Source organism: Martes martes, assembly GCF_963455335.1.
Source record: "Martes martes genome assembly, chromosome: 5".
Classification (NCBI taxonomy): domain Eukaryota; kingdom Metazoa; phylum Chordata; class Mammalia; order Carnivora; family Mustelidae; genus Martes; species Martes martes.
In genome coordinates this window covers 34,181,559-34,253,647 of record NC_137892.1, presented here as the reverse complement: position 1 = coordinate 34,253,647, position 72,089 = coordinate 34,181,559, and positions in this window count along the sequence as shown.

The window sequence follows — 72,089 nt, the reverse complement described above, 5'->3', positions numbered from 1 at the left end:
GGAGTCTTATTTATAAGATCCATGATGGTGATATGCATAAACTTTGCCACTCTGCTCATTGGCCCTGGTGCGTATCTGTGTGAATGTTCATGGTGGGGTGTGTGTTCCTGTGTTCATGCGTGTGTGCTCACGATGGATACAACAACGGCCAACCTCTAGATGGGCCAGAATCTCAAAGGAGCCTGTGGGGCAAGTTCTGACTAATATGGACAGCAAAGATCTAGGAACCAATCAGACCAATCTCCTGGCAAAATCTGAATGAGGTATCAGACAGAGATATAAGTTGACTGAGAGACAAAGAGTCAGAGTGTGAGTTAGAGAGGAAGTAGCAGATACATAGGAGAAAAGCAGGCATTACGCCCTGTGGGCAGAGCCCGGGAGGCAATCAAAGCTGTGAACAAAAAGCAGAAAACTACACAGAACAGGGTGTGAGGCAGTTGGCGGCAGTTGAAAATCGGGAGCTGATGGCCCTCTGCTGGTGTGGCACAATGGCATCACCGGGTCATGCGGGCCATGATGGCGACCGATCGCCTTTCTGCTCCTGCCCCATAAGCCAGTCACCACAAAGTCAAACTCCACAACTCATTTCTATAATGCCCAATACCTAGAGAGCTTATACTGTTATAACAATCATGCATTTGATTTAAGGTATCCTGAGTGAATCTCTGTCACTGAAAAACTCTGAAAAACTTTGCACAGTTTCATTTTGCCTTTATGAAACAGTGAGATCTGATTTCTTTGGGAGGAATCCCATAAAATAGAAATAACTTTCAACATGGAGACCACGGTAAAGCTTCTGTGTCGCATCACTGCTGGTGCTGAAATTTTGTAAGCTGCTCCATCACCACAAAGAATGAATGAGCATCTTGCTCTGCTAAAAATGGTTTCCCTCTTAACAAGTTTCATGCATATTGAGTCTTTTATTTATTTTTTTGTACAAAATTGTTACTGAATTGTGTGAGCACTATAATTATGTTTCAACGTTGACAGGTAAGATTGAATGTTAACTGAAGTAATTCTTTCAAGTGCATTACAAGTACTGCATACTTATTGAAAATTACTTGGCTTATCTGGTCAATACTCTGTAAATTAATTGAGGGAATTGATTCTTGGTGTTCACTGGGGAGAGAGAGCCAAGCTGCCTTACATGAAATAATTGTAGAGCAGAATGCTCTACACACATTGTTGAGAAAAACAGTACAACAGTGTGGGATGCACTCTGGACCTGTGCCCCTTAATCTTTTCTTCTTTTTTCTCCCCAAACTTCAGATACCTCTAAATATTACTATCCTCTCTGAGCAGTATGCATTCAAGATGCCTCACTTCAACCTCTCTCTTGCCATCAGCCTTAATCTCTCTGTTCCCCTGCCCTTTGGCCTACTACTCTGCAAGACCCAGACTCGAAATAACCTTTCTGATTTTATCCCTCCTATTACTGGAATTTTGAGCACCACTGAGAAAATGAAACCACTGTGAAGATGTGTGCATTACACATGTATTGTTCACAACCTTGGCTTAGTGATATCTTAATGTGCTCGCTCAATGGTCACTCTTACTCTGCTAATGGAGAAAACAAGATGGCGGTGCTCTTTGTGAGTCTTCTAACTCAGACCCCATCTCTTTCGACAAGGACGTTGCTATCCCTTTCATACACATACACTCAAAATAGGAACCTTCAAGCATGCAATTCTTACTCCAAGTTACCTGCATCTGAACCTGTCTTAGCCTTCTGTCCAATCTCAGAGGCTTAGAAGTATCAAACTTCAATCTCATCTAGAGGAAAGGGCTTCAAAATAAAAGGGTTTTAAGAGTTTTCTAGAGTAGGACAAATGATCTACAGGGATATTTATTCTTCTCTTGACATTAGTGAGGCCTCTGTTCAGAGATACTGGTGCTAATCTGAAGCTCAGAACTGCTTGTGATTTTTGTTAGTTAAAATTACTGGGAGCAATATAAAGGGTTTTGTTTTCTATATAATGATGAATAACTAGGATGAGAGTCAGTGATCTGATCCTTTTTCAGTCTTATCCTCCCTGATGCCTGGTCTCAGAGAAGCAATGATCAGTTCACAAAAAGTAAATGTAACTTTAGAAAAATTAGAGACTAATGTTTTTCAATTAGATTAAGTTGGGTTCAGCTTATTTCATCTCAGTTTGATCCCTGAAAAATTTCTGCAAAATCCCACCTTAAAGTAAGATACTGTGGCCTAGCTATTTTTAATATTTGCTTTGATCTAAGCAAAGGCCATGCAATATTATTCATTAATTTCTTCATTTAATATAGTTAAAAAGGGAGAATGGAGTAAAATTCCTTTGGTATTACTATTAACACAGACCGAGATCCAATTCTATGTTATAATCAATGTATTTAATTCATTTAAACCAATGGCTTAAAAGTGATAGATTTTTAAAATTTTGTAAAATAAATCTCTTATCTTTACTTCCCTCCTCTAATAAGCCATAGCCATGCCAAACCCTTTGGATATTTAACATTCTCCAGGGCTTTATTCCCAGATTGTATAACTCAAAGCTACCATTTTTATATAACGCAAGTGGTAGTTTTAATATAGTAATGATGGTCACTGCATTGCCATCAGTATTATATGCATATTATGCTTACATGGACTATATGTTGCGTAAGAATCATGCTTGTATAATATTAGTAATAAGATATCTTGCCTAGAATTTCACGTGTGAGATAATCTCTTAAGAGCTGAGAATTACTCATTTTCATTTTGTAGGTAAGAAACTGAAGATTTCACCAATTAAGCAACTTGGCAGCAGTTAATAGCTACTACAGATTTTAACCTGGGCCAGCCTAACCCCAAATATTCACTTTTAGTTACTACCCTGTGTTTCGTCTTACGGGGATTTTACTGTTGATGTTCACACGTAGTATGAACATCTTTGACCTTGAGAGTCAACCTTTGAAGTAGGCCTCAGAATCTTCATTTCAAAAATTGAAATTCTGAGACTCAGGGACATTAAGGGATTTCCCAAAGTCATTTAGCTGGTGAGTGGCAGGACTGGCCTCCTGATGACAATTCCACCTATCAACTTTTCTGTCAAATATTCTTGAAGGCACATAGCACATATTGTTAGAGGCATAAAGAAGTCTCTTTTCTTGTTAGTTTCAATAAATACTCTTAATAACATTTAAAATATTTTTTCCGAAATTAGCCATCATTATAGTTTTGTTTGAGGATAAACTGTGTACCCAACCCCGGTGGTTATGAATAACAGGTTCAAAATTAGAACTGGCCGTTTATGTTCTAATGTGTCATCTCCATTTGACTTTTTAGAAACACCTATATATTTTTCTTCTTTTATTTTAACCTCCAATTTCAGAAATTTCCACAGCCTTAAACCAATTTCTGTAAAAAATGAGCAGTCCAAAGTATACTTTATAGATGATCATATTATGTGATGTATGGATCATGCTGTTTTTAGTAATTGACCTCTCTGAAAGGACCTGGTTGTTATGGTTACCACAGAAAGAAAGTAAGAGAGAGGGAGAGAGAGAGAGGAAAAGAGAGAGGGAGAGAGGTCACTTTGAAACAGTTGTGTTTGGAATGGTCATATTAACAATTTCCTGCCCGACTTACCTTACCATCCTCTCAGGAAACTGAGGACTAATAGTCATAAGCGTGGGAAACTGTAAATACTCTTTCTTAATTCTTTTGGTATCTGACATATTCCAGATTCCACTGATGTGAAGTCGGCCTTCCCTATGCTTTTGTGTGTATCCCCTTAAATAATTTTGATAGGCGCTCTGAACACACATTAACAGTTATAATACTAAACTGTGTAAATGTTGGATAAAGAAGGGAGTCTTAACACCTTCAGCCAGTCTTTCTTTGTTGCAGGCATATCTGACTGGTTGGGAATTCTGTGGAAGGCTGATAGTCATATGCAAATCAAAAAGCACGAGTTTCAGTTATGCAAATATAATGTTCTTACACTATTTGATATGTTTACTTGGAACACTGAACACCTGCAGATATGATCAGTAAAAGAAAAAAAATTATTCAAAAGAAGTTAAGCCTCTGACTTACCTATTTATACAAATTTTCAAATGTTTAATCAAGACACAAGGAACAGGCAAACATTCAAACACGATTTTATATTCATTCTTGTATCAAGATATATTATGGGATATAATAAAGTGAAAATAATTACCATTCCAAGAGCTTAATACTCAAGAAAAGGCAAAGACAGAAATTTTTTTTTCCCTCTCCACTGCCTTCCATAACATTCTTTTTGATTGATTTCTGCTCATCTTTGAGAAATTTTGGAATTAAAGTGTTCCCCAGGCCTAGAAACTTACACTGTCTGCCATTCATTGACTTGTGCAAAGAACAGATATTTGTTGAGAAACTACTACGTATCAGACAGTGCTAGCTACTTCATAGGACTTTGTGGGGTACTGATGCTAAACAACCCCCTCATTATCTGCTGGGAAAGACTGGGATTTAAAGAAATGGCCAGAGAGACTTGGAAAGACTGAAGGAAATGGGGCTATGTATAAAGAATTGGAAGGGCAAATTCATGTAGGGGTTAATGAAAGAAAATGGGTTGGTCTGTGGGCACTGGGATGCTAGCAACTAGGCATAGGAACTGGGAAACATTGAGTAGGAAAGGAGTAATAGAGAGGCTTTGAATTCAGTACAGGTAGTATGGAGATTATTGAAAGGAGTGAAAAGAATGTGGTAGGCTAGGGAGAAGAAAAATGGCATGTGGAATACTAAAGGAACTAAGGCTGCGGGAAGGGATCTACACCTATCAAGGGACCGTAGAAAGGTCAATCCAGTCACCAGGTGAGTTTTGCTCTTGAGCATTTGCCAAATACGAAACTGTGTGAGGGCAAAATTGGAAAGAAACCAAGCAGAAACCTGCTATACTATAGATTTCACAGTCTGATAGGCTAGAGGGACAAGAATTTCAGTCAGGGATCTACCATGGAAGTTACGGCTGATTAAATCCAGGCTTTCAGTTGACAATTGAGAACCTAGTAAGCCTATCTCATCTAGTAATAAAAGCAAATTGGAAATTGACAAGCCTAAAATTCAGGTCATCTCCATATCTTATTGGATTGAGATAATCATTTCATTCTAATTTCTCTCCAGAAGAGTGAATCTTCTCTATAGAGAGAGAAAACTATCTACAACCTATATAACTTTACCAAAAGCCTTGGTTATCACTCAAAGAAAATTTCCAGGCATGAGAGGATTATTGTACAAAGATTTTTAAAGCAATCGTAAATATCTTGAAGGAAATGGAAAAGAAAATTAAGTTTTCACCAGAGAAAGTATGAAAAATCAAATGGAAATTCTTTTTTTTTTTAACATTTTATTTATTTATTTGACAGAGAGAGAGATCACAAGTAGGCAGAGAGGCAGGCAGAGAGAGAGGGGGAAGCAGGCTCCCCACCAGAGCAGAGAGCCCGACGCGGGGAGCGATCCCAGGACCCTGAGATCACGACCTGAGCGGAAGGCAGAGGCCTTAACCCACTGAGCCACCCAGGCGCCCCCAAATGGAAATTCTAAAACTGAAAAATACTATCACTGAAATAAAGAAAGCAAAGACTGGGTTTTGACGTTTAGACAGAACACAGTAACACAGAAAATGGATCAGTTAAAAAAGACCCAAACTACGAATGGATAAGGAAGATGTGGTCCATATACAGTATGGAGCATTGTGCCTCCATCAGAAAGGATGAATACCCAACTTTTGTAGCAGCATGGACGGGACTGGAAGAGATTATGCTGAGTGAAATAAGTCATGCAGAGAGAGTCAATTATCATACGGTTTCACTTATTTGTGGAGCAAAACAAATAACATGGAGGACATAGGGAGATGGAGAGGAGAAGGGAGTTGAGGGAAATTGGAAGGGGAGGTGAACCATGAGAGACTGTGGACTCTGAAAAACAATCTGAGGGTTCTGAAGGGGCGGGGGTGGGAGGTTGGGGGAGCCAGGTGGTGGGTATTAAGGAGGGCACGGATTGCATGGAGCACTGGGTGTGGTGCAAAAACAATGAATTCTGTTACTCTGAAAAAAAAAAAGACCCAAACTGAAGCACACACAGAAAAACAAACAGAAAATACATATCAGGCCACAGATCCAAGAAGATTTATAAACCCCAAGCAACATAAGGTCAAGAAAAACCATATTTAGTCACAATGGAGTGAAACTGCTGAAAATCAAAGACAAAGGAAATTTTTAAAAGCGGCTAGATGAAAAAAAGTCATGTGACCTTCAAAGGGGCAAGGGTAAGACAAAAAATATTATTTACGATAGCCAAGACATAGAAACAACCTAAGTGACCACTGACAAATGAATGGATGAAGAAATTATGGTATATATATATATACCAGCAGCAAAAAAAGAAGGAAATCCTGCCATACTAAACAACATGGAAGGACCTTGATGGTATTATGCTAAGGGAAATAAACCAGAGAAAGACAAATATTGTAAGACTGTCACTAATATGTGAAATCTAAAAACAAAAGAGATCAGATTTTTGCTTTCCAAAAGAGGAAGAGAGAGGGTAGGTGAGGAATTGGATAAAGTGGTCAAAAGGTACGAATTGCAATTATGAGATAAATAAGTACCAGGGATATAATGTACAACATGATAACTACAGTTAAAACTGTCACCGGATATATTTGAAAATTTCTTTTTTTTTTTAAACATTTTATTTAAGAAAGAGAGAGTGAGAGAGAGAGAGAGACCTCCAAGCAGGCAGAGGGGCAGAGGGAGAAGGAGAAGCAGACTCCCTGCTGAGCAGGGAGCCTGATGTGGGGCTCAATCCCAGGACCCTGGGATCATGACTTGAGCTGAAGGCAGAGGCTTAACCAACTGAGCCACCCAGGCGCTCCTATTTGAAGTTTTCTAAAAGAGTAAGTCCTAAAAGTTCTTATCACAAGGAAAAAAGCCTTTTAAAAATATTTGTATGAGGTAATGGATGTCACTTATTGGATAATTACTTCACAGTGCAAGTTGTCATTATGCTGTATACCTTAAATGTATACAGTTCTCTATGTCAATGACACCTCACTCAACCTGAAAGAACAAAAGAATCCTATAATCAGGAGAAAGATTTGCCCTGAGGATTATTTTTTAAATCTCTTAAGAACATTTCTTTCAAAAAATAATTTTGGAATGAAAGGTACAGACTTCTCAAATAAATATAAACTGAAAGGCTTCGTTGCCAACAGGCCCACATAGAAAAAAACCAAAAAGTTTCTTTAAGCAACAGGAAAATAAGCCTGCATGGACACACGGTACTGCATGAAAGAATGAAGAGCTCCAGAAAGATAAGAAGATTGATCTAAATGAATATAGATGTTTAAACCACTGACAGCAATATCTGTGACATTGAAATTATATAAAGTGAAAATACATAGCAATAATAGTGAAAAGGTAAAAGGTTGGTAAATGGACTTAAAGTATTAATAGGTTCTTTTACTGTCTGTGAGGTGTTAAGATTACTTAGGACGGACGCTAATAAGTCAAAGTGCCTTTCATCGTATCTACAGTACAGTAAAGTAGTAGCAAAAAATATACAGTCAGTAAACTAAGAAAAGGAAAACAGAATGATAAAAAATAATTGATTAACCCAAAAGAAAACAAGAAAGAACAAAAAACTGATAACACCCAAGAATAGTAAGGTAATAGATTTAAATTGAATATATCATAATTCCATTATATGTAAGTGGTCTACATATTTCCATTTAAACATCTAAGATTCTTAGACTCTATAAAAATATTAATCCAAAAATCTGAAACTAAAAGGATGGCAGAGAATATACCATGAAAATACTAGCTAAAAAAAGGTTGAAGCCGCTATACTAATAATAACAAGTACAGATTTAAGATAGGAAGTATTACTCAAAAAAGACAAAATTTATTCTTTAGAAAGGTCAATTCAGTATGAAGATACTATATTTCTAGATTCTTACATAACTAAAAACCTACCCACAAACTATAATAAAAAAAGAAAAACACGGCCAGAAATAAAAGAATAGATAAATATACAATAGTGGATGGAAATTTTATACACATGTGATGTTGTACATACTTAAAATATTTTATATGTAAAAATAAGAAATTATAGAAGTATGATCTGTCTTCATCGTTTTATTAAAAGACTTTAAAAAAACTTGATTTCCAGCTGAATGTTATTGGATAAGCTATAAAAAATTTTTGTGATAAAATTAATCAAGGATTAAAATGGATTATTGAGATAAGATGAAAAAGGCCATTAATTGAAGGTGGTGTCTGAGAACAACAAAGTTTAAATCTGTAACAGCATCTTAGAAACGAAGGTGGGAATGAATTCAACCAGAAGTTTCCAAACTTGGCTCTGCTGCAAAAACACTGGGGTAACTTTTAAAAATATAGACAGATATTTGGGTCCCATCTCTCAGATTTCAATTAGTAGGTCTGGAGTCAATTGTTTTGAAAGGCTTACTAGAGGATTCTAACGGACAGGACCGAGAACCAACCAACTAGATGTTAACCTTAGACACAGGGCTTCTGCCCTATAATACTTGAGAAAACATCACGCACACAGCCCATACTTGGTGCCTCCTGGAGCTGCGCAGTGTGTCTGTCCTGTTAGACTCATGTGCTTTCTCTGTATATTATTTTTGTATTCCTGATTAGGACACTGATCTAATGACTCATTCAAGACTGTGAAACATGAAACGTAGCTTCTGATACATATATTTTTAGTTTCATTTTGTCATACGCCTTCTTTTAAAAAAGAGTCAACTCCTTTCTTTGGCTTAAATGAGTTGCTTAAATCCTGCATGCATATATGAAAAAAGAAAAACTTACAAATGTGTTCTAAAATAGATTTAATGTAATCCTAAAGTCACCAATGTAATCATATTTAGGGATACACATACTTCTAAATCTGAATCCAAATATGTGAAACAAATCAAGAAGAAGTATTTAAGAATGGAAAACATCAAAGAAGTTTCTTGACAAAAACAATTGCCAACAGTTACTCTACTTAAATGTCTGTTATTGGTATTTCTTAGCTGAGATTTTGGCCTTTTTTTTTTTTTTTTTTTGAACATATCAAAACAGGAAACAAGTAGGGCAGAGATGTAACTCTAGTTTCATGTGTCCTTTTGTCCCTTTCTCTCTTCCTCTAATTCATTCAGCATCTTAGTCCTAGCTCTGGTATTGGAAGCTCCTTCTTTAGCTCCCTCTTGCCTTCACTATTTGCCTGGCTATCGATCGCTTAGAACTCAGAAGAGGCTGTTTACAGGAGAGAGAATGTTTAGATAGTTTTTTGAAGGTAGAGAATGATCCCATGTTACAACAATATTATGTAGGTTATGCTGTTTTCTAAATGGCACCAACAACCTCTTCTACTATGAAAACACTTGAAATATTTTTAAATTATTATTTTTATGTTTTTATTATTATTATATTTTAAACATACTTTTCCTTATTTTTTTAAAAGATTTTATTTATTTATTTGACAGACAGAGATCACAAGTAGGCAGAGAGGCAGGCAGAGACAGAGAGAGGAGGAAGCAGGCTCCCTGATGAGCAGAGAGCTGGATGCGGGGCTCGATCCCAGGACCCTGGGATCATGACCTGTGCCGAAGGCAGAGGCTTTAACCCACTGAGCCACCCAGGTGCCCCTACTTTTCATTATTTTTAAACTATAATTAATTTGAAAATTGGTTCGTCAAACTCTGTGTTAGCAAGAGTTGTCTATATCTCCATAAATACACACAGAAGCATAGGAACCTTCTAGTTAGGATGGATTAGCTTGCTTCAGACCAACCTTCCCACTGAAAACAACTAGAAAATCTGGAAAAAATGGACACGAGTTCTTTGAAGGCATCAGAGAACTAGCCACGTAGCTAGACTTGAGAGTCCAAGATCCTGGAGAGAAGGAATGTGTAGGATAAGGAGCCCAACATTTGGTGTGACTTCGTCCTCTAAGGTATTCACCAACTTACAGTAGATCCCTGTGAGGGGGGAAGCCGGGAAGGGTGGCGTTGAGACAAAGAGAGAGGAGTTGAGACGGAGCCGCTGAACAGAGCTTTTAGAGTTTCACAGAAGTGGGGAGACAGAAAATAGAGTTCAGGGTCCACAAAGGAGGAAAGGCCGTAACAAACACCCCCAGACTATCAGCCGAGATTCCTGAGAGGCTACATGGCTAAAATAAGGCTGAACGCAAATCGCAAATCTATGGTCCTTACAAAGATTGAAACACGGCTTCCCGTCAGTTTCCTATCAGCCTGGATTAAGCTGCCCTTTTACTCCGCCTGCCTGCCGTAATCTAAAGTAAATGCTCTCTGCGCGAACACAAAATCATTCAGAGCCTGAAATTCTCTCTACAACTTTCATAGACGTTGTCCACTACGTAATAATGAGGATAATAAAAAACATGCCAGCCATACCAGTTGACAAAATTTAACAGTCAAAATCAATAGGAAAAAAAGTGATGATAGAAACCTTGATCCACAGGACATCCAGATATTATAGTTAAGAGAGAGACTTTGAAATACTTGCGATTAGGATGCACAAAGAACAGTTGACAAGATGGAGGTCACCAGCAGAGAACGGGAATCGAAAAAGAAAAAAAGAATTAAGTAAAAATTATAAAACTGAAAACTGTGTATGTTCACATTGACCCCCGTCTTTCTATCTACTACTCCATCTGGCTCTGTCCCCTAATGACTGGGACTAATCTAAATTACAACACTCATGTATATTCTTTTATTTTTCTCTAATATACTTTTTCTCTAAGGAAAGAGAATGTCTAATTGTTAAAATAGAATGCTAGAAACAGTTCAATAAAAGCATTACATATGCCATATATGTCCAAATGTGTCATGTTGTTAAACTGATAATCAGACATATGTAAAACTACTTATTAATCAGGATTATTTAAAATTCCATTATTAATGAAACATGTCTATTTATTTGAGCTGAGCTCTCTTTACAAGAGTATATTCTAATTTGTCTGTTAGTCACAGATAAAGTTTTTGAGTTTCAAAATAGCACTTAATTCTTACAGTTTTACATTTCCTAAACAGAGTCTAGAGTAATTCAATATGGTCTCTGAGTAAAAAATTTCAGGTTCTCACTTAACTTAATAAAGTCAGTACTCTGTAAAGTCAGATGACAAGCAGGAGCAAAATCATTAATGTTCTTAGTAGATGTTTCCTAGTTACGAATGTTCTTAGTAGATGTTTCCTAGTTACAAATGTATATTTAAGTATTTTATGAGTTTATTTTTAGGGTGTCATGTATCTATACATATAAATAAACATATGCATGCAATAAATGTTTACTTTTTAAAACTGGTTAATAGATTAATGAAACGAGTGTTTTCTAGAAAGTCTGAGGGGCCAGAGGTGGATGTAGCATTTAGGGAAAAAGGGAAAAGAAATATTAACATCTAAACTCTAAAAAGTGGGTATTACTTCTTCTGTTATGCAATCATGTGCAGAGAAATTAAGTAACATGATCACAGGCACAGAGCTAGTAAATGGCAGCAGTGGAATGCAAACATGGTTCTATTTGATTTCAAAGCCCATGTTCTTTCCAGCACACCGTGCTTTCTACGTAGAGAAACAGATAGATGGACGCGCAGATTTGTTAAAATTCGAGAACGTATAATCCTTTTAAGGGAGTTTAATAGAATTTTTATATGAAGGTTATTACACTCCATGCTTGAGTGTGGTCAGATAATTCATCAAAGCCGGATCTCATATTTCTCATATTTCTACGGCATATGGAATTCTACACATAAATTTTGCAGCTACTATTTACAGTCTTCTCCAGGTAAGTTTAGCACCCTATGTTCCAGTTATATAGCCTGGAATGCCTAGGGTATACATTAATTAAAATAAATGAATTCCATGAAATAGGAAAGGAATCAGGTAAGTCTTTATGTAAAGTGCTATGAACAATTCAACAAAGGCATTACATATATTATTTATCTTCCTATGTATGTTGTCCTTGAGCTAATTTTTAATCAGAGAAGAGCTTTAAGTCTCCTCATTAACCGCTTCCTGTCTGAGTCAGAGTTGAGGACATGATGTTGTATTACAGTTACCAAGTGTGTATGTTACATAGTTATCATGCAGAATCTAATTTCCTTTTGCATGAAACTGCTCTATTGTTCTATTATACATGCTCATGAATATTAATGTTAGATCCTTTGACACTTAATGGATAAAAAATAAAGCTCAGAGCTCCTCTCTATTTTCAGAAGAGACCCAGCCAGTGACACTCACAGTGAAGCAAGTTGCTCATTTGTTTCTCCCTCTTGTTCTCAGTTACAAATAGTTTGATGAGTATTTGGGATAGGAGATCAGGGAAGGACTATAGCTTCAAACTTTGACCCCATTACTTCCCATATCTCCCTACGCTTTTTCCATTTTAATTAGAAAATTTCAAGGACATGTTTTTTTTTTTCTTTTTGTGTTTACTGTATATCTCTGTTTCTATAATAGACCAAAGAACAGGGAGAGAATATGTATGTGATTGGTTCACAAAAACACATGCAGAATTCTTGGTTATAAACAGTAGAGAACACTCTGATTTGTTGAATTAGAAGGGATTTTCGGTAGTTCACAAATCTCCGGGAGGGCTAGAGATGCAGGCTTGGCTGTTACTTAGCCAGAAACAATGAGGGTACGAGAAATGCCGAGTTCATGCCATAGACTATTCGAATAAACCAATGCAACTGCAGCCCCAAACTTAGCACTGAGCATGCTTACATACGAAGACCACAACTTCCACCACAGCAAATCCAGAAGAACCAGCTTCTAACTCAACTGTGCACATAAGAACAGTTTTCTTTTAGGGGCACCTGGTTGGTTCAGTCAGTTGACTGTCTGAATCTTAATTTTGGCTCAGTCATGATCTCAGGGTCATGGGATTGAACCCCCGGTTGGGTTCCTCGCTCAGCAGGGAGTCCACTGGAAATCTGAAGACTCTCTCTCTTCCTCTCCCTCTGCTTCCCCCCCCCCATTAAAATAAGTAAATCTTAAAAAACAAAAACAAACAAACAAAAAACTGTTGTCTTTTGGAGGCCACAGCCTCAAGTTTCTCATTTTAATATTCAAGTCTCCTCCAGGGCCAACCTAGGGCACCTAAGTTGCAACTCCAGGGCACCTAGGTCACATGGCTACATTCTAATTACAAGGTAGTATGGAATTATAACTTTTAGCTTTCCAGACTATTTAGTGGAAGACAACAAGCGAAAAGAGGGTGAAATGGACATTGAGTCCATGTTCAAAATACCCCAATTAGTATTTGTTGGATTTCCTTCACAGTAATTAGGATTTCTTTCCTTTTTTTTTTTTTTTTTAGATTATTTATTTATTTATTTGACAGACAGAGATCACAAGTAGGCAGAGAGGCAGGCAGGGAAAGGGGGGGTGGGGAGCAGGCTCCCTGTTGAACAGAGAGCCCAGTGCAGGGCTCCATCCCAGGACCCTGAGATCATGACCTGAGCCAAAGGCAGAGGATTAACCCACTGAGCCACCCAGGCACCCCAGGATTTATTTTCTTATTTGAAAATGTATTCTTATGCACCAGAATAAAAATAAAAAATGAATACTTTATACTTTCTTGAAAGCCAGTTCTGGTTGCTTGTTAATATCTGGCTTTCCCATGCTCAATGGGAAAATGTCATGATTGATTGGTAATGTCTTCCATATATACTAAAGGATCACTTCCTGTCTAAATATGTAAGTGTAATAAAGCTTCACTGGTGGAAGAATGGGCACAACTGCATCATATTTATCAATGTAAGAGATGAGCACTTTTGGTCTGCTTCCTACATATACTTGTGGTTTAGTATTAGGGTACCTTGAAGGTCAATGTGTTACCACCAGAAGGGGTGTTATGGGATGCCGAAATGTTCTTCATTCCACTTCCATAACACTTAGCATGAAGAGTCAAAGATTTACAAAATGGCCACCTGATGCCTAAGATACTGAGAAACCAAGATACTTCTCCAAAGTGACAAGATTTTCTATTTACTGTCCTTTTCTTGAGTGTGGCCATGTCAGTTGCCCTTCAGACTGAATAGTGCCCTCTAGAGATTCAATATGGGACCAAGTTCATAAGAAGATTTTGTGAAGGGTTTCAGAGAACATTTCAAATAGTGCTCATATAAGTATCTTTTGTATTATGGGTAACTCGACACAAAAATCTCTATTTCCTTTGGATATTCATTTTGTGGACAATAGGTGAAGAGAAAGGTTGGCATGTATATGTGTGTGGGTGGGTCAGGGGAGATGTGCTGTATTTGGGAACATAGTAAGAGTATTATAGAAAAAAAATGCAGTTAATATACTACGACCTATGTGTCTCTTAAAAAAACCATACACAAACATTCATTTCCTAAAACAATGTTCACCTGCTGTCCCTTGGATGACTTCAGCTTAATTTCACACTTAATAACCTTAAAGATTAGAGTGCTTAATTATAGCAGTTACTGCTGATTGCTTTGGAAATGAAAAATGGCTATCTAATATAAAGTCATTAATATTATACTTGATGGATTGGTGTTATTATTCACAATAATCCAGAGTCTTGGGCCCTCATCTAATTTTTAACATGATAAAATGAAATATTTATTGCTTTAAGGAAACAATTTGGTGCATGATAATGATATTAATGCATTCAACAAATATTGAATAAGTGCCTACTATATGCTAAGGACTGTAGCAGGCAGTGGGGCTACCATAATCAATAAGACAAGTTGCCTCAAGAAGGTCACAGTCTGGTGGTCAGCAAAGGCATAGACACTGTAATAGAAGGGCATCATAATCAATGTGCATAAGATACTATGGGAACATAGCCTGCTAATTAGAGAGCTGTATAGAGGGGAAGACTGCTGAGCTTGAACCTAGTAGTTTTCCAGGCAAAGACAAGGTCATTCAAGGTAAGAAAATGAAGGCAAACTGGCATGAAAGAGGATGGTGTATTTTGGGAAAAACATATAATTCTGTGTGGCTAGAGCATTGGGTACATGTTGCATTGGGTACAGGGATGAGGTTGCAAAGCAGACTGTGTCCTGCTTGTGAAGTATGTTAAATGTCATGCAGAAGAGTTTAGACTTTCCTTTTGCAGATGGAGCCAAAGAAGGGTTTTCAAGCATTATATTGACATAATCAGATTTGTATTTCATAAATGGAACTTTGGCAGCTACATGGAGAAGGAATTGGCAGAGGAAGAGCCTTGGAGTCAGGGAAACTAGCTAAGACTATTTCAGAAGACCAAATGAGAGACGATTATCTTGAACCTGTTCCTCAAAGATAGTTTGACACCCACTGGGCCATAAAGACAGTATTTCTTTTCTTTTTTTTTAAGATTTTATTTATTTATTTGACAGACAGAGATCACAAGTAGGCAGAGAGGCAGGCAGAGAGAGAGAGAGGAGGAAGCAGGCTTCCCGCCAAGCAGAGAGCCCAATGTGGGGCTCCATCCCAGGATCCTGGGATCACGACCTGAGCCGAAGGCAGAGGCTTTAACCCACTGAGCCACGCAGGCGCCCCAAGACAGTATTTCTTGATACTTTTGGCTTTTTCCCTATCTGTACCCACACATACCAAGTTCCCTTTGGGTTTTTGACCTTTGATTCCAAATTCTGCCCCTTTACGTCCACTCTTTTTGCATTCTTAGCTTAGTTCTCCCATCACAATTCTTTCCTCACAATGACTGAACAGAGCAAATACCTAGTAAATATCTGGTATCTGACCTGGTGAGTCCAGACCTTACCTGAACTCAGCTCCTCACTTGACCACCCCATTCATCCTCTTTGTTAGATGAGAAAGGACCTGGATGTCAAATAGCTACTGAATTAGTCCAACCCATTCTTGTCCCTCTAAACTCAGCAACCTCACACATATACAGTGCCACAGGCTAGAGAAACTCCCATTAGAAATCACAGATGAGTTATTGACTACTACATATATTGGCTCTTACTGCCCTGGACTGAGTTTTACAACGCTGATGAAGGTAACGCATTACAGGATGAGAAACTTACCCAAAGGAATCTAGATCAATTCTTATGATTAGCCTTACAAAACTCTCCTAGACCTTATATCAAATCAGGTGGAAACTTAAGAGATGTCATTATGACAAGGGAGCTGCAAATGCCCCAGATTAAGGTGGACTCCTTAAAAAAAAAAAAAAAAGTGCCACTCAAAGAATCAAGCTCCACTCAGGCCAAGAGTGGGAATCTCACACCCCATGTCAAAAAACAATCTGATTGTCACTTCTGAGTCAAGAGGTATCCAAAGTTGAAATTGATGGTGTTAGATGTGGATCTCACCTTCTGATCTAGAGCTTTAGGCCCCAAACATCAGAAGTTCGTTTGATGGATCCATGAACCACCACCACAATACTCTAACCTGAGAGTGAAGAGAAAAGGTATATTTACTGCCACAGAGTCATTCTCTCCCTCCACGCCTCTGAGCTCTCCTTTTCCCTCTAGTCTAAGCTACCTTAAGAGAAAGTGTGATTAGGGGTGTGGCCAAGGTCACTTTGTTTTCAGGGATTACATAGAACCATTTGAGTATGCTGGGGAGTTTTAGGGAGGAGAAGGACTCAAACTTTTATGGTTTTGTGGGATAAAGGAACCCAATCTACCATCCTACCAATCCCAGAGGGGTGGGGGCATCAGGATTCTACTAATAAGGATTCGTGGGGCCTACAGTGGGGCAGGGAAGGTAATGTGACTTTACGGTGGTGCCCTTGGGACCAATTCAACGTATTGCTGTTGCAGCTTCCACATCTGAGACTATAAGAAGAGCTGACGTTACAGGCTTATACTCTCCAGTTTAAGTGCCAGAAGGAATTTTCCTAATTAGGAAGAGCTGCATGTAAAATAGTGCAAGTGAAACACATAAATTACTATCCAACCCTCTCTTGAGCCCATCCCAAGTGGGGCCAAATGACCTTAATGGCCCCTCGGAGCTATAAGTCTCTGTGACTGATGATTTTGCCTACTGGAAGCATCTACCCAGAAACACCCCTGTGATTCTGGACTCATCATTTCTCTGACAAGGCTACTGGCTATATCCCATTTGAAAAGAAGCTATTAGCTTGCCACTGGGATCTTGTTGACACTGAACACCTGACCTATGAAGGCCTTATAACTCTCCAGACTGATAATCCCATTCTGGGGTGGGCTGACTCAGACTCAACACCTAACAAAGTATGAAGGGCACAACAAGCGCTCACTGGTCAAAGGGAAATGGTATACTCAAGAATGCAACCAGTCTGGCCCAGGCAGGATTTGGCTTCACATGAAGAAACGGCAACTGTCTTCCTGGGGGAAATTTTATTGCCCGTTACACTGTCTAAAGCAAAGCCACTAGGTCAATGGAATCTTCAATGCTCAGAGGCTCCCCTAAATGACTAGGCCTGGTTCACTGATGGCCCAGCTAAGCTAAAACCCAAATGGTGTTCCCTGTGCTGCTATGATACTTGAATCAATGCCATCGATGCAGAACCAGAAGTGGGCATGGTCACTATCCTCAGTGGACAGGACTCAAAGCTGTTATACTTTTGACCACTATTCCTTTTGATGAACCTGTTTTATTTTTGTTCACTCTTGGGTTTTGGCTAACGACCTAGCTTAGCTATTGGTCAACCATCTGGGTCATTCATGTAGAAACTCACAGTAAGGGCTTCTTCTTTAATGAGACTAACTAGAATCAAGCTGCTGGTGTAATCTGTGCCACTCAGACTGCTACTGCTTCTGTTGAGATCCATGTTCCTACTAGCTATGGCAATACATCCACCATCATAGACTGAACAAAAAGAACACCTTTTCTGAAGCCAAGGCTACTACTACATGCTAGAGTGGTGACTCTTGTCAAGGGTTGACCTGTTTGTCAAGGTGAAGGAGGCCACACCATACACACATAGACTCTATCTGTTCCTTGCAGACTGACTACATTATACCTTTTATTCTGTCTTGGGGCTCTTGGTGATTCCTCTCCCCTGCTGACACTTTTACAGATTCCTGTGTTACTATTCCAGTCCAATCAGCCAACTCTGGGCCCACCATTGTGACCCTTCAAATGAATCTGTGTCAGGTTTTCTGCTGTTTTTTTATTTTAAAGATTTTATTTATTTTTCAGAAAGAGTGTGAGAACAAGCGGGGGAGCAGTAGGCAGAGGGAGAAGGAGACTTCCCACTGAGGAAGGAGCCTGATGCAGAACTCAACCCCAGGACCCTGGGATCATAACCTGAGCTGAAGGCAGCTGCTTAACTGACTGAGCCACCTAGGTGTCCCATGTTTTCAGTTTTTCAGAGTCTGAAAATACATGACTTTTATTGCAAAAAACACTCAACATGGACTAGTTGTCAAGGTATTTGATGGGCCTTTCATTCTCTCTACCACCCACAGACAGTATTGTGGAGTGTTGGAATAGCCTTCTCAAAAAACAACCCCAAAACATTAATGACTACCTGTCTCATCTCCTGGTCCATATACTTTAGCAAAGGAATTTGTTCACTAAATGTAGATGTCCCCAGAAAGGAATAATCTTCTCTCAGACATTTCCTGGGTAATAATTAGGAAGAAAGTGGCAGAATGTTATGTAGATCTATTTTGAAAACTTGGATTCCACTCCAGACCATACCTAGACATTGACAACCAGACTTTCTTTCTTTTAATGGCTACCTCAGGTCAACCTGGTTGGTACACTCTCTTGGTGGTAGCCAGACAAAAGGGGCCCAGCAAATTCTAACTTAATTCTGGTGCCACCATCTGATTCTCTTGTGGATTTGATATGGTTCTAGATCATAAGGATAATGGCCATTTGGTTGAGTACACGGCTTGCCAAGTGGCCCATGCAAGCCAGAGGGATGGATATAAAGCATCTACGTAGCTTTATAACTCTTTACCTTCTTGCATCGAAACCCTCTAGATGAAAGTTCTAAGGGTGAGGAAAGAATGACTTGAAATAAAGTAAATTTCTAGAATTGTTTCTACTGGAATGAGGCATACTGATTTTTTTGGCAATGGAAGGATAACCACAACCCTCGCCCCGGGGAAAGGAACACATTAGCCCTTGGTAGATACAGGAGAAGGAGGAACATTAATGATCTTTGTCTTTCAGAACCACCCTGGGGCCTTCTTAGGAAGAAAATGCCCTAGTGCAGCTCACCCTAACTATTGCAAGCATTTTAATATTAACTAGCTGCTGGGTCCACCATTCCCCACCAGATGGTTCTGACCTTGCTTTAGGTACCATCCCTTTCACCTCACTAAGAAATCTCAGAAAGTGCAGGGTTAAGGCCCCAGCTTCTGCACTTCCCATGCAAAATACCTTCCAGTACCTTCATATCACTCCAACTGCCATAGCCAAGACTCAATAATTTGATGAGTTGGACAAATGCCATGTAGGTGGTACCATGGACAAAAAGGCCAGGTTGGACTCCCTCAGGCAATTCCTCTAAAATCAAGGATTATACTCAATTACTGTAAGTATACTTGGAACTTGAACTGGCCAGGAAGCCACACACAACACCCTGTCAACCTGTGCCTCAGACTGAAGTCAGTCCCATTTGATAGGCCCCAGCGAGTGTAAACAACTTCCCCAGGATTGGGCTTCTTTGTGGAAGCCAGGCAAAAACTTTCCTTCCTTCCTATAGCACAATGTTTTGTACCTCAGAGATGGTCAAGAGAGACCTAAAAGTGTTTAAAGAAACACTATGTCTAGATCATGTAGCACTTAGACAACTGTCAAGGTCTCTCCAAAATAAGGCTACTTTGAGTTTCTCAGGGATCATTCTCAGAGGGAGAACTGACTTGCTATTCATGGGCACCCTCAGGACAGTTTGCCCTACAGTGGAGATCTTTGAATTATAAAAGACAATACAAAAATGTTACCCCGACTTTAGCCGAACTGATCAAAGATACCACCTTAGCACTGGAAGGCATTTGGGTCAGTCTGAATTTGTAGGCCAGAGTTGGCGTGAATGACAGAATTGTCTTAGTCTTCCTTCTTCCTTACAGACCAAGATGGAACCTATCCAATCACTAATACATTCTGCTGTACCTGGACGAATGCCTCAGGCCAAAAAATTAATGAGAACCCACCTGACTTTCTCCAGCAGACAGAGGTGGTTTATAGGATTTGTAAATCCAGGTGGGTCTGAGACCTTGGGGGTACAACTCGTTAGTGCAACAGGATGTCCTCATTCCAGTGCTTGAAGTCCTGATGATAGTAGCCTTAAGGAAATGATTTATACAACTACTTGACAAACTTGATCCCAGCCTGTGTAGCTCAGATTAATCAGAGTAGTTGATGGAGAGGCACACTTACAGGAAAATTCACCAGAAGCCAAGGCAGTATAGAGTTGAAGGGTAGGTATTAGTGGGAGACAATATTCTGTGGGTTCTTTTTGTTCTGGAATGTCTTATGAGCAGAGTACTGTCTTTGCTTCAGATTATCTTCTGAAGGATATCTGTGTATGTTTGTATAGCAGGCAGCCTTGGAAGATAGAGAGAGCATCTCTCTCTAGAGAAAGAGCAGGCAGCCCTGCTGGCTATTAAAAAAGATTTAAACTCTTTAGGCTTCAGGTTCCTCCTCTATCGCACCAACCCACTGTGAGGACAGAGGTCCCCTGGTCTTCTTTGTGGCCTTCTACCTATGGGAACTGGGGTTGAGGAAACCAGTGCCAATACTGATACTCTGGCCACTGCTATTCTCATGGGTGATCAAGTCCTTTTGATAAGGGAGCAGAAGGCTAGCTGAGGACAAAGCAGAAGCTGGCACCTTACACCCCCCACTCTCCACCCTGTGATATATGTGACATTCCTCAGGCACTCCTGGCTTCCCTAAAAGAAAAACAGATGGTTAACTGATAGAGATCCCAGTCCTGCAGGACAGGAGTCTCCCTCAGTTTACAAATGTCCTAGTGATTTACAAGGAAGAAGCTTTCTTATCAATAGCCTAACTTCCAGAGACCCATAACTCAGTTTCCTGAAGCCCTAAAATCACTGTCCCCTCCATAAAGTTGAGGGAGGCTGATATATATATAAAATTGTATTTCTTCTAAACCTCAAGCCCATTGATAAGGATGTGTGATAGGGGGAATGTAACTTTCCTCCAGGAAACTCCCAATTGTCTTCACGTTAGTGCCTCATTAGAGGGAAAAACAGCCCTGGCTCAACAAGAACCAGGTCTCCATTATTCCAAGAGTCTTCTTTAGCATTTGACAGTCTTTCAGCACACCCTTTGCCCTCACCTCCCCAGCTCCCAAGTATATAATCAGCCACAGCTCACAAACTCAAAGCAGCTCTTTCTGCCCATGGGTCCTGTTCCTGTGCTTTAATAAAATCACTGTTTTTGCACTAGAAGTGTCTTAAGAACTCTTTCTTGGTTGTCAGCTCCAGATCTCACACCACCGAACCTCACCCATATTCTAAAACTTGATCACCTTGATCCCTGACCCATGAGTTTCATGGCTTCTGTCACCAACCATAGAGTTAACTTGTGAGACCACAAGTATGGTAAAATTTCAAACTCGTCACAGTTCTTAACAGCTACATGGTGGCAATTTGGCAGATTCATTACTAACCACTGTGACTCTCATTAGTTCTGTCACTGATCTGCATGATCCTTCCCAAAGTGCAACCATGCATTTTGTAGCTAAAGAACCAAGACATAAAACAGTTCTTTTTCAACTAAAATACTTCCAATGCCAGGAAAGATTGACACTAGGTCATAGATCAATGTAAGGAAATGACAAATGCAGTAATATCTGGAAACATATTCAAGCCATTAAACTATTTTACAGTACCATAATATATTCCAGTGGTGCAATCATCCCTTTCTCTCTTCATGTACTTCTTCTATGTATGCATATTCTTAGCATAATGAAGTTGAAAGGTATTGGGTAAAATGTCAGGAAACCTGAGCTCAGGTCCTGGCTTTTCCATTTACTGGCTGTGGGTCCTTTGACAGGTTACCTCTCACTGCTCTGTTTTTTTTTTTTTTGTTTTGTTTTGTTTTTTAACTACTCTGTATTTTGATTCTTCATCTTTAAAACTGAATCTGGGTGGGCAAAATGAACAGGTTTTGCTAGATAATTTTAAATATTTTTTCCCTAGGTCTTATTTCCAAAGAATTGTAGAAAGAATTTAAAGCCAAGATGGGTAATCATGAGAAGTTTTCTTTTTCCTGTTTGTTTTAGCAAAAGGTTCTGACACTGGAATAAAGATTTTCACAACCCTGTACTCATCTCTGCCCTTGTGAGTAAGATCTGTTTTAACCCTCCTTGAGTTAGGGTTTACATTCCAAGGAGGTACCTCCTGTGAAACGAAATATAAAAGCAGAGCATTCCTTGCACAGAAGGTCTTTTCATTTGCTGCCTTCACCACACACAGCCATCTTTCCTTTGGCCAGCACACTACATAAACAGGAAAGGTAGTTGATTTCCTACTCAATACATGACACAGCCTTGCCAAGGTCATGCTGTCCCCGCCAGGGCTGCTACAGGAGGAACACACCCACTGGCGCAGACTATCATGGGGTTTTTCCTGGGCATAGTGCAGGAGCTATAGATAATGAGATGGTCAGTCTCATGTGTTCATTCATTCGTCTATTCAATTAAAGTTTTTAGGACCTCCTATAGCCAGCCACTGGGGATACACGTGTTATTAACAGGATCTTGAACTTGCCCACAAGGACCCCATAATCACTTGGGGGAGGCAGATCTGCCAACAGATAATTACATCCGATACTAGATGAAATGATAGAAATGAAGAATGACCAGGTCTTCTGTGGGAGTCTTAGAAGGCTTCCCAAAGGAAATGCTTTAGCTGAGACTTGGAGGCAAAGAATGAGAGGATCATATAAAAGCAAGAAAAAGAAGTGAACCAAGAGAGGGTCAGATATTTCAATACAGCTGGAACAGAGCTTTAGGGATGCAAGTAATAGGAAGTAAAGATGGAGAGGCAGCTAAGAGCACGTAGGCAAGAAGGGAAGGGGGTTTTAAAGATTGGAAACATTGATCCTGTTTATAAGTTGAGTAGAAGGAGCTAATAGAATGGGTAAAGACAGAGGCAGGGAGATTATTGCTCAATTAAGATCCCAGGGAAATTAAGAGATAGTTTCTAGACAGAAGATGAATGGAAAGGCTCATCTGAGATCAAAAATGGGTCTCTTCCCATTAGAAAGACAAGCAGGGGCGCCTGGGTGGCTCAGTGGGTTAAAGCCTCTGCCTTCGGCTCAGGTCATGATCCCAGGATCCTGGGATCGAGCCCTGCATTGGGCTCTCTGCTCAGCGGGAAGTGTATTTCCTCCTCTCTCTCTGCCTGCCTCTCTGCCTACTTGTGATCTCTGTCAAATAAATAAATAAAATCTAAAAAAAGAAAGAAAGAAAGAAAGAAAGACAAGCAAAGAGAAAATAGGTAAAGATGACAGTACGTTTGAAAGAGAAGTGCAGAAAGCCGGAACTAAGCATCTTAGCCCTAGCCCTGGGAAGGAGAGAAGAAAAGAAGGTTCCTGCAATCCGGGTGGTCAGCAGTTCATACGCTTACTCATTCAGTCCTTCCTTCCTTCATTCATTAATGTTTACTGAATACGGAAATACAATGATGAACGGATTCTCCTACCAAAGAATTTACAATCTAGTTCAGATAAAAGAACACACACATTGGTAGGCAGTAGCTTCTTAGTGTATGTCTATAGAATGAATAATGAATAAAGTAATAAATCCCACAAAAAAGGTGAGATGAAATATAATTAGCATAGAAGAAGAAAGGGATATTTTTAGGTTTGTATAGGCCCTAGGGAGTGGGTGGATCTGAATATACACAGACTGTTAGAGGGTGGGGAAGGTCACTTATGCAAAAAGAATACATGAGCAAAATGTTGGAGGTAGGAAAAGGTAGGAGTGAACATAGAGAACAGCAAATGTGTCCTGAGGAATGTACAGTGAAATAAAATTTGGAAACAGGAACACAAGCCTTTCTTTCCTTACATTGCCTTTTGTACTCTACATCAAGATTAGCCATATTTATTGCCTTGGGTAGGACACAAAGCACTTCATAGAGAAGACAGCATTAAAGTAGAAATGTGTGGTGAGGAATAAGACAATTCCTTGAATCTTTCAGAGCCCCAGAGTTGAGGAAGAGAACATCCTAATTTTTTTTTTTTTTTATCCCATGAGGTGTTGGCATTCATTGTGAATGCATCATTAGACCTAAAAATTCCAAGCATTTGGGAGACAGAGGACACAGAGTGGTCTACAAAGACATGGTGACCAAGAAACAGAGAGAACATGGGCGTTTTAGTTGTGGGGGCGGGGGGCACTGAAAAAAAGGGCATCCTATGTTTTGCAAAAATCTGGCATCCTTTGAGTGAATAAGACACCACTTTGGGGCACTAGGACAGAATAAAACATTCCTTCCACCTGAAACCCCAAGTCTGTACCATCTTTGGAGAAAGAAAAGGATTGAGAGGAAGGAGACAGGCCTAAATTTGATTGAATTTTAACCCAATTAAAGCTAAGAAGAATCCAGAAGGGACTAAGTTTATTTTGATTGGCAAGCTTCGGTTTTCTGACATCAGTGGAAATTCAGGTTGCTTATAGGAAAATGAAATTCCATTTCTTTTTTTACCCCAGGTTTCTGACTATGAAATTCAGAATTACAAGTAAATAAAGTCATGACTCTAAGCATAAGACCTTGCTTTCTAAGTTCATTTCCTAATACAAAGAGTCAGAGCTTCTTGGAGCAATGACTGATTTAAGATCTGAGCAGGAAGGTACAAGGTGAGGCGAGGATATATTACTGTGCCAGAAAGTAAGAAAGCTTTCCAGGATTGATGAGATTGTGTCAAAAGGACACTGGAACCATATTGAAGGGGCTCCGATAGTCCAAGCTATGAAAATTCAAGCATCAAAAACAATAATGATTCAAGTAGATTGAAAGGTATTCAACAAGCTCATGAGTTTATAATGATATTGAAGAAAGAGCAACCAATAGAAAAGCAATCTGTCATCATTTATGACAGCTATTAAATCAATTCCTTACTTTGAAAATCAGTTATTAAAGGAAATAGCAAATCTATCCTACCTATGAGCATTCATAGCCACCAGATGCCCTGAGGTGAACAGGAAAACTTTATAGAATAATGACAATTAATTATGTATAAGGAATGAAACAAATGGACGTCAGCTTTTTGCAATCTCTGATGAAATGATTTATTCAAGCAAGGATTATTAGTTGCTACTGAAACCATTTGGTGAATTGTTGATGAGAAACTGGGCATTCTTACTGTGGCAAAGTAACAGCATGAAGATTACTTTCTGATCACAAGGAGAAAAAAACATAGTTTTACCATGGAAAAATCAGAGAATCATCTCCTTGATCCAGTGGCCAAACTCTTAATCACTAGTATACAAGATAATACTTTCTCCTGCCTTATGAAGTATCCCTACTATGTCATCTTGCTGGGAAGGTTCAACTTTAATCTAATAAAATCTTGAGAGTCTAATTTCTCAATTACAGAAAATAGAGAGGCTGGAGCAGAGCTACTCAAAAGAAATAAATGTTGTCACACCCATTGTTTAAGTTTTTCTAGTAAGCATACTTCAAAAAAAATGAAACAGTAAAATTAGTTTTAGTAATACATTTTATGTACATTTTATCTAACCCACTGTATGCAGAATACTATTTCAGCATGCAATTGATAATAAAAATGATTAACAATAATCAATAATAAAAATTAATGCAATAACATATTCTTTTTATTTGTACCCTGTCTTCTGAATTTAATGTGGATTTTCTACTACAGCACACCTCAATTCAGACTAACTGCATTTCAAGGTTGGTTCAAGAGCTAGTGGCTGCTGCATGGGACAGCACAGGGCTAAAGGAATAAGCTAAACAATACTGTGGTGGTTAGTTTCATGTGTCAGTTTGGTTAGGCTCTGTAATACCTAGTTTTCAACCAAACACTGATGTAGGTGTTGCTGTGGAGGTATTTTATGGATGTGGTTAATATCCACAATCACTTGACTTTATGGAAAGGAGATTGTCCTTGACAGTGTGGATGGGCCTCATCCAACCCGCTGAAAGGCCTGAAAAACAAAACTGAAGTTTCTTGAGGAGGAAGCTCCTGCCTAAGAGTTTCTAGCCTACCAGCTGGTCCTTTAGATTTCATACTTCCAGCCCCCACATTTCCGTAAACCAATCCCATGAATTGCATCACATGTATACACATGCACACACACACAACACACACACAACACACACACAGAGATATATAGATATCTGTAAATTATCTATCTATATGTGATCTATATTTGTATCTGTATATATTACAAGTCAGCTCTAAGGGACACATTGGAGACAGAAAATTTTAAATATGGTCTTAATTAAGGAGGCACTGTCAATTTTGGTAGGTGGCATAATGTAAATTTATCAATGGAGGGAAATGTCCATATTTTTTAGAGATGTCTTCTCAAGTATTAGGCATTTAGTATTTAGATGATGACTCTGAATTACACTCTTCTGACTAAATTTACATGATATCATAACCTTTAGTAAAATGAAGGAAATAAATCTAGCTCTCATTTTCACTGACATTTACTACAGCATTTCTAGCACAACAAGTATTTGTTAACAAAGCTTTAGCTTAATATTTAACAGACTTTTACTGCATGATCAATTGATTTAAAAGATAAAATTAAAGAAGGAATCTAAAATGCGATGTAGTTAACTCACTAGCTGGGGGACCAGAAGGCACTCTATTTCCAGAGTGTGAAGGCCATTGACCAGAGTCCTAGGACACGATGTGAATGATTCAAAATATGAGTTTTTCCTACTTTGCCCACATCTCCACATGACACCCAGGGACAAGCACCATGCCTCAGAATGACTCTTTCAAGTCAGCTGTCAGACCAATATTTTGGCTTTCTGTATTGTTTTCGTTAAGAGTGCAGATGTCCTGGCCAAGCTACAGTATTTTCTTAGGAAAATTCTCCCATACAACTAAAATGATGATATTTTTCCTTCCTTTCCCATCATTAAATTGTAATGCAGTGTTGATGGCATTGCTGTTATGGTTACCATCATTACTATGGTGACAGTCTATACATTTTGAAAGAAGAAACCACCACCAGTCCATGCATAATGTTTTATAAAGGTCCTCTGTCAGAAGTAGAAGGCAAATTTGTTTTATCAATACAAATTCTAAATGAATGTTTGTGTAGCTACTATGTAGTTTAGTGTAGGATAGAACAGGAATTTTCCTGTTATGTGCATAATTTCACATACTTAGTAGTTTGCATGGCGTTCTGCAAAGCACTTTTACAAACATGGTCCTCTTTGAGTCTCATTCAACTCTGGAGAGTTGGAAGGGTAGGTATTCAATCCATTTTGTGGAGTGAGACTGTGGCAGACACTACTGCATGCCTACCTGATATCCATTCTTCCCACCGCCCCATTTTCCTTGCTAACAAGATCCTGATTGTGTTTGAGAGAGAGAGAGAGAGAGACTGCTCTGCCACAGTCTAGGTATTTGTCTCCCCCAGCCCTGCTGCTAGGGGTATGTGCTGCAGTTCAGACTCATGACTCATAAACAAGAAATCTGCTGGGCTTTTCTGGGACATCTTTGTTTGTATGTTTGTTGCATTTTGCTTAAAGGAAAGGACACGGCTATCTCTGTCCTCCACTCTCCTTCCTGCCTTGTATGTGAATGGGAGGACGAGAGCTGCCATAGCCATTATGTGACCAGGAAGGAAAGGTTAAAAAAAAAAAAGAGAGAGAAGAACAAAACAACCCAAAAATATTTGTTCAGCAGCTTATTTCTGGACTTTACTGTGTAAAAATATAGGCCCTTATATGATTAAAAGACATACAGCTGGGTTTTCCAAATGGATTCCCAACTGAGGCGGAGACTAGATGTTTAAAATTGACATTTCCAAGTTCACACAATCTATAAGGGGCAGAGATGAGACCAACTTAAGGCAGTTACTCTTTCACTTTCCAAAAAATGTCTTGTTTATTCAACAGATGACAGACAACACATTATCTAATGCTTACAAATTGTCACTCCATGGAAATTACATGAAAGAACAGGACACAGTGCTTCTACTTGACATAAGCCAAGTCTCACACAAACATGTACCCAAGTATAGAGAGTAGACACGTTACAGGAAAAACGATGTGGGCGAAACCATGCCAAATGCAGCTTGTGACCTCTGATGTAGAGAATACTTGAGCAAGACTTTGAATATAGACATTTGTCAAATATAAAGGAAAAAAAGGCCGTTCCGGCTTAAAATACAATGGAAGAAAGGGTAGAGTTAGAAATTATTTTGTGTAGTTTCTGTGTGCTTGAACTTGAGTTTCTCCTGAAGATCAGAGTCTGAGACCACAGCTTGCACACATGTAATTTATTTGGGGACATAATCCAGGGAAGAGGTGTAAAAGTCTGGGAGAGTAAAGCAAGGACAGGGGAAGAGCCAAGACAAGGGGGAATTATAAAGTGAGACCCTACTTTGCTGGGACTCTGCAAGGATACACAGAATTATCTACCCAAGGGCTAGAAAATGGGAGTGTGAACCCGTCGGCTTTTATCCTCCACAGACCCCATGGATTGTTAATGACTGTGCATGTTCAGGTTGCACGTGTGCTAATGTCATGAAAGTTCTCAACGGCATCTTTGCCTTCCTTCCAGAAAAGTCCCAGGCAGAAAGAAAGAAAAGGAACAGCTGAAGCACAATATTGTTAAGTTACACGGACAGGAAGCTGGTCTCTGTAGCAATAGCTGGACTAAAATGTTCACCAATAGGATCTGAGGCCTGGCATAAAAGGTAGTCTGATACACTATGATCTGGGCACAGTGGAACAGATAATGTTTAGAGAAGAGACTAGAAAAGTAGGCAGGAGCTTGAATTCTCTCTCTCTCTCTCTTTTTTAAAGAGTTTATTTTAACACATCTCTACACCCAGCATGGGGCTTGAACTCACAGCCCTGAAATGAAGAGCTGTATGCCCTACCCACTGAGCCAGCCAGGCACCCCAAACCCTTGAATTCTTATAGAAGGTTCTCAATCCTGGGGTTCCCCATCCCCACCCCCCCCTCCGAGGGCACACCTCTGAATTATATGTGGAGGTTTGTTTATGTGAGTGTAGCTATGCATTTAAAAATTTTTTTTATTTTTTTAATATACATATAATGTATTATTAGCCCCAGGGGTACAGGTCTGTGAATCACCAGGTTTACACACTTCACAGCACTCACCATAGCACATACCCTCCGCGATGTCCATAACCTCACCACCCTCCCCCCGGTTACCCTCAGTTTGTTTTGTGACATTAAGAGTCTCTTATGGTTTTTCTCCCTCCCAATCCCATCTTGTTTCATTTATTCTTTTCCTACCCCCCAAACCCCCCAAGTTGCATCTCCACTTCCTCGTATCAGGGAGATCATATGATAGTTGTCTTTCTCCAACTGACTTATTTCACTAAGCATAATACCCTCTAGTTCCATCCACGTCGTTGCAAATGGCAAGATTTCATTTCTTTTGATGGCTGCATAGTATTCCATTGTATATATATACCACCTCTTCTTTATCCATTCATCTGCTGATGGACATCTAGGTTCTTTCCATAGTTTGGCTATTGTGGACATTGCTGCTATAAACATTTGGGAGCACATGCCCCTTTGGATCACTACTTTTGATCTTTAGGGTAAATACCCAGTAGTGCAATTGCTGGGTCGTAGGGTAACTATTTTCAACTTTTTGAGGAACCTCCATGCCGTTTTCCAGAGTAGTTGCACCAGCAGTGTAGGAGGGTTCCTCTTTCTCCTCATCCTCTATGCATTTTTTCTTAAGGGGATGTCTTAGAGTTTCAGAGGACTCAGGGATCCAGAATAGGTTAGGAACTCCAGTGCTGAGTAATAATCAGAGTGGAGATAAGAAAATACTGGGTTGGAGGTCACATTTCAATTTTTTCTAGTTGCTCATGTTTCATGCTTTTTGAAGGTATAGATGAGAAGCCCGACGTCAAAGATGTGCTTAAGTGACAAAGCTCAGTCAGCACTCCACGATGCTGCCCTGAAACACGCAGGGGGGCTCTAGATGGAAAACTGTGGTGTCATCATATTTTTGCTCCTAAACATCACTGCTGAGGGCTGATGGTGCGTACATTTCTGTGTATCCCTTCACTTTGTTTTTACATGCTTCCTCCGATAGTTAAGGCTAGCGCCAATGCTAGTTCCTGTTTCACTGAACTAATGCTCTCCTATTCTTGAAATGCCTTTGCATTTTCCTTTTTCTAGAAGAAAATATATCCATGCCCCAAATTTATGGTCGAAATTGAGACCCTAGAAGGTTGGCTGGGGGAGATATCATAGATATCAATCTTTTGCAGGCAAGAATTGTTGCAAGATATACTGTTAGGTGTGCTGAGGAGCTCTACCTAAGTGCAGGGGTGAGCTGAGAAGTCCAGCTGGGAAGAGCCAAAGGCACTTGCACTCCCCTCAGAAGAAGGACTGCCGAACTCTGAGCATCTCCCTGTTGGTACAATGAAACAGGCTCCACCCTTACTGAAGCCTTGCTCTCTTCTTTGCTAAGTGCATTTTCTTTTTCAGTTACAAATTAGCTTGCATGAGGGTGACAGTGTTGTCCAAACACCACAGATATTAAAACTCTAGAATCACACTGAGGGCCACAAGATGTTTACACAAGGAAGGACAGAAGCTCGAGGACAAGGGAACGGAGATCAGCTGAGGGACAGTGAGTCACACCTTCCCTTGCCCTGTCCCCCCCTCCCCCCACCGTCAGCATGCACTGAGTAGAACAGCAAGAGAAAATGTTCTCATTATTTGCGTTGATGTCACTCTTTGCTGAGTTTGCCTAAGTGGAAGTACGACTGATTCCTTAGATTTAGAAAGTACTAACAGCTAACACTTCCTGAACACGCTACACATTTAATGAATTTTAGCCATACAACCACTCTAAGAGGGAGGTACTATTATTATCCTCATTCCACAGATGGGGGAGCTGAGGTGCGGGGAGGGGAGGTTCCTTGCACACAGGCGCATACCTAGTAAGTGGACAGTGCATGCTAGGCCAGGCAGATTGGTTATAGAAGCTGTGCTTTTAACCAGACTCGGGTGTGTGCGCGTGTGTCTTTGTGTGTGTGTTGTGTGTGTGTATGCTGTGGGAGGGCAGTAGAAAGAGGAAGAGCCTTGGTTTTTCTTACTATAAAAATTTTGAAAAGAGGTTGGGAACAACTACTGTAATACAATTTGATTGCACAGACAAGGAAACCCAGACAAGCATGGATGGGATAAAAAGGTGGGGCAAACTGCTTGGTGACCCAAAAGATAGTCACATCCTAATCCCCGAAACCTGGGAATGTTGCCCCATGTCATGAGATAGGATTCACAGATGTGATTCTACTTACAAATCTTGAAAAAGGGATATTATCCTGCACTATCCACAAGAGCCCTAGATGTAATCACAAGGGTCCTTACGAGAGGGAGGCGAGAAGGTCAAGGGAAGAAGTGGGAGATGAGAGCATGAGAGCAGGAAGATGGAGCGATGTGAGCCGAGGGAGGCAGGGAGCCTCCAGGAGATCGAAAAGGCAAAGAAACCGATTCTCCCTTCCAGCCTCCAGAAAGAACCAGCCCTCACCTTCGTCCTGTGGAGTGGATTTTGTACCTCTGATCTCTAGAACTGTAAGAGAATAAATTGAGTGTTGTTTTAAGCCAGTACATTGGTGGTAACTCATTACAGCGGCCATAGGCAACTTAATACAGAGGGTTTCTTGCAGCCACTATGTTTTGGTTAAACGGTTAACCTGACCTCTGTTAGATCAGTCTCTTCTGAGTTACATCAACTTGAGAAGAATGAAACTTTACTTCTTTTAAAAGATGCACCGCAGTGCACTTGCCACTAATTCAAGTTCACCTTCCGCCTGATTTTTCCCAGTCACTGATATTTTAGTGTTCCTCCCTGTGACTCTCAGTTCCATGAGAGGATACCAAAATCACCTGGGTTTATTCCCTGGATGTGACATTTCTTTCATTAGTTAACCTTGCCCAAGGCCTATTTAAAGTTGTTTGTATATAATTCAAGAGAACCTGATTAGAAACCAAAATGTGTTTATTCATATTCATGGTTCATTCATTCATGCATTAATTAAACTAATGTTTTATTAAGCATCCACCAAATGTCATAAAGTCAAGCAAAAAGACTTAGAGGACCAAATGCTAATAGAAGGGCTGCCTGATCCCAGAGGTTTCCCAGCCATGAGAGAGACATGGCCTCTTCGGTTTTATGAGGCTAGTGATAGGTTTCTAAAAATGAAGATATGAGAAGCATGTTTTGTTTTCCATGTTAAATATTTACATGCAACAAACCAATGCTTTTTATACACACAAATCAATGTGACATAATTATGCTCTCCATGCAAAAATGATGAGATTTATAAACTATACCATCTCAAAGTGCTCTGCAAAGCATTGTGGTCCGGTGATAACCCCAAGTTTAAAATTATATGAAGAATGCCATCTGGTTCCAATGCTGCTGCTATGTCTCGGACTCCTTCTATACGTGGGTTTGCAGACAAGGTCAATTTCTCAATTTGCTGCACTTTGTGAATGGGAGGCCTAAGCCAAATATCCCTCCTTACCCCAGTTATTTACTATTGATTTAGAATAAATTGCACACACAGTCACCAGTCACATAGCTAACTGTATGCAGATACAATTTAAAGTTTCTCTTCATAACCATAAGCTAGTCAAAAACACTGATTGCATCAACACAGGGGAAATAAACATTTGTCCTTGCTAGGTCCTCCATTCCAAGACATTCCTAGAGGACATTTGCTGATGGACCTTCTAGCACTGTCAAAGATTTAAGACCCAGCAAGTCTTAGGAAGGGCTCTGTCTGCAGAAGGCCCTGACCCTGAGATCCAGCAAGCCTCAAGGGACTGGGTCCGAAGGGTTTGAGCTCGCCCAAATTCTTCCCTTGAAGAGAATATTACAAATATTCTAAGCTGATAAATGTTTGGCTTATGGTTTTGGATATCTGTGTCCAAATACTGATGACAAGGAGAAAAACATAATTAAAAGACATTTTAAATTCTTAGTTTGCCATAAATGTAAAAGTCAGTGAGCTCTTTGTTTCACATAAACTATTTTTAGATTCAGTTGGCAGGCCATATGGATGTATTTCTAGTTCTTTATTTCTAGTACGGTTTTATTAAAAAAGAAAAACACAGATTAACGCAAGAGCTTTCAAATTAGTGCAGATTTCAGTGCTAGCCATTTAGGAGCTCCTGGGATGCTTTCAACACTCTCATTTGCCCACATGGAGAGAAAAATCTTTTCTCTCCCGGTAGCACCTTGGATCCACACCTGCCTGTTTAAAATCAGGCACACAAAAGAGGAAGTGCTGATAAATTTGGTGCTGTCTAGACAAGTACACTAATGTGCCATGTTGGGCTGGTGGTTGCCATGGTAATAAGCAAATAAGCTCTCGCAGCTCTGCTAAATAGTGGGTTGTGGATGCAACCCTTACAATGGGCAATTTCCCCTCCCTTGAAATGGGGATTGCCAAAAACGAGCCGAGTAACTCTAAGACATGGAATCATGACATCCAACAACGTTTCAGGTTATAATACGAATGCTGCACTCTAATGTTCCTTGTCAAAGCAATTCATTTTCTTTGCCATTTGTCAGCATATTAACAAGTTCCTCATTATGTAGCTGAGGAGACTGAGCCTAAGGAACAACGGTAAGTGGGCAGGAAATTCAAAGTGTGTTCACTTGCATCAGTAAATAATAGCCTTGGAGTCTTCTACTCATCAGAGTTGGGCATTTCACTCATTCAGCCAATACTTCTAGATTTCCTACTCTGTACCAGGCTGTGCGCTGGCCTTTGTGTGCACAGATTTGGAGAAGGGGCTGCCTTTTTCCTCAAGTTGCTGATGGCTTTGTGGCTAACACAGAGGAGCCAAACATTCCCAGGCAGATTTGAATCAGTGGTATGTGTGACCTGCAGGGTGTTTCTGGAACATATGGATAGGGCACAGAAGTCTGTCCTGGGAAGTCAATGACAGCACCCTGGTGGACATGGTATTTAGTCTGAAGGAAGATGGGAGGAATCCAGGCAAAACGGGGAACAGCATACCACAAAGAGGAAATGGGAGATTCACATCTCAGAGGCACAGGACAGGAGATTAATGGTGTATTCCTATCAAAGCTAGAAACTGAGGGAGGACTATGGGTTGCAATGGGCTGTGGGAGGGAGGGGTGTAGGGAGAGGTGAATCTTCACAGGTAGGTAAGGTTCTAATCATGAAAGCCTCGCTATGTTAAGAGTTTTGGACTTTCTTCTGAAAGTACAGAGGAGACAGTGAAGTGTTGGAGCAGAGGAGTGACACTTGAGCAAATTACCTCTAATTGTAGCATGGACAATGGATTGGAAGACGGCAAGGCTGATGACGGGATGAACGGTTAAATTAGCTTTTGTAGTAGCCAACTGCTTATCAAATTCAAAGGTCTTTTCTTTTTGTTTTTGTTTGTCTTAAGATTGTATTTATTTATTTGACAGACAGAGATCACAAGTAGGCAGAGAGGCAGGCAGAGAGAGAGGAAGGGAAGCAGGCTCCCTGCTGAGCAGAGAGCCCAATGCGGGGGCTCAATCCCAGGACCCTGGGATCATGACCTGAGCCAAAGGCAGAGGCTTTAACCCACTGAGCCACCCAGGCGCCCCTCAAGGGTCTTTTCTGAATTATTATTATCCTTGACCATTCATGGTGAAGACTGCTGGTGGCCCCCAATACCTGTGCTTCTTCCCTTTTTATACGGTCAGTAGTTAAAATTCAGCGGGGCCCAAGGCTGTGCAGCTGCAGATTTGCCTTTCCCAGATGCCCTGGTAGCCGGGTGTGGCCATGGACTCTCGACTGAGGTGTAGCTTCTAAGACAGGCCTTTCCTGTTCCTCCTTTACTCCTTCCTGCAGGCTTGAACACAGGTGTGAGGGCAGGAAGTGCAGGAACTCACTTTGACTGTGCGAAGGAAGTGCGGTGTCTTAGCTGAGGCTGCTCTACAAGACTACTGTCGACTAGATGGCTTATGCACAACAGAAACGTGTCTCTCACAGTTCTGGAGGCCTGGAGCCTGGGATCGGGGCGCCAGTGCCACCAGCTTCTGGTGACAGCCCTCTTCAGGTTACAGCCTCACGCAGTGGAAAGAGGCAAAAGAGCTATCTGGGGTCCCCGTAATAAGGGCTCTAATCCCAAATTATCTATCACCTTATCACTTCCCAAAGGCTCCACCTCGTAATACTATCATATTATGGTTTAGGATTTCATCCTATCGCTTTTGGGGGAAGGGAGGGATGCAAATGTGCAGTCCACGGCTCCCAGTGTTAGGGGGCAGATCAATGAAACAAACAGAGCCTGGGACTCGGATGACTGGAACCTCCAGACCACCCCTGAACCATTTAGTGGTGTCATTCTGACCTGTTGGTTACAGAATCTCAGCCTAACTAATAAAGCGGTCTTTCTGTCATCTGACAGCATTGGGAGCTAGCCATTTCTCCTCTAAACTGTTTACTGTCTCTTCTTCATGACAGGTCCCTTTCTGTTTATCTAATCTATCATCTCCGTCCTCCTGCCACTTCTCTGACTACTCCCTGTGTAGTCGCTTTCCTGGATTCTCTCTGTCTTTCTCTCTGCTATTGTGGGTTCTACACTTCTCCACCAAGGGACTCATGATTTTATTCAGTGCAAAAGACTTCCAGTTTTATATTTTAGCCTGATCTTTGGCTAGACTAATATTTTCAGGAGCCTGCAACGTATTTCCATTTATGTCTCCAGATACCATGTGCAAATCAACATGTCCCTCACCCACATGATTCTATTTCCCAGGCCAGTCATTGCTTTCCAAAGCAGTATCACTTTTTTTATTTCCTATTCTGTCAGCCCTCAAATCTTATGATTAACTTGAGCTTCTCCTCTCCTTCATCCTTCCTCTCTAACTTGTCCCTAAACCTTGTTGCACTGGTCTGTCTCAAGTAACTTTTATGTGTGTTCTTCTTCCGGTGGCAGCCACTATTCAATGTGGTCTTTTTGGCCAGGCCCTCAACTTCCCATTCTCAACCTTTACTACCCTGTCCTGAATAGGAAGCATTGTGAACAATTTCCTAAATCACTGTTTTTCCCTTTCCTTCTTCAAGAACTGAGAATAGAGGGTGTCTAGGCTTTACCACACCACTCCTAAGCTTGTACCCTGAAAAAGAGTGTAATGCAAGAGAAAGAATAGGGTGTGAATCACTAATCTATTGATCACTAGGTGTGTGACCTTGACCCTGACAAAATCTCCCTGAGACCCGGACAACCCAGACCACCCAGACCTAGGTCTAGGTGGTCTAGGTGGTTAGACCTAGGTCTAACTCGGGCCTGCACAGATGGACCATAGAGTGACTTATGGAATCACCTACCATTACCTTCGCCTCATTATAAGGAAAGTCTCTACCCAAGCAGGAACCTCAGCCTCATTTACCTAACAGACACTGTAGGTACAGGCATGGATCCCTAAGGTGCATGTGCCACCTTATGCCCGCCTCTACATCGGATGACAAGGCCTCCCTATCTGTTCATCCTAACCCTAAACCAAAGGAACCCATTCAACCCCCCTTGGGGAGTCATGGCTTTGGAAGCCATTCTCTGTGATCTCCTTACTTCCTGCAAATAAAAGTTTTCGTTGTGGGACAACTCAACCCGGTGCAGTTTCTGACACACCAAGGAGCAAACGTTGGTTCAGTTATAGTGTCTGGCACATGGAAGATGCCATTAAATGTCATTTCCCTTCAGGGCCACTACAGTCTAGTGTTACTCTATCTATCACATCTAAGTTCACTTTTTTCACCCTCCTTCAGGCTGAGTGTGCTCATAGTGCCCATATTGTTCTACCCATTAGAGATGTAGTTTCCTTCCTTCCTTTTTGTTCAACAAATATTTACGGGTAATGTTCCATGAACCAGGTATTATTTTAGCCACTTGCTTAAATCCTACCCAGCCTCTATGGTGTGGTCAAGCTCCAGGAAGCCTCTGCAGATACTCTAGTGACCCGCCTCAGAATGTTCTTCTCTCTGCACTACTGTTGTCCTAACTGTGCTGCACCTGGTTGTTCTCTAGTTGTTTTCTGGCTGGAGAATTTATCAGTCATACTTCCTTCCCATTTCCGCTTGGTATTTCTTCCCTGATAGTAATTAATTGACAAATACTATTTCTTATTACTTTTACTCTAATGTCTATGGCTTAGAAAGGAAACCTCTGATTACTTCACCTCGGACTTAAGAAAAAAAAGTTACAGCCATCCTACCAGGTTAGACAACAAGTCACCATATTTGCCTACATAAATATGTCAGAGACTTCAGAACCATCTTTTTAGCCTTTTTCCCCCAACACGGAATATTTGTGATAAAGGCTTAGTGTCCTGCAAGACACGAATTGGTTTCCTAAGGATTTCTTCCTCCAGAGAAGTCAGGCAGTAGCTAATGAGCTTTGTCAGGAGACCGGAGCTCTAGAGACCACCTGGGGGATGGGCTGTCAACAGTTAGCTTTTTTCTCCAAGTTGTGGCTGGAAGGTGAGGGAGGGAGAGAGAAGCAATATTGTATAATTTCTCTACCTTCTCATGTATAATCTCTTTTCCTGTATCTCCTGCTGCCAAGTCAAACCCCCCAAGGGAACTTGGTCATTCCGTTATGCTGATGCCCTTCAGCTCCTCAGGCCTCCTGCTACCCTCAGGCCTTCCACAACACCCAACACTCTGACCAGGGGAGCGGTTCTGAATATTGGCATGTCCTGGAAGGCTGGACATGGGTAGGTAGCACCTTAGAGTTTCTCAGACTCATAGTCACCCTGGCTTATAATCACTTCCCTTAGGAATTTGAATGTACTTCAATTCAAATAAAGAGATATTAATGAAGTGCCTATTATGAGCATAGCATGCTCTTGAAACTAGCTAAAGTCTGGAGTCCTGGGTTCTAGTTCTAGCCTACTGCTCAGTTTGGGACCTTGAGAACTCCCTTTCCATTTTGGTGGGGGGGGGCATATATACTTTACTAGTAAATTAGGAGGCTCTTCTTTCTTTTAGAGAGAGAGAGGGAGAACATGTGTGAGCAGGGGTGGGGGAGGGGGCAAAGGGAGAGGGAGAGAGAGAATCTCAGGGGGGCTCCACACCCAGCGTGGAGCCCAACTTGGGGCTCAGTCTCACAACCACGAGATCATGACCTTAGCCAAAATCAAGAGTCAGAGGCTTAACCGACTGAGACACCCAGACGCCCCAGGAAATTTTCCTTTAAAATCCCATGTTCTGCAAAAACAAAACAAAACAAAACCCTATGTTCTTTGATGCAATAAGTACCTAAGTACCATTATTTCTGCAGTGCACAAGTAGGGCATTAAGACATCATAACCAGACACCAAGAACATGAGCTCTGGGTTCAGATCACCATGCTTCAGATATTGGTTCCACCTTTTTAGTTACTGTGTGACCCTGAGCAAATCACTAAACCTCTCTGTGCCTAGATCCCTCAGGGATTTTTTAGGGCAGTGCAACTATGCTTTAGGATACTGTGCCAGTAGATACATGTCATTATACAGGTCTCAAAACCCATAGAAAGTACAACACAAAGAGTAAGCCCTAATGTAAACTGTGGACTTTAGGTAATAAATAATAATGGATCAATGGATTGATAAAATAAAAATGAATCAATTCTTGTTCATCAATTATAATGTACCATCCGAGCATACGATGTTAGTGATAGGGGAATGTGAGACACCTCTTTAATTTCTGCTCACACTCTCTGTACACCTGAAACTATCCTAAAAAAATCTATTAATCTGTTTCAAAAGAGGTCTTTAACAGAAATAAGCACTAAGTTAGTTACTATTACTATTCTTCCCTTAGAAAATAATAACAAAGTTTCCCCCCCTTCCCCTTAGAAACATGTCAAGGTACCTAGACCTGGACTATACATCTTGTAGGAGCAGAGCATATACATGGGCAACATAGAGTGGCCCATCCCGGTCGGGACTACTTAAATATTTACTTTTTTTCAAGGTGAATATAACCTCCTAAATATCTCCTCTCCGAGCTTCTAAGGTCTGAACGGCATGGAAGCTGCTCTTTTCTCCCGAGCTGCTCATGTTCTCCATGATTCAGCCACAGATGCTCTTTCTCATTTTGTGATTGTGTCTGCTATTTTACCGAGGCACTGAAGACATGGAACAGCCAATTAAATATCATCACATTTTCAGTGCCCTTGGGAAAACCATACAGGAAACAGACTGTGTTTATATCTCACACCTCTGGGGAGGCTGCATAAGCTGAAAGCAATGTAGGATTTTTCCTTCTCTTTATTCTCAAAGAAGAATTAAAAACAAAAATCCAAGCCACACAGCCACCGAAAACAAACAAAAAAATAGTTTCAAATATAGAAACACTCTCCATGATGAATATGCATGTGGAAGAATTGTCCTAAAGTCTGGGAAAAATCTTACCAAAGGCTGTTCATCTGAGGGGCTCAGCAGCTTTTGCTGCTCAGGGCTTCTGGAGCACATACACCAAGTTCATGGAGCACAAGACCAACCCCGCTTCCGCTCCGCTGGGCGGCACCTTGCAGGGTCATCTGCCAATGGAGCACTGGTTGATGAGCTCACAGTGAGTGGCATAAGCACTTCCTATGAGTCAGAGGCTTGTATCCCAAGCTCTCTGTGGTGAGCACTCTCTGGGGGACCATATTCAGGCTACATAACCTCCCCGAGCCTCACTTACTTCATTGGTGAACCACTCGGGTTAGACTAGAAAATCTCTAGGGTCCCTTCCAACCCCATCATCTTTGGATTCCAAATCCCTACTAGGGGTTTCTCCTGAGCTGGAATACTACACTAAAAATACTTCTAATCATTAATTCATGTATCTATCCATCTATCAATTTCTATTTATTTTTTTTATTGTATGAGTAAAACATGAAAACGGAAAAATAAAAATGAATAACAGGGGGCACCTGGGTGGCTCAGTCGGTTAAGCATCTGCCTTCAGCTCAGGTCATGATCCCAGAGTCTGGGGATCAAGCCCCAACGTTAGGCTCCCTGCTCAGTGGGGAGCCTGCTTGTGCCTCTCCCTCTGCTTGTGCTCTCTTGCTCTGTCAAATAAATAAATAAAATCTTAAAAAAAAAAAAAAAAGAAAACATGGGGGGAAAAAAAAACCCCACTTTACAGATAAGGCCAGAATCCTCCTGATTATCATCTCCATAACCTTCCCTTCCACGCCTTCTCAGAAATAAGCACTCTACTTGCAACCTTCCAGAACTTTTCACACCCAAATAGATGCAGAGAAAATAGGCAGTATTGTTTTTGTTTTTGTTTTACATAAATTGTATCATACCACTTGTTTCATTCTGCAACTCTATCACATAGGTCTTAAAGATCTCTCCAGAAAATGCCTCATTCCATTTTTAAAATTTTTTAATTTAAATTCAGGTTAATTAACACATAGTATATTATTAGTTTCAGGGGTAGAATTTAGTGATTCATCAGTTACATTCAACACCCAGTGCTCATTACAAGTGCCCTCCTTAATGCCCTTCACCCTTACCCAACCCCCCACCCAACCACCTTAACTCCTTTTTTAATAGCTAGGTGTCATTCCATAGTATGAGCACTGTTGTTTATTCATCCATACCCTTACTGATGATTATCTAGGTCACTGCACTTTTTTTCACCAACACAAACAAAAATGTACAACCAATGTCTTGCGGTAAATGAGTGAGTACATTTCTCTAAGATGACATTAGTAAGTGGAATTGCTGAGTTAGTTCATGAGTGTTTGTTTTAACATGTACTACTAATTTGTTTTTGAAAGTATCTTTACCAAATTACATACCTATAGGGCATACATTTTCACAGGACCATATGGGATTATGGTTAAAAGCACACAATCAGAAGACAGACAGCAAGCATTCACCCCTGTACAACAACTTATCGTGCTTGGACCTTGGTCAAGATCATTTCTCTGCAGCTCAGCTTGCACGGGTGTAAACTAGGAATAAAACCTCTCTAACACGACAAATGGCTTTAAGGATTACCAGCACAGTGGCTGGCACAGAGTGACTAGCCTATGGTAGCTGTGACCATCATCATTTGTACGAGCCTTGGTTTGGGATGCTTCAAGCTTCTTCACCAAATGGGGCTGCCTTCCCACCTCCCAGATCACTCCATGAGTCAGGATTTTTCCAGACCCAGAGGTTAAATGCCTGCTGGGCTCATTTAACTCACACTTCTGATTCCTTCTCTGAAGTGAAGCCAGGCGAGCCCTGACTGACAGGCCTGTTTGTACAACAGTTTTTGCTAATGTAAATAGCTAAATGCAAACTGCAACATCTAAGAACCTTCAGGGGATTTGAGGACATTCTTGGAGGAGGCTGACTTCATTAATATTGCAGAAGCAAAACACCTTGGACACAGGCTACCCTGACCCCACATGCAAGGCCATCCATTCCTAGCGGTACGGGATGAGGACAAATCGTATTCCTCCCCAGGGGTGCTTTTATGCAGGTAAACTCAGGCTAAAACGACCACCAAAGACAGCTTGGAGGGGAGAAGAAAGGTGAAAGAAACTATTTGCAGCTGTAAAGATGTTTTTAAAGATACAAAAAATCCTTGTTTCGTCTACCCTGTGTTTTGAAGAAGACCTAAACGAGAACAGATGATAGCTGGACCAGTTTGGTGAATTTGCTGGGCTCCAGCTGGAGAGGTGTCTCTTGGTCTCGTCCCTCTCTCTCCCTTGCTAGTTGTAGGCCAGTCCACCTGCCATGGAGTGCAGAGGAAGCAAGGTGGAGGGTCTGGGATGTTTCCACTTAGGATGCTGCCTGTCCACAAAAATGATCCCTCCAGAGGTCTACTGAATCTAGCAATGCTGTCCCTGTTTTAAAGGGGATAGAAAATATGAACATAGTTTTTTTTTTTTTTTTTAACGAAATCTTTACAGAAAAAAAATAATGATGCCCAACATGTTACGGTCACTCAGAGTCACAATAGGCCCCAGGTATCTTGTTTTGCAGCCCAAAGGAAAGAGCTTGATATGGTATATGGATGTTTGACTGTTGACTATTCATACTTTCATCATACAGCTCTTGTCTGTGTGTTAGATTATTTTTATAAGCTTGATACCAACTTTGATATCTCTTAATTTTGTTGCTTTCATTTCTGTAGGTTTCAGTGTAGTCTTTTTCATTTTACTTCAAATTTGTCTATTTATAGAAACATGCTAGTTGAATATTACTGCATGATGATAAAACACAGATGTAATGGGAAATTTCCACAGAATTCAAAGAGCACGTGCTGGATTTCCAAATGGGAGCTGGCCTGTACATTTTCCTGGAAAGCAGGGTTGGGATTGCCAAGAGCAGGCTTGGGAGGCTTTAGATGCAAACGACTGTCCGTCATCCCCACACTGTGGGTCATAGAGGTCACTACATCCAGAAGTTTCTCTGGACAGGAACTTGGCCGGCACGAGGCCACTGACTGCAAAGCTGCATGGTACTAGCTTTGCCATAAGCTCAAGTAGTCAACATTACAGACAAGAGAGCAGAACCTCTGTTGATAGCACAATGGACAGTCCTTTGGCATGCATTATGGCTCTCCCTCTTGGAACTTTGACCTTAAAATTAGTATCACATAATTTAGCAGTTGGGGAAAATTAAAGATATACTCAATTCTCGCCCAATCAAACTCTAGTAACTTCCTCTGAGTTGGTCTTACCAACTCAATAAGCTTTAAGTCTCTTAAATGTGTGGATCATTTGTTATTCTACTGGCCTGAGCTGTGTGTTAGCTGCTGGGTGTAGGGCAGGGAAGCAATAAAAATATCTGATCACTAAGTTGTCTTTCTTGGGACAAAAGGAATTCCTTGAGTTGAGCTCTCTTCACTACACTAGGAAATACAAACTCCGTGATAGATGGATTTTTGACTGTCCCGTTCATCATTAGATCCCAGCTTCTAGAACAGTGAGTGGAACATAGTAAGAACTCAACAAAATACGTGTTGAATGGAAAAACAAAGGAATGCACGTGCTGTTTTTCGTTGTCCCCTGGAAGGCAGCAGAGAACATGAGTAGCTGTCCACCTTCCTGTGGCACCGAAAAAGCAACAGGAAGTGACCACAGCCACTGCCCCGAGTGCAGCCCCCTCTAATACCAAGTCTGGAACCAACTGTGGAGGACATGAAAAAATGACCCATGTGATCCTCTACTATGTCAATCTACTTTGGAGCATTTTAAAACACTTTTCAGGCTACAACACCTAAAAATGAGAAAACAACTTAGAGCAACAGCTCTCAAGAGAGGTCCCCAGAAACAATAGCATTAGCATCACCGAATATTTGTTTGAAATCACATTTTCAGGCATTATACCAGACCTATTCATTTTTTTTTTAAGATTTTATTTATTTGACAGACAGAGATCACAAGTAGGCAGAGAGGCAGGCAGAGAGAGAGGAGGAAGCAGGCTCCCCGCTGAGCAGAGAGCCTGATGCGGGGCTCGATCTCAGGACCCTGAGACCATGACCTGAGCCGAAGGCAGAGGCTTAACCCACTGAGCCACCCAGGCGCCCCTATACCAGACCTATTCAATGGAAGCTCTGGAGGTGGGGCCAGGAAGCTGTTTTGATAGGCCTTCCAGGTGATTCTGATCGTGCTGAAGTTTGAGAATCACTGACCTAGAGGTCCACCACAATCCTTGTTTCTGTATTCCACCACCCCCACCCATCCCTGCAGAGTGAGGTTCCTCTTGATTTTATTCCATTTTACCTCTCTCTACCTACACAATCTGGGTTTTCCGCAGCCCAGGTCTTTCCAAAAAAGTCCCAACTGCCTGGTCTAGCCTCGCTCTATATGTCCTGAGAGCACCTGGTCCAGTTTTCATCTGCAAGAAACAGGGTAGCACTCATGAAGGGGCTCTAGATAAAAAACTTTAGCAAAGTTCATAAGACTTTGGGAGCTAATAGGTGCTTTAGAAATCCTACATTCTGCATCATTCATTTTATACACGAGGAAAATGAATCTCAAAGTCACTAAATAACTTAGCCAAGACCAAAAACAATTAGAAGACTAGAATTCAGTCTGGTCACATAGACAGCTTCCCCCACCATTACTGCAAAATGCCTCATAAACACTTGTACTTACACTTATGATGTATATTTCTAGAACATCCAACACCAACAAGAGTACACAGAACCCTTTTATGTCATAATGATTCTCACAAACACCCTCAGCTTCATTCCCATTTCCCACTGAGAAACCTTCAACGAAGTAAAAGGCCACATATGGATGGCCAGCCAAAGAACTAGTCTTGAAAAATAAATGACCAAGTCAGGAAAAAACTAAGTTCTACCTCCTACTCTGCAGCTCTAGGGGGTCGATCCTGCTGGCCACATGCCTCTGATAAGATGAGCTGACACAGAATGTGAATTCTTAGGGTTGAACAAAGGTGGTTAAAGAGATCATTTCGAATACTTTGAATTACAGCTTACATGGCATGCTCCCTTCTCTCTCACCCCAAAAAAATCCCTTATCATTTTGAGCAAAGATTTTACTCTTTCATTGTTGGATACCAAAAACAAGGGACTCCATAGTACTAGGTGACACTAGTCCTGGCTAGCCAAAGAAAATCTTGGGCACAATTTCAATGGTACAGCCTCAGATCTATCCAAAGAAAGGGAAATGATAACAAGTTTAGACAGGAGAAATTGCTTTCAGAATGACAATTTTTGCCAAGGAAAAAAAAGGCATATTTGAGTCAGAGATGAGAATATGCCAGGCAGCTGTGTCCCACAGCATCTCCTCTTGCTGTTTATATAAATTAGGGAACTGGAACTCCTTGGAGGCCAGGGGAATGAAGCGAAGGGGACAGAGCTTAAAAGGGCAATGCTAACGGGCTCACAGATCTGCTAAGGATCCGGAGCCAGGCACAGTCTTTCCCCCTGCTGGCTCACCCCTCTCCCACCCTACCGTACCTGTTGGTATTTATTTTTCCAAGGACTGCAAGAGGAGGTCAAGCCCGGCCATGCTGAAAACAGAATGGTTCCAGGAATCTTGCTGAGAAGTCCAAAAATATCTACCATCCCACAGGCAACTTTATCTGCCCAGTATTTTTTAATCAGGTCATCCGACTACTAACAGTGCCTGGTAATGTTTCCTGGGGCAGTGAACATAAACCTAAACTAATTCAGGAGCATGTTGAACTTTTTTATTGGTATTCTTATTCCTCATCAATTTGGCTCTATTGGCTCACCAAAATTTCTTTCAGATTTCAGGTCTTTGGACTAATTTACAGGGCCGGCCAATACTCTGGAGCCTTACTGTTGACTCTCCTATTACATACGAGTTGCATAATCATGTTGTAAGTGAAAAATGATGTTGTAATGAAATCCTTCTAGGACTTCCAGGAATAAACTTTCTTGGATGGGGTTGAAGATGAAATCACCTTACACTAAATTCAAGTCTTAAAGCAACTATTTCAAGGCACCAGTGTGAGTGTGTGTGTACTTGGGAAGTAGGAGATGCTCCCTTTGAGTGCTCTGTCTCCCCAAATGACACCACTGCCTTCTTCAGACTCTGCTGAAAAGCTTGACCTCCCTTTGACTGCCTCTTCTCATCACTTACATCTAACTTTTCACCGGCACCTATTGTGTGTTTCCTTAAAATATTTCTTTCATTTATACCTTCTTGTCCATTCTATTTGCATGTTAATCCTGGGTCTTATCACATAGTGCTTAGCTCATTGCATAAATCTCCTAGCTAGCCACACGGATTCCAACCTCTCCCTCCTTCAATCTGTCCTAAATTCAGCTTCCAATTTGTACACCAAAGAAAAACCATTTTGCCTATTTTCCAGGGCAATATCCAACAAGGGTGATATTCTTTATTTTAAACTCTAGTTCTTATTCATCATCCAACATACAAGAGACATCCTTTTAAAAAAGCAAAGTGAAAAATGGTTGTGTTAGGAAGGAGTAGGATAATTCAAATGAAAGGCCTTATGTATTCAGAAGCATTATAGCAATGTAAGCAATTAAAGAAAAAAAACCTTTCAGAAACATTTGAGAAACATTTGTAACATGCTTATGCATAATTTTATGGTTCACTGCATATAAAAAAATGTCAACAATGAATGCTCCAGATATTGGATCAAGATGGTGCTCTGAGAACACACTTCTGCCCTAAATCCCTAAATGTGGCAGGAAAGAATCTTAAAATCATGAAAAGAAAGAAAAAACACAAAAGGAGGAGGAATCCCTGAGGAAAACAGATGAGAAAGAAATAATGGAGAAAACCACAACCTAGGTTGCATTTAGAAGGGAACCGCTTAGAGAGTAGGAAATGTCAAAGGCACCTAAAGATTCCAAGGCTTCAGGTACAAAGATTGGGAAGTGCTCCTGCGGCAACGGCCATGGTGGTGGCTTTGGGTTCTGTTTTTGGAATACCCAAATGTGCAATGTTCCTTCTCTGACTTCTGCATGGGCTCAACTGGTGGCTGCAAAGGTCTTCACTCTCAGGCTAACGCATGGGATGTTTTAGATGTGGCAGTGCCTCTGGTGGCTATTTGATACACAAGGGGGAATGAAGGGAGTGCTAATCACAAGGAGAAACTGATGCCACATACCTAGAATTCTCAAGGCAAACATCATCTCAGTGAAGTCTTTGATTTCCCCAGCGCTAGTTAGGCTCCATTTTTTTCTGTGCCCATGGTATCGTCTACAGATCTCCCTCCTATCAGTGATTATATTGCATTGTATTTGATAACAGAAAGAGCCATCACAAACATAAATGTCATTTTCATGATTCGATTTCAGACCTATGAGAGCACAGTACCTGCTATATTGCTACAGAGTACAACTTGAGATTTTCTTAGACTCTAGACTAACTTGAGAGACAGGGCTTACAACCTAATTAAGGAGACAGATTTAAAATTCCCCCTTGCATAATTATTTGTTTATAATTGGGACAAGTAAACAAGGAAGAAAGTAAAAATCTAGAGACCACCAGTATAATTCATCTCATCCAACAAAAAGAAAGGTGAAACCAGAGTAGGCTTTGTTAGGTAAACAGGAAATTGATTATGTGGGGCATTAGAAAACAGACTACATATCTTGATATCGATTCTAAGAGGATGACCCTTGAAAGTTTTTAGTCAGGGGATGATACATCTCATTTGCAATTACAAAAGATTGCATTGGCTTCTGGGTGGAAACAGAGTCAAGAGAGGCAAGAATGGACCCCAGCAGACCAGTTAAAAAGCTGTGGTACTATCCAGGTCAAAGTGGTGGTAGTTAGGTACAGAATGATGGTAGTAGAAATAGATAAGGTTGAAAAACATAAAAAAGATTAAAAGTTAAAATCAAGCCGATTTGGTGATGGATTAGATGTAGAGAATGAATGAGAGAGAATGATCTCCTGGTCTCTCTTTGGTGGTAGTGCCATTCACTGATGTAAACTACAATAGAACGAAAAAAGATGGAGTTCAGTTTTTTTTTATGTGCCGAATGTGAGATACCCATAAAACATTCAAGTAGAAAGGTGGGAGCACCTGGGTGGCTCAGTGGGTTAAGCCTCTTCCTTTGGCTCAGGTCATGATCCCAGGGTCCTGGGATTGAGTCCTGCACTGGGCTCTCTGCTCAGCAGGGAGCCTGCTTCCCCCTCTCTCTCTGCTTGCCTCTCTGCCTACTTGTGATCTCTATCTGCCAAATAAGTAAATAAATAAATCTTTAAAAAAAAAAAAAAAAGACTATGCAGCCATCAAAAGACATGAAATCTTGCCATTTGCGACGACGTGGATGGAACTAGAGGGTATCATGCTTAGCGAAATAAGTCAATCGGAGAAATATAACTATCATATGATCTCTTTGATATGAGGAAGTGGAGATGCAAGGTGGGGGGGTTTGGGGGGAGGTAGGAAAAGAAAAAATGAAAAGATGGGATTGGGAGGGAGACAAACCATAAAAGACTCAATCTCAAGAAACAGACTGAGGGTTGCGGGGGGGGGAAGGGGGATGGGAGAGGGTGGTGGGGAAATGGACATTGGGGAGGGTATGTGCTATGATGAGTGCTGTGAAATGTGTAAACCAGACGATTCACAGACCTGTACCCCTGGGGATAAAAATACATTATATGTTTATTAAAATAAAAAAATTAAAAAAAAAAAAAAGAAAGGTGGAATTAGGCAGCTGGGTGGTTGGATACCCAGGTTTGAAAGTCAGAAAAGAGGTCTGTGCTGAAAGTGTACATTTGGAAATTGTCTCTTCCTAGATGGTTGAAGACTTGGGCATAGATGAGTTTGCTTAGAGACATTATTAGTAAGAGAAAAAAACAAAAGGTCTAGGACCAAGCCTTAAGAAACTAACATCTAAAGTTTGAGGCCAAGAGGATGAGACAATGAGTCTGAGAAATGGTAGAGAAGTGAAAACTTTGAGAGTGCATTCCCACTGAATCAAGGGAAAGGAATATGTCAAGAAGCAATCATAATTAACGTCAGTTGGTGATGAACAGTTAAATAAAATAAAGACCTTAATCCAATGATCTCTTATTCCCCATCCAAGATGGCTTATACACATGGCCAGCAAGCTGGTGCTATCCTTCAGCTGGAAACTCAGGTGGGACTGTCACCTGGAATCCTCAGTTGTTCTCCGTATGGACCACGCCATGAGGACAGTTTGGCCTTCCTCACACCATGGCAACCTGCTCCAACAGCAAGCATTCTAAGATATAGGAAGTCTCTTGAAGTCTGAGCTTAGAAAATGGCACATCATCTCTACTATATTCTATCAGTCAAACAGTCATGTTGTTCACCAAGATTCAATAGTATGGGACATAGACCACAACTTTTGCAGGAGGATTATCAGAGAAATCACGGCAGCTTTAGTCTCCCACAGACATCAATATTTGACATGAACCATCTATTCATTGTAACATATTTTATAAGCAGAAAAGATTGGATGTAACCTAAATCTCCATCACTGGGATACTGGCTAAATAAATTTATTTAAATTTATAAAATAAAAAACTATGTTCCCATTAAAAAACAATGGGAAAACTTTTAATATAATGTTATGGAAATACTACCATGAGATATTATTGGGTTAAAACGCAAAGATTAGAGAAGTTTGGATAGAGTGTTACGATTTGTATAAAAGGAGGGAAAGAAAACGCTTTTGTATTTACTTGTATATGCATAAAACATGCCTAGAACTTGCATTCTCAGTGGGATGATATCACCCCCAAGGGAGCAAAAACTAGTTCTTGGGTAGGGGGAATCTTAATCCTTTTATATATAAAGTATAGTTATATAATATAAAAACAGATCCACACTATATCTGCACATTAAAATCTGGGTGAGGTTGAGATAATCAGGAAAGAAAATGTCTTCAAAAACTCCTTAGTGGATTGACGATGAAAAAAGTTTGAGAAACACTGATCTAGGACATAAAGAAATGAGTCAAAATGGCTGTTTCAAAGGGTAGACATGGGTTACTGGGGAAAGAAAGCAATGGGAACAAAAATGTTCAAGGTGTACCCTTTCACTTTGTTTGATATTAGAACCCTGGGAAGACAATATCTACCAAAATTTAAATTAAAAACCAAATTTAAAAGGCGGTTATCCATTTTATTTAATCATATAGTATTACTGAATAGGACTTCTTTCAGCATTTATCACAGTATATATAAGTCTTACACTTTAGAAAATCTGGTCTGGGCAAGGAACAAATAATTTCACTTACTTATCTTAAATGTTCAAAAGGGAAGCTGGTAACATGACACTTTAGGCAGAACTTTAAAATTCAATTATTATTATACCTTCAAAGGGAACGGTTTTTAAGAGGCCAGTGTAGGAACCTGCGTCACTTTGAAGGGATAGGGACCATCTTCCCGTCCCAGGGGTGTGAAGGACTACTGGAGTTTTCTCAATGCTCAAGTGCTCTCTTCTTCACACTCCAGGATAGGAGAAGCAACTCTACGGTCTAGAGAGGTTGATGCAATAGAAACAATTAAAAGTCTTTAGCAACATATAGATTTGGAAAAAAATTTTAACATGTACTGAAGGCACAATCTACACTACAAAAGAATGTGGCCATGGTGAATGTTTGGCAATCCTGCTGTGGTTGGCTCACCCATCTGGAAAACTGGCTGAATAAACATGTCCTTGCTGAAATCTGCGTTCCTTAGCACTGGAAATTCATAGTAGGCTTGTAGCTCTTCAACTGCTAAAGTCCCTGGGGAATGAGCTATATTAGACTTGACCCTGGTATGTGGATGGCAGCATGTAACAGTGGGAGCTGGACCGTGTCTTAGTGAGGGAATCGGCTTCGCCCAGTGTCACAGGCGGCTGCCAGTGACACAGGCTACGTGGTGCTATGTTGCCACCAGGACAGACTGAAATGATAAGGAAGAGACTTGGAAGCAAGACCAGCCGATACTGGTCTTGCAAAACAGTGGCTATTTTGTTATCAGAGTTCCTATCTCACTCTAATGGTCCTAATTGTTATTGAAGAAGCAGACCTAATTGCATAGAAATTCCGCAGAGACTACACGGATAGGAAGCACTGAAAATACAAAGCGCACTGAGACCATCCATCATTCCCCTGATTTACTCCCTGGCTACTCTGTGTGCGGCTCTGATCACAACCATCTTTTAGAAAAGATTGTGAATACATGTGGTGCAGCCTAAACCATAAGTTCTGTTCAACAATGCATAAAAGCTAATGCTGAAAAGCACTACGGGGATACATAGCCACTCCCAGCCAACTTCAGATGCACTCCATTGCCTTGAAATACAGAGCTCTCTTGTGGGCTTCTCTATGGACACTCAGAGTAGGAGTTGCTAGAAAGAGGAATGGCGGGATGCCATAGCAAAATGTCATACATTGGGTGGCTTAAACAACAGAAAATTATTTCAGTTTGGAGGCTGAAAGTCTGAGATGAGAGGGCCAGCATGGTCCGGTTCTGGTGAGAACCCTCTTCCTGGCTTGCACATGGTTTCCTTCTTGCTGTGTGCTCGCAGGGCCTGTCTCAGTGCACTTGCAGAGAGGGGAGAGGAGAGAGAGAGTTCCCTCTTCAAATAAGGTCACCAATTCTATTGGATTAGGAACCTAATATTTACAACCTGTTTTAACCTTAATTAACCCTCTAAAAGCCCTATCACAGGAATGATAGTCACATCCAAGGTTGAGGTTTCAATATGTACATTTGGGGCAAGAAGGGGTTTCACAATTCAGGCCATAGCACACATAAACACAGATAAGAAATACTTAAATATCAGCAAGGAGGGGTGCCTGGCTGGCTTAGTTGGAAGAACATGAGACTCTTGATCTTGGGATTGTGAGTTCAAGCCCTATAGTGGGTGTAATGATTACTTAAATAAACTCCTAACTCATAAATAAATAAATAAATAAATAACATCAAGGAAATTTTAGGTTACTTATTAGAGAGGTTAAGAATCACATCAGAAGGGGCACCTGGGTGGCTCAGTGGGTTAAAGCCTCTGCCATTGGCTCAGGTCATGATCTCAGGGTCCTGGGATCGAGCCCTGCATCAGGCTCTCTGCTGGGCAGGGAGCCTGCTTCCTCCTCTCTCTGCTTGCTTCTCTGCCTACTTGTGATCTCTGCCTGTCAAATAAATAAATAAAATCTTAAAAAGAAAAAAAGAATCACATCAGAAGAGCTTGAAAATTGGAGACATCTCTTCAGAAAACAAAAGAAAATAAGGCACCCTTATCTGATACTGCATGTCCCTCAATTAGTAAATACACATCTTGGCCCTGTGGTGATGACTTTTTTCTTTCAACTGAGGTAAAATTCACTATTTTATCCATTTTGAAGTGCAAAATTCAATGACTTCCAGTACTTTCACAAGGCTATGCAACCATCACCACTACCCAAGTCCAGAACATTTTTATCATTCTAAAAAGAAAGCCTGTACCTCTTAAGTACTCACTTCCCATTCCTTCTACCCCAAGTCCCTGGCACTGGTCTTCTAAAGTTCAGGAGAGGAAGTTATGAAGAGGTGCTAGTTCTTCTTTCCACCAAGAAAAAATAATAACGCAATTTTAAAAACTACTGATACCACTAACTCAGAGTTTCACATAGAAATTGAGGCTGTGTCTTAATTCATCAGGAAAGGACAACTGCACAGAAACACAGAGGCCGAGATCATACGGAGGGTCTCAGTTTCCAGGGTATCTTCAAATGTTATCCCAAACAGCTTAAGAAAAAGAAAAAGTTACAGATATCATGTCCTCATACAGCCTCCTGAACAAAGAGGCAGATTTTATGTTGAAATACATTTAGGAAATTCTAAGTTAAACTGTTAACAGATTTCTTGGCCAAGCAAAGAGGATGAATAGAGCATTGTCAGGGAGGTTTGGTTTTTTAATTATCAGTGTAGGATACCAATCGCAACCTGGTGTTTTTTCACAACAAATGGACCAGAATCACAGATGGATTTTGTTTTTCAAAGAAATTGAACCAATAATATACTACCTGTAAGTTTCATACAAAATACATTGATTTCTAGTTTCACTTAAAAATACTGGGTTAAGTGGCAACTCTGGGCCATTATAGGTATCAGCAACAATTGGGTGGGGGTGAGAAAAAATTGCTGTTTTAGAAGTAGTATGCATATCCAACTTGACCACAGCCCCCACTGAGTCCACTTCTCTCCAGCGCTAGCTCCTTAACAGCTGATGGCACTTGAATTTGCTTCTCCTGTTGCAGAACAGCCTCTACAGAGAGATTGCCGAGGCACATTCTTTTAACCACACTTCAAGCACAAAGCCTCTTCATGGCAGGCAAACCTGAAGTATCATCTGATATTTCACCACAATCTCGAACTTTCCATACTCAACATGAATGATGGGTACCACTCTTATGGATCTACCAAGTGGATTGGAAAATACAAAGTTTCTGAGTGGTGGCGAATGACTAAATGTGACTATTTTGAAAGGTATTCGGAAAGTTCTGCCTGAATGACAAATGGCCATTGTATATTGGTTGTCATAGTAGGTACACAGAAGCTCACTTTGAATTTAAAAAAAAAAAAAATGGTGGGAACCATAAGGTGGGGATAATTTGAGCAAAAGCAAATAGTTTACAAAAGTGGGTCTATTTGCAAAGGTGTGTCTGTCTCATGTAGGTACAAATATAGATACTGGCACAGATACAGGTATAGTTATAGAACCTACATCCTCATACTAGTTAAGGAGAGAATCATGTATCCACATCAGAGGAAGCAAGTGAGGCACAGAGGTTTACTCAAAATTGCACATCAGCTCAGTGGAAGAACAATAACTAGAATTTCCTTAAATTCCATTTGTTGACATGCTGCTAGAAACTATTCCAAAGTTATTTCAAAAATACACATTTCTGATCACCCCATTTCAATAAAAAAGCAAAAACTTTCCCACAATTATTCAAATTTTACCTCTTTTCTAAAACTAAGTGGTGTAGTTGTTCTTCAATTAGTAGTTGTTAACTATTTAGTTTTAACTAAATATCCCAAGTTTTTATCAGCTATTGCATGCTGCGCTCTCATTGTTTTACACTCATACCATTCTTTATGCTTAATAGTATATAAGTGATCCAGTATAACCACATGGAGAGAAAGAACAAACTGAATCAGGAAAATTCTTCTTAGGAGGCACAATGGATTTGTTTGGAAGGAATATACTTTGAGAAGCTCTAGAAAGGAAAAAGTGAGACCTTTAGAGCACACTGAAAGCAATAGTAGGGGGCAAGGAGAGGAATCTTTCTTTCCTGATAGAAAGAGTGAGTAAAAAGAGGAAGAATGAGCCTAAAGTTGACCAAATGCAAGAAATGTTTTCTGTGAGTTAATTTCTTCATAGAGAAAAACATGTGTGGTTGAGTTGATGTAGGGCAAAAAAGAGCACATTGGAATGTGGGTTTACTTTGAACTTCTTCAGCATAGAAACTGTGATACTAGGGCGCCTGGGTGGCTCAGTCGTTAAGCGTCTGCCTTCGGCTCAGGTCATGATCTCAGGGTCCTGGGATCAAGTTCCATATCCGGCTCCTGCTCAACAGGGAGCCTGCTTCTCCCTCTCCCACTTTCCCTGCTTATGTTCCCTCTCTCGCTGTGTCTCTCTGTGTCAAATAAATAAATACAATCTTTAAAAAGAAAAGAAAAGAAACTGTGATACTGTGTATATGCCAGTTAGTTTTAATTTCAACTCTAAAGACAGACTATTGACTAATAATGCATCACACCAGCAGTCATCTAGCTTGTTCCCAAAGCTCTCCATATCTTTCTTCCTCAACAGCTGAGGCTCTTAGAATGACCCTGATCATTAGCACATCAAAAATGGATTTTCTTTGGTGAAATTAAAGGTTTAATTAGCATAATGAATTTCTGAAATGGAATTCATTGGTGAAATTAAAAGGTCTTCATTATATGTGGATTGGTAAAATAGTGCACAAACAAATATTTTTGGTTGAGTTGTGTCCTCTAAAAAGACATGTTGAGATCTTAACCCCCAGTACATCAAAAGGTGACCTTATTTGTAAATAGGGCTGCTGCAGATGTAATTAGCTCAGATAGAGTCATGCTGAAGTAAGGTGGGTCATTGTCGTGAATGAATGGTGTCTGTTAAAAAGAAGAGAAAGAAACCTATACAGGTAGGTTGCCACGTGAAGATGGAGGCACAGTCTGGAGCACAGGGGAGTTGCACAGCTGTAAGCCAAGGAATGCCAAGCACCGAAGGCCAACACTAGAATGGCAAGGAAGGATTCCACCCAGAGCCTCATAGACAGCATGGGCTTATTGACATCCTGATTCTGAACTTCTAGTCCCCAGAACGATGAGAAAATAAACTTCTGTTGATTTAAGGCATCCAATTTGTGGTACTTTATTGCTTTGAAACTATTACACAACATATAAGATTCTGGAGAGGATCATACCCTGCACCTCAGGCATCTATATTAGTCAGGATTCTCCAGAGAAACAAAACTTATAGGATGTGTGTGTGTGTGTGAGTGTGTGTGAGTGATATTCCCCCCTCCTTCTCTCTCTCCATATATATATTTATTTATTATAAGGAATTGGCCTATGCAACTGTGAAGGTTGGCAAGTCTCCAAATCTGCAAGATGAGTCAGCAGCTGGGCACCCAGAAGAACTCATAGTATAGCTCTGGCCTGAAAGCTGACAGACTCAAAGTATAGGAAGAGCCAATGTTTCCATTCTAGTCTAAAGGCAGGAAAAAAAAGGATGTCTAAGCTTGAAAAGTGGTCAGGCAGGAAGAATTCTCTTACTTAGGGGAGAGTCGGACTTTTTCTTCCATCCAGTCCTTCAGCTGATTGAATGACGCCCACCCACAAAATGGAGGGAATCTTCTTCAGTTAAGCTACCAATTTATGTTCATTTAAATGTTAATCTCATGTGAGATTCTCATGTGAGATTCTGGGTGTTCCTCCTCACAGGAACACCCAGAATAATATTTGACCAAATATCTGGGCAACTCATGGCCCAGTCAAGTTGACCCATAAAATTATATTTCACAGCATTCAAGTTTGATCTCTAAGAGGTCCTATATTCTATCATTAGTTTGAAAGAACTGATGGTTGCCTGGGCCACCTACAAAGGTAACAGAATCTGGTCTCTGAAATATAGTCAATTCTGCTTAAGTGAACCTTTTGTACAAAGTGCGGTTGGAGCACCTAAAGGACAAAATATTAGAACTTGCTAAACTATAGATTTATGAACAGTGTTGGCCTAGCATTCAATGAATGTTCATCTATCAAATGTTCGTGTTTATGGTATAATCTGAGGCAAGACTTGTTTTCATTAATATCTTGGTAGCAAGTTTTGGGAGAAAGAAGTTAACCTTCACATTTCTCAAACTTCTGTGTCACCTCAACTACCAAATAGAATTAATTAATGTGTACGTGTCTAAATCCCTGGGATGGGCTTTAGCTTTTCACAGGCTGAGAGACTGCCAGTATTCCAGCCATTCTCACTAGGATCCCAGGGATAAGGTATTCCCAGGTGATATGTAGGTCATGTTACTTATTTAATTGCAATGTGACCTTGGTCTACTGCCCAATCCAAGCCTTTGCCTGGTCACCTGTAAACTGGGGAAGATAAAAGCACCTACCCTCAAATACCGTTGTGAAAATGAGACATAATAACACAAGTAACATGTTTTATTATAATGCCTTGTCACATTTTAAGCACTTCCTAAAAGTTGCCATTGTTATTGTTAATCTTTATGTTTGCCAGGCCAGAATAGAGGCATATGGGAGTGATGATAAAGGGACACAGAGAATGAGAGGTGGGTTCATTTTCTATCATCACTGTAACAAATGACCACAAACTCGGCGGCTAAAAAGACACAGATTTATTATCTTAGAGATATATAAGCCCAAAGTCTATATAGGTCACATACCTTTTGAGGAAGTTTTCTGAGAATTACACAGAGCTGGGACTAAGGAGAGAGATGCCTCTCCTTCCAAAAACACCTGTTCTGGGTGACTTGTGAAGCATGGCTACCTAGCACCTTACAGCCCATGTTTAGGCCTATCTCCATGTAGCCTTGCTCCTGGCCACTTGTCACAGAGCAGAAGGCCTCAAAGACCACTCTCTGTGACACTCTCTACTTAAAAAGTGATTTTAAAAGGATGATTCAGATGGATTCAGCACACCAGATCTAAAACAATGTCTTTCTCCTCCTGAGTTGACTAACCTGTCTGAAATCACTTTAAAGAATTGTACTTCGAAATATTGTTAAAATGTGCCTACTACTCAAAACAATCTACAGATTTAGTTCAATCTCTATCAAAATACCAACAGTATTTCTCACAGAACTAGAATAAATAATCCCAAAATTTGTATGGAACCACAAAAGACCCCAAATAGCCAAAGCAGTATTGAAAAAGAAGAATAAAACTGGAGGTATCACAATCCCAGATTTCAAGATATTCTACAAAGCTATGGTAATCAGAATAGTATGGTATGGACACAAAAATGGATACATACATCAACGGAACAGAATAGAAAGCCTATAAATAAACCTACAATCATACAGTCAATTAGCCTAAGATAAAACAAGAAAGAAGATCCAGTGGGGGGAAAAAACAGTCTCTTCAACAAATGGTGTTGGGACAACTGGACAGCAACATGCAAAAGACAGAAACTGGACTGCTTTCTCACACTATACACAAAAATAAATTCAAAATGGATAAAAGACCTAAATGTGAGACCTGAAACCATGAAAATCCTAGAAGAGAGCCTGGGCAGTAATTTCTCTGCAGTTGGCAATAGCAGCACTTTTCTAGATATGTGTCCTAAGGTAAGAGAAACAAAAGGAAAAATAAACTATTGGGAATTCATCAAGATAAAAAGTTTCTTCTCAGCAACCGAAACAACAAAACTAAAAGACAACCTATGGAATGGGAGAAGATATTTGCAAACAACATATCTGCTAAAGGATTAGTATGCAAAATATATAAAGAACTTATAAATCTCCACACCCAAAACACTAATATAATCCAATTAAGAAATGCATAGAAGACGTGAACAATATTTTTCCAAAGACGACATCCAGATGGCCAAGAGACACATGAAAAGATGCTCAACATCACTCATCATCAAGGAAACGCAAATCAAAACCACAATGAGATACCACCTCACAGTGTCAGAATGGCTAAAACCAGAAACACAAGAAACAACAAGTTTCTGTGGGACGTGGAGAAAAAGGAATCTTTGTGCACTGTTGGTGGGAATATAAACTGAGGTAGCCACTGTAGAAAGCAGTATAAAGTTTCCTCAAAAAATTAAAAACAGAACTACTCTAGGATCCAGTAATTCCACTACTGGGTATTTATCCAAAGAATATGAAAACACTAATTCAAAAAGATATATGCATCCCTATGCTTATTGCAGGGTTATTTACAACAGCCAAATTATGGAAGCAGCCCAAGTATCCATCGGCAGATGAATGGATAAAGAAGATGTGGTACACATATATAATGGGATACTATACAGCCACGAAAAAGAATGTAATCTTGCCATTTGCAACCATATGAATGGATCTAGAGAGTATAATACTATATGAAATAAGTCAGTCAGAGAAAGATACCATACAATTTCACTTACATGTGAAATTTAAGAAACCAAAAATGAGCAAAGAAAAGAGACAAACAAAAAACCTCATTTTTAACTATAGAGCACAAAGTGTTGGTTACCAGAGGGGAGTTGGGTGGGTAGAAATGTGAATTTGGTGATGGGGGTTAAGAGTACACTTGTGCTGGGGCACCTGGGTGGCTCAGTGGGTTAAAGCCTCTGCCTCCGGCTCGGGTCATGATCCCAGAGTTCTGGGATCGAGCCCCACATCGGGCTCTCTGCTCTGTGGGGAGCCTGCTTCCTCCTCTCTCTCTGCCTGCCTCTCTGCCTACTTGCGATCTCTATCTGTCAAATAAATAAATAAATAAAATCTTTAAAAAAAAAAAAAACAAAAAACAAAGAGTACACTTGTGCTAATGAGCACCAGGTGATGTACAGAAGTGTTGAATCGCTGTGTTGTACACCTGAAACTAATATAACACTGTATGTTGTTAACTATATTGGAATTAAATTTTTTAAAAAATTAATTAAAAATAAAGATTTGTACTTTGCAGTACCAATTCTGTTAAATACAAATGCCACAGGGAAAGGAAATCAATTAACTTTACCAGTCACTCCTCTTTTGAACAAGACAATGATTATATCGGAAATTGTCCATGGAGTAGATTTTTATAAGGAGAATCATGGAGAATAAGCAAATGTGAGGGCGAGCAGTGCTTCCCTAAAAGTACAATCAGAAGTACCTAAGACAAGGCCCACCTACTTCAAAAATTTGCCAAGGGAAAAATTTTTCCCCTCATTTTGTGACTTCTTTTGCTATAAAAATCCTTAACATTCCCTCTTTCTAAACTTTCCCTTAACTACTCAATTTTAAAATAATACTTTTCCTAAAAACATTCATTAATAATAGGCCTTATGGGACTAACAGAAAAGGAGATTGAAAATGTTTTCCACTGGCTCTGGAGCTGTCATTTAAAACAAAAATTGCCCTGATTACATTTCTGCTGAGAGAATCACTTTTCAGAAATACATCCAGAAAAAAAATTTTTTTAGGTAACAAGGAAGGCGTGTGGTTTCTACCACACAGAACATTCACAGTAACTCATTGCATGGCTCTCAGACACCAAGCTCTGCCAGCTCAAACTCCTTAGACAGTAAGTTCACTCCCAGTCTTTTTTCCCCCTCAGCTTGTCTCCTTATGGATAAAACATTGTGATTCAGAAACAATCGCATTACCGTCCCCTTAACTCTCATTATACTTCAGATTGGGAGAGGTCATTTCCAGTTGGTTCCTTCTTCTACCAGGTGTCCACTGGAAATGATGGGGCTCAGAGCTGAGAGTGAGGTCTGGAGATCAGTTTTTCAGTTCTCTTTCCCTTGACCAGGAATCCCAAAGCACTTCTGAAAGGCAGCTCATTGGTTTCCGATGACGTTCAGTTCTCACACACAGTTTCCGCAGGTGGACTGGGGATACTGGGCTGTGAGTGTCAAACCCGTCCACTTCCCAAAGCCAAACAAAAGAAAACACAATCCACCACGAGGAGCAACTAATCAGTATCATTCTCACATTGCAAATGTACCTCCAGCTGTAAAACTTGTGATATGACCAAGGCTCAGGATAGTGAGTGAAGCACAACACTCCTCAGTCTAATAGTCCATATTCATTCTATTAACCAGATTTTATGATTTATGTATTCATCATATAGTCCTTGCTATCTGCCAGGCACTGTTCTAAGTGTTTTACCAATCTTAACTCAGCTAATCCTCATGAGGAACCCATGAAGAAGGAAAAATTATTAAATTCATTTTATAGATGAAGATGCTAAGGACCCAAAAAAGTTAAAGACCTTCTCCAAGATCACAAAGTTGATAAGTGGCAGAACCAGGATATAAACCCACACAGTCTCTGCTCTTAACCATTATACTAAGTTGATTCTCATCCCCTAATAATAAAATACTGACGTATTTTGTACAATGCAAATTACTGAATTCACCATCTTTTCGCAGAACTTGCTTGTACTCTGCCATGTGGCTGATTCTGCTTACAGGTAGACCCCATGCAACCCATCTAACCTAAGTCAGATACCCTCTTCTGAATTACCTAAGCAATTCTGACACTATCATCTATCAATTCTGTTCCTTACTGATCTCCCAGACTCTTATTTTCTCTGTTGCTTCTACTATGGCCTTGGCAGCTCTCCCAGGACCCCTGAGGAGGCTCCACGGCCACCCTGCCATGTCTCCCACATCTTAGCCATTCTTTCTCCAAACATTCTACAAGGCACCCTGATCATGCCGCTCTGGCTGACAAAATCCCTCTCATGACTTCCTATGCTCTCAACCAGTGACTCGCAAAGTGTTTCTCCACAACCCACAATATTAGTCATTCCAAAGATCTTTTAAAAATTAGGATTTGTGAGTAGTGATCCGAAGGGGTACATGCACCCAAATGTTTATAGCAGCAATGTCCACAATAGCTGAACTATGGAAAGAACCTAGATGTCCATCAACAGATGAATGAATAAAGAAGATGCGGTATATATATACAATGGAATACTATGCAGCCATCAAAAGAAATGAAATCTTGCCATTTGTGATGACATGGATGGAACTAGAGGGTATTATGCTTAGAGAAATAAGTCAATCAGAGAAAGACAACTATCATATGATCTCCCTGATATGAGGAAGTGGAGATGCAATGTGGGGGACTTGGGGGGGTAGGAAAAGAATCAATGAAACAAGATGGGATCGGGAGGGAGACAAACCATAAGAGACTCTTAATCTCACAAAACAAACTGAGGGTTGCTGGGGGAGGGGGATCGGGAGAGGGTGGTGGGGTTATGGACATTGGGGAGGGTGTGTGCTATGGTGAGTGCTGTGAAGTGTGTAAACCTGGCGATTCACAGACCTGTACCCCTGGGGCTAATAATACATTATATGTTTATAAAAAATAAAAAAAAATTATTAAAAAAATTAGGATTTGTGGGGCTTGGTTGGTTAAGCAACTGCCTTCGGCTCAGGTCATGATTCTGGAATTCCAGGATCGAGTCCTGCATCAGGTTCCCTGCTCAGTGGGGAGTCTGCTTCTCCCTCTGACCCTCCCCCTTCTCATGCTCTCTCTCTCTCTCTCATTCTTTCTATTTCAAATAAATAAATAAACTCTTTTTAAAAAAAATTGGGATTTGTAGCTGCTACCACAGACATATGAAATCAGAATTGTTGAAGAGGGGTCCCAGGAGCCTGGATTTTAATGAACTCTTCAGGAGATTTTTTTATATGTACTAAAGTTAGAGAATCAGAGATCTATCACATAAATTCCAACTTTCATGTCAGGGTACAAAGGTGTCCCATGCCTGGGTCCTTGCTCATGCCTTTGTGTTGCCTCCGTGCGTGCAGCTGCCTGTCTGCTTGGGACTGTGAGCTCTGACCACCTTCTGAAGCACATCTCCTATTCCAGGAGGCCTGCCTTGAATACACTGTGTTAGGCAAATGAATCATTTCTCCCTTTCTCTCTTCACCAACCCTCCCCCACAACACCTTCCAGAGGGCACTATGCTGTTCCTCTACCTGTCTGCCTCTCCTGTTGCACTGTCAACTCCTTGGGGGTAATATTTATTGCTTTCGGATTTTACATCTACTTCTACCAGAGAGCCTGGAATAGAGAGAGATACGGATGAATTTTTGCTGAGTGACTGCTCTTAAGTTTACAAAGCTCCTTGCAACGGATAACTCCACATCAGGACAAAGCAGGAGTCGGTGTCTTTAGAGGTGACAAAGAGAGAGGTGTCTTTAGAGAGACAAAGCAACATCCCAGACCACATTCAGGTCACCCTTTTCCCGCCTAAAACCAAAAAAGTCCCATAAAACCTTCCCCACTGCCACATTCAGAGTCCATCAAGGTGAAACTTCTTGCCAAAGTTGTGTTTATCACTGTTTTGTTTTGTTCTGTTTTCTGTGCAGTAGAAATTTTAGACACAAATTAAAATACTAGAACTAGAAGTCTGTGCAGTTTAGCATAGAAAGCCTGCTCTTTAGAAACACACTCAGAGCCACTGAAGGCAGAGAGGCTGTAAACACATGTCAGAAACCAACTAGAATTAGTACAGTGAAAAGGAAAATCTTATGTGTAATGATATCAGAGAATTTTACAAAACTCAGACTTAAGAATGCAGAGGGGCTGGAGATGAAGGATAATTTGAACCAGGGACTTGAACACTGTTGGGAATATCCCCACTCCTCAGCTCGGCTCCATTCATCAGTCTTGCTGCCTGTGATGGAAAGCGTGGCTGATAGAACTCCCAAGTTTTAGATCTCATAGTTGTAGACTCTAAAGAGATACTGACTGAATTCTCAGAGAAGCAGCTCAATGACCAAGTGGAATCAATGAGCAAGATCCCCTGGGCTAATCGGGTGGACACCAGCAGAGCCGCACTAGAATATGGTGGCCTAGCTATGGCTATGTGAAAGGGAGAGAGGAGTACAGTCCACCACAGGGAATACCTTCATTGATACTGGAAGCCAAGAGGATAGTTTCAATTGGGGGTAATTTTGGTTGGAGATATGGAATGGGGACAACTGAACAAGAAGATCCAGGCCAAGACCTGGCCAGAGACAGGGCCAGAATCTCCCCCGGTGAAGGCTGCAGTGAGTAATTGACCACCAAGCCCAAGGTTGTCTGTATAATATTTATCATTTGCTGCTTTGCCTGCTAAAGTTAAATATTAATATGCTAAATAAGAAGTTTGTTTTATAGAATAGTTTTAGTTTTTAGCTAATCCTTGTGTTATCTTCATAAAGGCAAAGAAACATTTCAGAAGAGAGCAAACAGATGCAGAAAACTGGTAGAGGCTTGGAATCCCACAGGCTTCCTACCTGAGTGCCCCCACCACGCACAGGCTGACTATGGAGAAGGTCCCAACTGTCTCTGAGCCTTAGATACTCCCTATGTTCCGCCTGATCATGACACCTCATTCTCGTGTTTTATGTTATTTAGCCTAAGCTGTCATGACTCATTCAGCAAACATCCTTGATCCCTCCCTGTGGGCCAGACACTGTTCTGGTAGCCTTGAATATAGTGTTGAAAATAAATCTCTCTACTCTCACGGAGCTTACGTTCTAGAGGAGAAAATGGTTACACAAAATAAATACACAAAATTACGGTATGTTGAAGAGGAATCAATAATAAGGACAAATTCAAAGTACAGAACGGATGGCACTGTTAGAAGATATTTGTCTGTATCCCTGAAGGCAGGTACAATACTCATTTGTTCCCACCACATAGCCGAGTGCTTGGTCGAACGTGATAGGTGCTAAATGAGTATTTGTTGGTGTTGTGAAGGATGAAGAGAGTAACATGAAAGCAACTCATTCCAACGTGCTAGAGGGGACCTGTATCAGTCTTCTCAGGCTGCCGCAGCGAAATACCACATTGAGTGGCTTGCACATGGCCACCTTCTCACTGTGTCCTCACACCATCCTCCCTCTGTCTGTGTGTTTCTGGTGGGTCTAAATTTCCTCTTCCTGATGGGACCAGGACACTAGTCATCCTGGATTAGGGCCCACTCTAAAGACCTCATTTTAATTTGATTAACTCTTTGAAAACCTGATTTCCATTTATAGTCACATTGTGAGGTCCTGGGACTTACAACTTGAATGTATGAATTGGGGAGGGGAGCACTGTGGACATAAAACACACAACGCAGCTCACAACATCAAGAATACAAACCTTTTAGAACTTTCGTTACACTATTTTATTTGATCTTCACAGCAACTTCCCCCCCCCCCAGATTTTATTTATCTGTTCAGAGAGAGTGGGGGAGGGAGAGAATTAGAGGGAGAGGGAGCGAATCTCGAGCACACGCCATACGGAGCACATAGCCCAATGCAGGGCTTGATCCCACAACCTGAGAACACGACCTGAGCCAAAACCAAGAATCGGATGCTTAACTGACGGAACCACCCACAGCAACTTTTAACATAGCAAAGAGACTTGTATTTTATCTAGTACATAGATAAGACGACTGAGGGTAACCATAAGTAGAATCGCGACTCTAAATCAAGTGCCCAGGCCCCAAGATCACAATACTGGTACCTACAAGCTGTCACCTCCACTGCTCTCAGTGAGATAGCCGAGATCCCGTCTGGGCACAGCAGGGGACCACCACCGTGGGACAACTGGCCTGAACAATATGGAATAGTAACCTGCACACTGGAAAATTTAATGGGTGCAAATAATGGAAACAGGGAGGTTAAATGCCTTGAAATGTAGCTGAATACCTTGTCACCTGGGGTTTGCTTGGCTATTTTTCACTGAGACTGTTCAAATCCAACCAAAGACATCCCTGACAGAAAGCACTCAGAAAACTCTAATTTAAAAAAAGTGCTGACATGACTACAGGCATTGTTCTTGAGATGTAGACAGACCTGATGGCAACGCGTTCACCTTTTTATAAAGTCCTGCTCTGGCTTTTTCCAAGTACAAATTGGAGTTAGCCCTCTCATAGCCACCTCGTTGACCGGCCCAGGAAATACTATTCTGATTACTTCATAGCGGTATTCCCAGAGGTGTCTCATTAGAGCAATCACAAAACCATCCCAAATCAAAGGCTAGTCCTGTCAAATCAACTGTGGAAACAGTTTTACTTTGCAAACTTACACAGAATGGTCTGTTGTAGTACTGAAGAGAATCAGTAACCTTGGCATAGAATCCCAATGGCTGTTGGCCTGGGGCGAGGGTCAGCTAAGGCAACAGGCCTTTGATTCCAGAAATAACTGTCATGCTTTTGGGTTGAAAGTCAGCCTGTTACCCTATAAATTATGAAACACGGATGACTGCCAACTCCCACCTTTAGTTAGATGCAATCTTTCCTTTTAGTCTATGTCCCACTTTGAGATAATGTGTTTCAATGACAAGTTTATGGTCAATTACACGCAGCTTAACATCAACAGGAATGTCTTTTGCACTCTCTCTCCTAGCCCTCCTCCTTGGGCCACACCCCAGGCTAACTCTAATGCACTGAAAAAAAGATGGGTAGACCTCCAGTTCAAATGTTAGACTGAGCACACACATTTGTTTCCAAACCTCCTCAAGACTGCACTGAAATAAAGATTCAGGAGTGCAAAATGAATAAATGTATAACAGTACAGAGAATGAGAGTGGGGTGTTGATTATTAATGGATTGATGGGTTTCAGCAAATCAAAGAAAATGGAAAGATGTGTGTAGGCTATGACCCAGCAATTTCACTCCTGGGATACAGAACAGATTCATTCTCACTTAGGTGTGCTGGGTACGTGTACACAAATAGTCTTTGGACATGTACACAATGGTTGTTATGGTAGCGGGTTGCTGGAAGAAAGTTAAGGGAATTGGATAATTGAAGAGGAGTGAATGCATTCTGTGATGCACTGGGCAGCAGTGAGTAGAAAAGTGAGAAACAGAGTAAGTGAAAATTTTGTGAGAAAAGTACAAACAGAATGAGAAAGCACAATATCATTTGTATAAATGAAAGACTCCAATACACAATAGTGCATATTATAAAAACGGCATATTGTATATTTTAAGGGCATATCAATACATTACTGGGGGTTCCAACAGGGGAGAAGTGAAAGTGGGGATTAGGGAAGAAGGGAAACAAATATAATAGAGGGTACCCATTTAAATTACTCATAACAATGTGCTCTGCACGTGGTAGCTGGGATCCTACAGCAATATACACTGAATAGATTGGACTGGATGAAAAAGGGAAGAGAAGCCACATTTCAGAACACAACGGAAGGGAACCAGTGTGTGCACTATGACATAGAGATGATCCCACACCACTTACACTGAGAATTTCTTTGAAGGTACACTCTTTTTATTTTGAGCAAGACTAAACTAATTTATTTTTCACTGTGTAAACATGTTAACTTGGATTAAAAAATAAAAATTGATAGAGTGATCTATTGTGATTTAAAAAGAAAGTTCTGATACATTGAAAAAATTCCCTTGCTCCTTATTTTGCAGAAAAACACAGTAAGAATGTCTGAAGGAAATGTAGGTCAAGACTTCAACGTGCAGATGTCTACAATCTTATTTATTCAAAAACTTGATTTCTCCTCTGTGTGTATCAAGAAAACCACTCAGAAGACACGAAGCGAGTCTCCTGAGAGTGGCTCCCCTCGGGCAACCATTCAAGACACTAGTCTGGGCTTCCATCCACCTTGGGAGGACTTGGGTTTCTTAGGCTGTGAGGGTCAGTGAATCTTTTGTTAACTGAAGTCAAGCCCACCTTCTACTACGTGAAAGGAAAATACTGATTAACTGAACCAAGCATTAAATTGGAGGACATCTAGAACTCCAGTGGAAAAACAACTTTATTGATTCCCCATGTCCGCCACTGACATACCAGCAGCAGGTCCCATGATGTTACACAGGAAGTCAGCTCAGGCCGAGTGTTTGCTGTGTGACATGGCAGTTGCAGCCAGACCTTCCTGTCTAGATGAAGATACCATCCAAATCCCAGGAAAACAAAACAGAGGGTAAAAAGCCCAGCAGCTGCAAATAATTTCTGTCCAGTCATCAGGATGGCTCTTTGCTTTCACCGCGGTTACCATACAAAAGCTCAGGGCCAAATAGGGAAATAACATGAAAACACCGACTTGGGCAATACTCAGACAATTGGTAGATTCTATGTACACTGTAAGTTGAGTCAAGGAAAAAATTAAGGCTTTTAAGAAACGAAGGGGTGCAGTTGTTTCACTGATCAAAGACAAAGTGGAAAAACCCTTAGGGTACTTTTTCTTTCTTATCTCTAGGTTACCACTGGGTACTAGCTCAGGGGGGACATTCAAGTATCATTTTAAAATGTTTCTAGGGAAACTTGATTCCTTAGTTCCAAAACAAGAACTTAAAATAAGAGAACGTCACAATCAGCTTAGAACATAAAAATAGCAAATTAAGGCCACATAAAATGGTGTGTGAATATACATCTACCTTAAGGGTTAAATCTGAAGAGCTGACTTACCATTTAATATCGGGGGTGCCTGAGCATTCGAGATTCCTTTTACAGTCTTAAAATTATCACGAGGCAGGAAAGGGTAAGAGAAGAATTTTTACAGAGACGTCTGAAAAATACAGTAACTGCAATCCTATGAATTTCTTCAGTGTTTGTAAATAATGATAAATAATACATTTTCCAAATAAAAACTCTTGGTTTATCTCAGTTCAAATAGAACACATTGAGTAGAATCAGTTTAAATAGCTATGTTTAAGATGGGTAATTTTATTGTTTCAAGAGAAATGGACATTTCTTTGATTAAGGCTTAGAATGAATTCATGTTTTCTGTCAGCACACCTTGAAACGTTTCCCCCCCCCTTTGTTATGTTGCCTTTTTTTTTTCCCCGTTTGTTTGAGGTCCTGTTGGAACAAAATTCAGTATGGTGAAATTGGGGGATTCAGTTGTGATTTTTCCTTGAAATCTGATCTTTCAGAGTCAAACCAAGTGGAAAACTAAGTTTTCCAAAAGCATGAGTACTTTTGTGTTGAAACCTGATTTCCTCAGTTCTAATCAAATCAGCAACTTCAAATCAGTTGCTGATTTGAAGCAACTCAAATGTTGGCCCAGCTTTTTACTGATGATCCAGGCTGCCTGAAGGACTTTTATTTTCAGGCATGGAGATTGTAATTGTTGATGGACACAGCAGACAGCCCTGTGGGTGTGTACCTTAAGATTATGACCAGAGTGGGGTTATATCAAGGTCAGGATGGGAAGGCTATTCACATTCAGTGAGGAACCATCACAATATTTACACAGTTATCAGAGTAAATTGAAATCAGATCTTCTGCAACAGCATTGTAAGATGTTTAATCACCAGGAAAGTTATAACTCATGTTAAGCAGAGGATGTCTTGGTGAACAGTCCTGGTACACAGCTCTTAGAATACCATCTGAGGGGAAGGCTCTTGGGATTGGCTTTAGTTATGCCTTTCGAAGCTGCTGTGTGCTGCTGATGCTGGGGGCATTGACAAAAAGACAATCTGATGGGGACTAAAAACAAACCAATACACTTTTGACTGTTTTTAGTACCCAGTGATGTGTGAAACAGATACGCACATGTTATCCTAAAACCTCACTACACACTTTAGAGACTGGGGATTGACTAGAGCTTAGGAACCGGCAAGAGTGAAAAGCAAATGAGGTTGGGGTAGGTGGATGGGTATGAAAGGGACCGACAAACACTCAGCAAATGTCAAGGCGCTGTTCTCTGTGCTGCGACAGAGAAACTCTTCTTCCTATCATGTAACTGAAGCATTGTTTCTGGCCTCTCCCTAATGCCAGGAATGCTCTCCAAGCAGGACAACAAAAAATGTCTCCGGACATCGCCAAATGTCCGAAATTCTCCAGCTGAGAACCACCAGCTCATGGAGGGCCTTCGAAGCAGGAGTAATAGGCAAAATATGTAACACTGCATGGGGCATGAACAGCAGCCAATCAAGATGGGCATCGTCTATAAATAATGCATATGGCTGTACCCCTGTATCCTGGATGAGTATCAACTCTGCTATAGCTCACAGTAAAGAGTCCGGATCTTATTACAATTGTGATTGAAAGCTTTCAGAGTGCTTTAAGAAAGGGAGCAACACAGGTCTCGATGTCAGTGTTAGGAGATCAAGTCCTGAGTCACGCTCTATGCTTAATGGGGAGTTTGCTTGAGAGTCTTTCCTGCTGGCTCTGCCCCAATTTATCTGGTGCTCTCTCTCTCTAAAATAAATTAAAATAAGAACTTGGAAAAAAAAAAAAAAAGGAGGGAGCAACATGATTTTTTTTTTTTAATTGTTTTCAAAAAGATCGCCTTAGCTGCTAAGCAGAGACTGGAAGTCAGAGCAGGGCAACATGAGATGAACAACACCACTAGTGGGAGGCTGTTGGAAAAAGTCTGTATTCAAGACTGTGGTGACTTGGAGTAGAGTCACAGCAGTGGAGATAAGTCAAAGTGATCACAGTACATATTAGAGGTGCAGAGCAACTGAAGAATCAAGGATTATAACGAAGTTTTGGCTTAACAATCGAGTAAATGGTAGTCATTTACTAAGATGGAGAAAACTAGGGGAAGAACAGACTTTTGGGGGAAAAATCAAGGATTTTATTTTAGGTACCTGAAGTTTTAGATGCCTATGAAGCACCCACATGAGGTTGTGTAACAGGTACCTGTACCATTTGGGTACTTGTATAAATGTGACATTAACCAGCATATGTAATATGGAAATGACTAAGACCCAGAAAACTATGTATAAATTTAGGTAATCAATACAGGAAAGGCCACCAACCACTGAGACTAGAGTATCTGCTCATTTTCTGAGGAATAACTTCAATAGTTCATGGCCTGCCTACTAGCACTTCTGATTCCTCCCCCCCAAATTTAACTAAGATCAGCCTCATTTAATGTTAATCAACAAACATACTGACCTCTGTACTTAGTTTTCTACTGAAAAATCTTGAGCAAATAACCCTGTGTCCTTTTCAAAGTTTTCCTGATAATGGAAAATTGAATGTAAATCTATTAGGGACCGGGGTAGGGCAAGAACAGAGGTAGAAACTCACAGAAGATGTTTGGGTCACAATATAATTCCTTATTCTTAGTCCCAGACAGTCCAGTAACCCACAATTGAATACCATCTGTTCTTTCAATATTCAATACATTTAGTCATCATGCATGTCATTTAGTAATATTAAATTTTTGATTATACTATTGGTATTGGAGGATGAGTGTCATTCATTAGATTCAAACATGGTGCTAACAAAGGTCGGCATACATTATTATTAATAATAAATGAAATCTTATATTCTAATAACACACTGTGATTTTCAACATACTTCCTATGTGGATAAAATTTTATTTTCACCACAATTTGTGACATGGGAAAGGCAAATATTTATATATTTTTAAAATTAGAAAACTGTTTCCCAACCTAGAGTCAATGATTTGCCCGTGGTCCTATGTTGGTAATTATTAAAAACAGAATTGGAACATAAGTGTTTGATAACCCAGTACTGAAAGAAGATACTCCACCAGTGCATTCTACAGTCTAATTCATACCATATGACACCAAAAGTGAACTCTTGCTTGACTTTTTCCTGAAGAGAATCTGAACTGGGTCTCAACCCAGGCAAATTTTCCTATGTTCCTTCTCTGCAATCTAACTTCCCCATGCTTGATAAAATTTATGTGGCTGCCTTCTGTGTTAAACATGCTGTTTTTCCTTCTGCTCTCTTGGCTCATCCCTGTCCTAGCTGACATCTACCCGAGACTTCTTTGCTGGCACCCTAACTTTTCCGTGATTACTTCAATCCTATTATGACTCAAACAGTGGAACAGACTATGAAACTTGAATTATAGTCTCTTTCTCCATGCTTAGTGGGTTTACTCTAACTTTGGTTCTCCATTATTAATAGACTCCCTTTTCCTAACCTAAATTTTTCATTCTATTTTGACAATTTTTTTTACCAATTTCAAGACTAACATAGGTTATTATGAAAATACAGCAAAATGACATACAAGTACAAAGAATAAAATATAAATTACAACACTCCTACTAAAACAAGATGAGTAAAACATGATTGCTTGATTACTTGGGTTCTTTTTTAATTAAATGCTTAGTTAACAATTTAAAATTCTTTCTTGTTATTAGTGAGGAGAGTCAAGTCTACAAATTTTACTCCAAGTACAACTTTAGCCAGATTCCATCATCTAGGGGGAGAGAGGAACACTATGAATTCAGAGAGGCAGCATGACAGAGCATATAGGGGCTTGTCAGCCATTGTGAAAATGTTGCCTTTTACTGGAGTGAAAGACAGGGTAACTATAGAGTTTCAGGCAGAGCAGTAGCATAATTTAACTTAAAAGACCAATTACATTAGAAAGTTAAAATGCCAGAGAAGTAAAAAGAAGTCTAAGAAAATTAATAAGCAATTTAGCCTTTCTGCCCATAATAATGAACCCTGTGATTTCGCAGAAACATGTTTTATTCTAATTGTAATAACCAAAGTCTAAAAAACATTAAATATTAGTTATTACATTTTCATGTGATCCTAATGTTTAAAATTTATAATATGTAGACTATTGAATCTTACCTAATGAGTACTCAATAAACACCTGTTAGATTAAAAAAGAGGAAAGGAAGAGAAGGAATGAGATGGAAGCGGGGGAGGGGAAGGGAGAAGATGGAAAAGGTAAGGAGGGGACAAGAAAATCCCTTCGTACACCTACCACCACAAATAGGGAAATCCTTCTACCACTCAGGACAAAAAATTAGGCCAACACATCTACTAACTAATCTCTTAATATATAGGAAATACGTAATACGACAAGCCTACAATTTAAAGACAAAGAACGTAAAAGCTTTTTATTTCTTAAATCTGCTCTTAAAATCTTACTGAAGTTGTGTCTGTTCTTACCTATAAAATACTTGCTTGCCCCACTTTTCTCAGGAATATGGATCTTTTTTGAAGTCCTATTCCTCGCCCCATCCCTCCATGTACACACACCGAGGGGAAGACAAATTCTCTGTGAAAAACTAAGCCAGCGCAAGAGGATGAACACGGAGCTGAGTTTCTTCCCTTCATCAGCGCAGAACAACAAATAAAGTGCTCATTGGCACAATTGGGGTTGGTTTTGTAATACGCACTTTAAACAGCATTGATTTTTATATTGATGATTGTTTCGTTAAAGGATTTATTATAAAGAGTTATCTTACGCATTTACGAAATGAAATGCGACCACCTTCTCTGTCACTGAATTCAGCTGCTCACAGTATCGCTGGGTATGAACTGGGGTGGTAAGTTTGCTTTTCCCACGGGAAGCGAATGTACTTCCAGCCCAACTGGCTTCTAAGTCTTTATGATCTAAAAGCACCAAAAAGAGAACAGAGA